This window comes from Nannospalax galili, unplaced genomic scaffold (genome assembly GCF_000622305.1).
Source record: "Nannospalax galili isolate Female #2095 unplaced genomic scaffold, S.galili_v1.0 scaffold996, whole genome shotgun sequence".
Lineage (NCBI taxonomy): Eukaryota > Metazoa > Chordata > Mammalia > Rodentia > Spalacidae > Nannospalax > Nannospalax galili.
Window position 1 is genome coordinate 89181 of NW_008339436.1, and position 66728 is coordinate 155908.

Below are 66728 nucleotides of genomic sequence, written 5' to 3' on the forward strand. Positions count from 1 at the left end.
CCCATGTCTATGAATAGTTTCTCCCAAGTGAACTAAGAGGAGGAAGTCACTGCACAGATGTAGTAATTTGCTCAAAGATGTAACTGTTGTACTTGCTCACACCAGTGGAGCATGGGTTGGGTCCCACCCAGGGTTCCAGGAACTAGGCAGTGCAGAGGCAGGAGTGTATCAGGAATAGCCACTGAAGTCTGAAAGCTAGGTGAGGAAATCCAGGGACAGTGGGTTTGGAGTAAGAGTCACAGAGGCCAGGGATGGGCAAGCACGATGAGGTCAAATGACAAGGGCATTCCACTGTCTGATACTGAGATCTATTATTCAAACCCCAAAGGGTGGCAGGAAAAGAGTCTGATCCCAGTACTTTGCCTCCACCAGGAGCCACAGGGATTGGAGACTGTGGGGAAGTGGAGGTCTGAGTCCTGTCCAGTCGGTGTGTCTCGCACCCTCCTCCTGTTCCATCGCTGCTCTCCCCAAGTTTTCATTTCTCTCCTGCCTCTTTCCTTTGGGTGCTCTGAGGCCTAAAATTAACCCCCATTTTCCTCAATAGGAAATAGGTGTGCAAAATAGTTCAGTAGGCATGCAATTTGATTATTTTAATTCTAGGCTTCCATTTTTAAACTATGCTTTGTTTTTAATTTAAGAAACACATACCTATAACTTGTTTTATTAGCTAAGGCAGATTTTCAAAGCTTATAACAAAACCAGCTTGTTGAGTGACGATGATAGTTGCTTGAAAGAGAACTTCCCAGCGTGTACAAAGCCTACGGTTCAGTCCCCATCACAACAAAACACAACAAAAACTGGCCTGATCTTCCCATCCTTCAGTCTGAGTCCACAGAGGCAACTTCTTTGCTGTTATTTCATGTATTTAAATAATAAGTTTATATGCTGTAAAGTAATAAATTGCTATCCATTCTCTAAAGTTTGCATTTATTTATTTGTTTAGTCAGGATCTCACTCCAAGCTGGGGTAAAATTCATGGCAATCCTCCTACCTCAGGCTCCTGAGTATTGGGATTACAAGCATCTACCACCATGCCTAGCTTTTACTGCTTTATCTTGATATGTCAGGTTTAGACTTGATTGACTTCAATAAAGGAAAATAATCAATAAATTATCTTTTTAAATCATTTTCCCAATGTATTTTGTGTCACCATTGTTTATCACATTTATTTAATTATTCATTCATTCATTTAATTAATTAATTAATTCATTTATGTGAATGTGTTTATGTAGGCATGCCACAATGCACACAATGCATGACAGAGGACAACTTCTGAGAGTTGGTCCTCTCCTTCTACCATGTAGGTCCTGGGGATTGAACTCAAGTCGTCAAGCTTGGCAGCAAGCACCTTCACCCACTGAACCATCTTGCAGTTCCATGTCTTACCATTTTTTTAAGAATTATTTTTATTTTTTTGTATTCAGGTATTGCCTGCATGTAGGTAAGTGCACCTGTGCTGTGCAATGCCCACGGGGGGGGGGGGCATCAAGTTCCCCTGGAACTGGAGTTAGAGATGGTTGTTAGCCACCTGAGTCTTCTTCAAGAGCAGCCAGTGCTCTTAAGCACTGAGCCGCCTCTCTAGCCCCTCAATAAACTATTGTTTAAAAAAGAAAAGGATGTGAAAAATAAAGCAGTTGCTAATCACATGAAAAACAAGTTATAAATGAATGAAAATTTAATTGCATACTACATATTTCAGCTGGGAATAATTACAGAAGGAACATGCAGAATTGGTTTCATAAAAATGGTAAGATGGGCTGGAGAGATTGCTCCCAGCACCCACATAGTGGCTAACAACTACCCTATAACTCCAGTTCCAGGGGATCCAATGCCCTTTTCTGACTTCTTCAGCCATTGCACAACACAGGTGCACTTACGCACATGCAGGCAATACACTCATACACAAAACTAAAAATAATATTAAAAAAGTAAAATAAAGAATAATTTATTGAGTACAACACAAGGAAGCAGTGGGCTAGGAAATGAGTAGACTACTGCCTCTCTCTTGTTCTCTATTTTTTTTTTTTGAGATAGGTGCAATATTTGTTTTGCTTTGTTTTTTGAGAGAGGGCCTGTTGTAGCTGAGGTTGGCCTTGAACTCCTGATCTTCTGCTTCAGAACAACAGGTGGTTTATATATGGTGGTGCTGAGGATCCAATCCAGGGCTTTGTGCATGCTAGGCAAGTGCTCTACCACTGAGCTACACCCCCAGGCAGAGCCAGCCTTTTTTTGAAACAGGGTCTCCTGTAGCCCCAGCTGTCCTGGAACTCACTAGGTAGACCAGGCTGGCCTTGAACCCACAGGGATTTGCCTGCCTGTACCTCCCAAGCACTGGGATTAAAGGAGAGTGCCACCACACCCGGCAAGAGCCACCCTTTAAAAAAAAAAAAAATTCCCTTCATTGTCAAAAATCCCAGTGCTAGGCCTGGACATCAACCCAGTGCTCATTTTGGTCCTGCTTAGGCAGGCTGCTGTGACAGCTGCTTATCACCAGAGGGAAGTCCTTCCTCCAGGAGTTAAACATCTTGCCCAAAGTCACACAAGTAACAAGTGGCTGAGGAGTGGAAGTGAGCCTAGGCAGGATGCAAATGCAGGGCTATGAAACCACAACTAGAGATCACCACATCAAAGGCCCTCCCAGAGAAGGGAAACTCACAAGCAGCCTCTTTTGACTCAAAGCACATGATACTTTCACAAGAAAATTGATACAGAGAAGTCTTAAGTTCCACCTTCATAGAACAAATGGAGGAACAGAAAATGGTCCATCAGGGGAGCACATTTAAAGTTGGATGGCTTGGTCAGGCCTTTAATCCTGGCACTTGGGAGGCAGAGGCAGGTGGATGGATCTCTATAAGATTAAGGCCAGCCTGATCTACATAATGAGTCGTGAGTTCTAGGCCAGCTGTGGCTACAAAGAGACCCTATCTATAAAGAAAAAAAAAGAAAAGCAAAAAGAGGACCTGAGTTTAGTTCCTAGCACCAACATAGACCAGCTTACAAATGCCTGTAACTCCAGCTCCAGGTGATCTGATGCCATCTTCTGGCTTCTGTAGGCGCCTACACGCCCATGGCATACTCTCACAGAGAAACACATACATATACATAAATAAAAATAAAATCTTAGGCCATGTAGTCCCAGCATTTAGGAGGCAGAGGCAGGTGGGGCTCTGTGAGTTCAAGGCCAGCCTGGTCTACATAGTGAGTTCCAGGCCAGCTGGGGCTACGGGGAGACCCTGTTTCAAAAGGACCAATAAATAAAAAAAAAAGAAAAAAGAATGGTAATTTTTGTTAGAATAAAGCATATTTATTCAATACACTATAAGTATTCTGGGCAGGGTAGTAGCAGAAAAACTGCTTCAATAGGTTTAATTTTTATGTGCCACTTTAAAAAAAGGGTGGTTTGTTTAGTTTTTATGAGACCAGGCCTCAGTATAGCCAAGGCTTACCTCAAACTCCCTCTATGGCCCAGACTGGCCTTGAATTACGGCAATCCTCTTACCTCAGTCTCTCAAGTGCTAGGATTACAGCTGTAAGCCATCGTGCCTGATTAAAAAACGTTTTATTTCTTTCATCTTTGCGTGTATATGTACATGTGTGCTCATATGTGCAAGTACAGTTGTGCACAACCTCTGGTGCCAGTTCTTATTTTCCACCTTGTTTGAGACAGGGTCTCTCGCTGCTCACCACTGTGTAGTCCAGGTTAGCCAGCCACAGGCTTCCAGGGATTCTCCTGTCTCCGCCTCCCATCTCTCCATAAGAGTGTGGAGATTACAGACTCCCACTGTTCCATGAGGCTTTCCCTGGGCTTCTGGGGACCTGAACCCAGGTCCTCACTCTGCCAGGGCAAGAGGTTTACTATGGGGGAACCATCTCCTTAGCCCTGAAAAAATGTGTGTGGTGGTGCACAGTTTTATCTTAGCACTCAGGAGGCAGAGGCAGGCAAATCTTTGTGACTTTGAGACTAGCCTGGTCTATATAGTGAGTTCCAGGCCAGCCAGTGCTATACGGTAAGATCTTGTCTCAAAAAAACTCAGGGCTAGGAATGTGACTCAATGGTAGACTAACTGCTTATCATTGACAAGGACCTGGGTTTGATCCCCAGAATCATGGGGTGGGGGTGAGGGGTGGTGCTAACCATCTTAAAGTGTGCAATTAGTGGCATTTAGTCTACAATGGTGGGTAACTAGTGCCTCTGGCTCCAAAAATGTCTCCATACTCCTGTTAGGAAAGGTTTTATAGGAGGTCGTGGGCTTGGACTAGCCCAGCTATTATAGATTTTAACCAGAGCAGCTGAATCTTACTGGTTGCAGGAAGCAGGGTAGACTATTAACTAATGAAGTTGTAAACAATTAAGTGGTTGAGTTGTAATCAATTGAACCGACAACTGATGGGCAGGAGCCAATTCACTGATATTCTTCTTTTCAGCTGTTTTTAGTTTTTGTTGCTGTTTGTTTGTTGTTTTGCAATGCTAAGGATGGAACCCCAGGCCTGGCCCATGCTAGGTGAGCACTCTACCACTGAGCCACACCCCAGCTCCTGTCACCTCCATTTTCTGTAAATGCTGTCTGATTGGGCTGTGAGCTAGAGCCTGAGCCTGCGCTAGTTCCAGGAACTATCCAACTCATTAATTTTGTTTTGTGCTTTGTTCAAATAAACTCTACTAACTTGAATTGCGTAAGGAAAGTTTCTGCCAACACTCCGATAGGAGACATCTTCCCTGCTAAAGGGCTCTTCTCCCTTCTCCCCCACCAAGCACCTGGCAACCACAACCCTGCTTTTGGTCTAACCTTTCCTTTTTATGGTCCATCAGTTCTTTACTGTCTGGTAAAAGCTGAACAAGCACAAAGGGCTCCAGGGCTCTGAGGAAGGAAAGGCAGTCAGACAAAAAGCAACCCGAAGTTCAAGAAAGCTCACCCAGGTGATCCTGCCTCAAAGAAAAACATTCCTAAGGCCAACTACATGAAACTGCCTCTTCACCCAGAGCTTGGGCTCCTCCTCACCCCAGTGTTGAAGGCTGCCCTGGTGCTACTGATGACCTCTGTGTTTATTTTCTTATCAACAAAGTACAATTTGGTGGCAGTTTGAAAGAGCAAAGCCCCACAGCTGGCATTTCTCTACGAAGCACATTGACATAAAGACTAAAGTAAATGTTAGCATCCTGGAAACAGAAGCAGGTGTTCCAAATACATGGAAGCCCACGGGGAGAGTGCAGACACCTGCCAAGTAGCATCCGCTCAGAATTCATTTAAACAATAGCTAAACATACTATCTTTTCTTTTAGTTTTTTGTTTGTATTTGGAGATAGGGTCTCATATAGCCCAAGCTGCCCAAGCTGGCCTCTAGCTTGCTAAGTAGCCACGGATGACCTTGCACTCATAATCCTCCTGCCGCCACATCCCAAGTGGCTGGGATTATAGGTGTGCATTGTCATGCCTGGTTTCAGTGGGTGCTGGGGATTGAACCCAAGGCCTCATGCAGGCCAGGCAAGTACTGTTCCAAGATATGGGCTGGGGAAATGACTTAGTTAATAAAGCATTTGCTTCATAAGCAGAATAACCTGAGTTCAACCCCCAGAATCTATGTAAAAATTCAAGGTGTTGTGGTGTGAATGGGAGAAGTAGCCAATGAATTCCCACAAACCACCACACAGAGCAGCTTATACACAGGCCCCATTCATACTCATAGTTACCCTCAAAAGTACCAGGATTCGAGCCTGGAGAGATGGTTCAGGTATTAAGAGCACTGGCTGCTCTTGCAGAGGATCCAGGTTCAGTTCCCAGCACCCACATAGCCGCTAATAACCATCCATAACTCCAGTTCCAGGGGATTTGATGCCCTCTTCTGGCCTCTGGGGGCCTTGCATGAAACAGGTAAAACAAAGCAACATACACATAACATACAAATAAATAAAAAAGATTTTTTTATTAAAAAAGTACCAGGATTAGTACTCAAGGCACTCTGCCAAAAGGATAAATTAGTGAATAACAATTACTGAATGTTGTTGAGTTGCTTGAGGGAGACAGAAGCATCTAAGGCCTACTGCCTACTTCTTTCTCTGAGCAAGGGGCCAACCATCCTGCTAGGACCATCCCAGTTTAAGTGCTGCAAAGTCCCACCCCAGGAACCCCCCCGAGTCTGAGCACAGCAGAATAGCTGGCATCCTAAGTGGGACGGTGGGAAGACGAAGCTACATACACAGTGATGATCCTATTCTGGAGTAGCTGGCAGTGTGGGCTGACACAGGGCTCCCAAAGGACTCAGGACACCTGTCATGCCAGCACAGCAGTGTCCACAGTGGAAGGAAAAACCAGGGCTGGGCTTAGTGGAAAGGTGTTTGTCAAGCCTTGGGCTCTATCCCCAGGACTAAAACAAACAAACAAAAAACCCTGGAAATACTAATTCTTGTTTATTTAAAAATCTTGAGGGCTGAGCATGGTGGCACATGCCTGTACTTCCAATACTCAGGAGGTTGAGGCAGGAGGATTGGCTAAGAGTTTGAAACAAGTCTGGGCTATGTGTAGTGAGTTCAAGTCTAGCCTGTGATACAGAATGAGACCTTGTCTCAGAAAAATGAAACAACATGGTATCATGTGGTTTTTGCATTTATTGGGAAATGCTACATCAAAATATTTTTTCTTGGGCTGGGGAGATGGTTCAGTGGGTAAAGTGCTTGCATGAGGACCTGGGTTCAAATCCAGAACTGACATGTAAAGCAGGATGCAGTAGCACAAGACTCTGACCTCAGTGTTCCTCTGGTGAGACAGGAGGTAGAAACAGGAGAGTCCCTAGACGCCCCAGGGTCAGTTAGCCTGGTGTATGCAGTGGTGAACAGAGACCTGCCTCAAATAAGGCAGAAAATAAGGATCAATACTCAAGGTTGTCTTCTCACACACAGGAACACATACCCACATACACTATACATGCATCACACACACACATACAAAAGATTTGTTTTATATTAACTTTTTTTTTGGTCTTTTTGAGACAGGGTCTCCCTGTAGCCCCAGCTGTCCTGGAACTCATTATGTAGACCAGGCTGGCCTTGAACTCACAGAGATCCGCCTGCCTCTGCCTCCTGAGTGCTGGGATTAAAGGCGTGCACCACCAAGCCCGGCTTATATTAACTTTTAAAAAAAAATTTATTTTTATTTTGTGTGTATGCATGTATTGCCTGCATGTAGGTAAATGCACCCATGTTGTGCAGCGCCCGTGGAGGTCAGAAGAGGCTGTTGGATCCCCTGGGACTGGAGTTACAGACAGTTGTTAGCTTCCAAGTAGATGCTGAGATTAAACCCAGGTCTTCTGCAAGAACAACCAGTGTTCTTAACTGCTGAGCCATCTCTCCAGCTCTTTCTCATCAAAATCCTTTTATACATGAGTTAACATTTTTTTTAACCTGAAACTCTAAGAATATAGGCCGGACGTGGTGGCGCACGCCTTTAATCCCAGCACTTGGGAGTTAGAGACAGGCGGATCTCTGTGAGTTCGAGGCCAGCATGGTCTACATAGCGAGTTCCAGGTCAGCTGGGGCTACAGGGAGACCCTGTCTCAAAAAGACAAAAAAAAAAAAAAAATTATAAAAATTTTAAAAAAGTTTTAATAAAAAAGAAAAAATGTTTATCTTGATTACTGAAGTTCTGGGGCTTGTGCTTTAAATTTGCCCTTGTGTCTCACCCCTGTCTTGGCTCTGTGGGGCTGTGGGTGATTAACGAGGGCCCCCCCCCCCCCATATAGTCTTTAAACTCAGGTAGAAATTGCTCAACTTCCTCCTTAACATCTGTATGTAGAGACAGAAGAATCAGTCTCAAGGGTCCCTTCCAGGTCTAAGTTCGTAATTTGTTTTGCCACTGGGTGTTAGGGAAGTGGATGAGGACTGGTGGGGAAAGGAAAGGCAACTAGCATGTGTACTAGCCTGCTACCAGAGCACCAGAGCCAGAGCCAGAGCCAGAGCCAGAGCTAGTGGAGGATGGCTTAGACCTACTGAGATTAACACCAGGGACTTGGCTTAGGCCATTTCCTGTAGGGCCGGGAGGCTAAATAGGGCAGGGCAGCCCAGCAGTCTGAAGCTAGATCCTGGGCACATGCCAGGACCACAGCCTACACAGCAGGGTTGTTTCTTTCTCCACCTCCCCCTTCCCCTTCCCCTCATCCCTCTCCTCCTCCCTCTCCCTCTCCTTTGCTTTCTCCTCCTCCTTCCCCTACTCTTCCTCTTCCCCATCTTCTTCCTCTTTTCTTCTCCTTCCCATTCCCCATCTTCTTCACCTCAGTTTCGCTCTGAACAAAGGCCTTTTAAGGCAGAGTCCTGCTTAGATCACATTCTTTAAGTCGACTAATGGTAGGTATGGGCCATTTCCACAAGACAATTCACAGTAGTACTTACAGAAGTGTTCAGTGGACCCTCCTACACACAGCCAGGATGACTCACAGAACCAGCACAAGAGGCAAAAAGCAGAGGAGTTATGTGAACTGCAGACTTTCCTGAACACGCACTCTGTACAACCCGAGTCAGCCTCCTACCATGTGCCTGGCCCTGCATGGCTTTCTGGAGCAGGCCCTGAAGTCTCAGAGCAAACTGCTGAACATCTCATGTGTAACTCTGTCACAGTCCTCTGAGTGTCTCCTCTTGGCCTGTGTATACTTCAGGACAAGTCCATGTGGAAGTACCTTCATCATCCTCACATGTAGCACACACAGAGCCTGCATTCCCATCCCATGCCAGGCTGTTAGTGAACACTTGAAGAGTTAAGAGAATGAGTCTCTAAAGTGGAGGGCAAAGCTATGGATTGAACCCAAGGGCTCATGCATACTAGACAGATGCTCTACCACCGAGCAACACGCCAGCCCCTGAAACTACTAATAGTTCTTAAGATGTACTGTGTGTTCTATAAGTACCACCCCTGAACAAAGGTTTAACTCTTTTTTGTTTTGAAACGAGTTCATGTGTAGTCCAGGCTGGTTTTAACTTACTACATCCTTCCTCTATCTCCCAAGTGATGGGATTACAGGTGTGTGCCACTACACCTGGCTTCTTTGTTTTTGTTTCTTCTTCAGTTTCCCTCTATAGCTCAGGCTGGCCTGGCCTGGAGCTTACTACATAGCCCAGGTTGGCTTTGACCTCACAGTGACCCTTCTGCCTCAGCTTCCCAAGTGCTGAGATGGCAGGCGTGAGCCACACACCTGGCTCTAAGCTTTAAATTTTTTTTTTTTTGGTCTTATTGAGATGAGCCCCAGCAAGCCTAGAACTCACTTTGTAGACCAGGCTGGCCTTGAAGTCACAGAGATCCACCTGCCTCTGCATCCTGAGTGCTGGGATTAAAGATGTGCGCCACCATGCCTGGCCCAGCTTTAACTTTTAACTTTTTTTTTCTTTTCCTTTTCTGTTAACTTGCTTTAATAACTCTATACTTTACCATTAAAAAAGGGTCTCAAATAAAAGACCAAAAGATCTCTGTGATAGTATATTCTAGAATTCTACGAGTGTTTTGAACACTAATTCCTTGCCAATCCCAAATGAGTCCTATTGTGAATCTCAGTCTCTGATAGGAAAACAGAGACTTTGAAAAGCTGAGCTTGTTGTCTCAGGTCACAGAGTTTGTAGGGCCTGAAGGTTCTTGAACCCCAGCAATTGGATTCTACCCCGTAAGTGCTTGATTACTGCTCCATGTCCAATCCTGGCTCCTGCAGTGGGAGCTCATACATATTAACCAGCTGGTTCCCTCCACGCTGAAGATGAGATGCACATAGAAGCAAGTTTGTCAATAAAAGCAGAACAAGGGGTGTAACTTAGTTGGTAGAGAGCTTGCCTAGCATGCATGAAACTTGGGTTCGGTCCACAACACTGCATAAAACAGGTGTGGTGGTATACATCTGTGATCCCAGTACTAGACAGGTGGAGGTGGGAGGAACAGAAGTTTAATGTCATCCTGGCTACATTGTGAGTTCAAGGACAGCCTAGGTTACAGGAGACCCTGTGTTAAAAATAAAAACAAAGAAACAAAAAAACCCCACCTGGACTGGAGCTCTGAAACCTGGGCACATTCTATTTGTCAGCTCTTAAAGCCAGGCCTTGCCTGGGCACTGGCTGGTCCTGCCATGGCCTCCATCTGCTATTTGCTCAGCTAGGTGCAGACTCTGCTTGGCTTCTGGACTTTTGTTTACACTGCAAATGTCACCTGGGCCCCACCAATCTACACCCCCAACCACAGAATGGGAACAAAGACTGAAAGGAACATTCTTTGGCTTGTTTCAGATACCCTGACTTGGATTTTCAGTTTCTATTCAACAGCAAGCAAATCAGGGGCTGGAAATGCAGCTGGGCACTGCCTGCCTGCTAAGCATCCGTAGGGACTCTAGGTTCCATCCCTAGCACCTGAAGTGGAAGTCACCTAAGAAGTGTCGTGTCCAAAAAGCAATGGAGCAAGCTTGGGTCCCTTCCATGCCCCTATAAACTTCAGGACTCTACACAAAGTCTACAGATGCCCCTATAAACTTCAGGACTCTACACAGTCTACAGTTGCGGGGATCTGGGTTTGAATCCCTGTTCCATCATGGGCTGCTGGGATGACCTTGTGTTTAACCTCTTCTTTGAAAGACATAGTCTGGGCTGGTGATTCAGCTAAGTGGTAGAATGTTTGCCTAGCATGTGCATGGCTCTAGGTCTGCAAGAACAAAAGGAAAGGCAGATGCCAAGTGTTCATACAGTGCTTGGCTCACATCTGTTTTTTCTTAGCTATTGTTCCTAATATTGACTTATTTCACACATCCTCCTGCATGTTTCTGTGTAAATAAAGACTCCTAAGAGTGAAGTGAGCAGAAACAGGGCTTCATATTCTTTGCTCCTGGTTTCCTAGGACCTTCCTTTTTCCTTGGAAAGGTTTCCAAGAACTTTCAGGCACAGAAAGTGAGCAAAGAGAGATTTTAATCTGTAAAAACAGATTCCCTTCAGGCCGGGCGTGGTGGCACACGCCTTTAATCCCAGCACTTGGGAGGCAGAGGCAGGTGGATCTCTGTGAGTTCAAGGCCAGTCTGGTCTACATAGTGAGTTCCAGGACAGCTGGGGCTACAGGGAGACCCTGTCTCAAAAAGACCAAAAAAACAAGATTCCCTCTTTCTCAACAAATCCATTCCATCTGTAACTCTACCTCCCTGATCAATTTCTAACCAGTGCTTCCTGTTCTTCACTGGTAAACAAGGGCCCTTTATTGGAAGCAGGTTTCCTGGTCTCTGGGATTTCATCAGCTGTTCTCTCTCCCAGGAGAATCAGTGACACCTGTTGAGCCTACAGCCAGGGCCAGAAGGCAAGCTCATTTCAAGGTCTACTGCACTGGATCACTTCTTTGGGAGTTTGTAATTCAAGTGGCACACAGTTAAAGAAAACCCTGAAGAGGAAACAGTGTTTATGAACCATAGCCAAGCCAGGTGGAGTTTGGACAAAAAGCACAAGACTGAAGATCAGCAGTCTCATTGTGCAAAGAGAGAGGCAAGACCCAAGACTAACCTCCCCCAGAAACTAGGGAGCCCAACCGGTTGCCTTGCCGAAGCCTGAAGGCCAGAGCCCCTTCCCACTGCTTTGGAGAGACAAAGCAGAGAAATGGGAGGCTAAAGGAAGGGGTGGAGAAGGCTCTTTCTCATTCTTACTCTCTTTAATTCACTCACATATTTATCTTTTTTTTTTTTTTGAGATAGGGTCTCATGTAGACCAGGCTGACTTCAAACTCTCTATGTAGCCGAGGCTGCCCTTGAACTCCAGATCTTATTGTCTCTGCCTCTCAAGTGCTGAGATCACAAGCAAGTGTCCTTACACCCGACTACCCATTTCATTTTTTTTAAAAAGTTGGCTGGTTAGAAGAGAAATATTAAAGTTGGGTCTAGTGGCTCACCTTGTAATCCCAGTACTCAGGAGACTGAGGCAGGAGGATTGTGAGCCCAAGGCTAGCCTGGGCTACTTAGTGAATTCAAGCCTATCTTGGGCTACAGATCAAGACCATCCCTGCCCATATCTATCATCTATCTATCTATGAATGAACACTTGAAGAGGTTGTGAGGGAGGTTAGGAAAGGGATCAGAGACAAGGGTTAAAATATGCAGAAGAAAAATCTTAACACCTTCTTGGAGACAGTGGCAGGTGTTAAAGTTTGAATCTATATATTTTTTTTTATCAGTTTCAGGTCATTTTTAGCACCGGATGAACCATTATTTCTTTGTTATCTTGGGTGCCAGGTGGCATCTAGCTTCGTGAGCAGAGCAGGAGGAAAAGTCAAGCTAAATCCTATGCAAACATCTGCCCATCCTTCCCATATGAACACACCCTTTTTTATGAAGCCTTTGGATTTGGCCTGACGATTTTGGATCTCACATTTCTACACCTCACTAGGAATGCTGCAAGGAAGCTGGGTATAGTGGCACACACTTGTGGTTCTAGTTACTTGAGAGGCTGAGGCAGGAAGACCAGAAGTTCAAGGCCTGCCTGGGCTACAGAATGAGTCCAAGGCCAGCCTGGACAAGTTGGCTGAGATACTTTTTTGATAAAGTATGTGTTGGGTGAATGTGTGTGGGGTGGGGTCGGGGAGTTGGGTAGATGTGGTAGAGCATTTGCCTAGCATTTCCTGAGATTAAAGGCATGCACCACCATGTCGAACTTAAGTTTAATTTTTTAAGGAGGGGGGGTCTCACTATGAGGGCTGTCCTTCAACTCTCAACTCTCCTGCCTCAGCTTGGATTACAGTGCTGGGATCCCAGGCCTCCACCACCTTGCCAACTTTGGGATCACTTTATTCATTTATTTATAAAAATATTTTACTATTTTATGTGTATGAGTGTTATGCCTACATGTATGTAAGTGCACCTGTGTCATGCAATGCCCTCAGAAGTCAGAAGAGGGTATCAGATTCTCCTGGAACTGGAGTTAGGGACAGTTGTTAGCTGCCATGTGGGTGCTGGGAATCAAACCCAGGTCCTCTGTAAGAACAGCCAGTGCTCTTAACTGCTAAGCTATCTCTCCAGCTCCTGGTGTCACATTTAAATCAGCAAACCCCATGTTCTTCATTCCCAAATGTGACTGCGTATGGTTTTTGGGTGCAGAGCAGCTGTCATAAGCCTTCCACCCCCAGCTATGGTGCAATCTCAGTCCTGTCCCAGGATCTTGCAAGCAGGGTCTGTGTGCTCAGCAAATGTTTGTAGTCCTCTGTTGGAAATTTTGTTTCAGGTCAGAAGAACAGACTAAGGCAAATAAAGGCTACCTGGAACCAGGGCTGGCCCCCACAGAGGTCAGGTAGGCTTTCAGTCCCAGAACGGGGAAGGAAGCAACTAGAGAAAAGCCACCTGCTGTGGAAGTAGGACGTGGTTCCTGCTTCATAGACCTCATCTGTGCTGCGACCCACAACCAAACCTTATACTTAGGTTTCTCTTTCTTTCTTCTTTTCTTTCTTTTTCTCTCTCTCCCCATCCCTCCCTTCTTTCCTTCCTTCCTTTTCTCCTTTTCCTTTTTTTTCTTCTTTTTAAAAATATTTTATTATTTTTATTTTATGTGTATGAGTGTATTGCCTGCAAGTATACCGGTGCTGTACAATGCCCTTGGAGTTAGAAGAGTGTGTCGGATCTCCTGGAACTGGAGTTACAGTTAGTCACCATGTGGGTGTTAGGAATCAAAGCTGGGCCCTCTGCAAGAGGAGTCAGTGCTCTTAACTGCTGAGCTATCTCTCCAGATCTAAGTTTCTCTTTCTAAAGGGACAGGGTCAGGGGCTGGGGGTATAGCTCAGTTGGTAGTGCTGGCCTAGCATGCATGCAAGCCAGGGTTCAATACTTAGTACTGCATAAACCTGGTGTGGTGGTGCAAGCCTGTACCTTTGATATATAGGAGGTGGAGGCAGAGGATTAGAAGCTCAAGGTTATCTTCAGTATATAATGAGTTCAAGGCCAGACTGGGCTACGTGAGACCATCTTAAAAGTGGGGGTATGGTGAGTTTGGGGAGATAGCTCAGTCAATAAAGTGTTTGCCACAAGCAGGAGGACCTGAGTTCAATCCGCAGCGCCCATGGAGAAAGCCAGGATGCATGCTACACAAACTAGGGCTAAAGATGCAGACAGGCAGATCGCTGGGGCTCCCTGGCTAGCCAACTTGGTCTAATTGTCAACCTCCAGGTCCTACTGAAAGACCCTGTCTCAAATAACATGATGGATGGTTCCCAAGGAATGACACTTGAAATTAATCTCTGGTTTACACACACACACACACACACACTCACACACCCCTACACTCACATACACACGAGAACAGGGTCAGCTTGGTGTGGTGCCACACTCCTCTAATCCCAGCATTTAGGAGGTGGAGGCAGGAGAATTGCCACAAGTTCAAGGCTAGCCTGGACCTGTACAGTGGAATGTGGGGATGGGAGGGTGTGGGGGGGTGAGTATGTTGCAGTACAGGACCAGCTGGACCAGATTGGTCTCGATCTCACAGAAATCTTCCTGTCTCTGCCTCCTGAGTGCTTGGCTTAAAGGTATGTGCCACCATACCTGGTTCTTAGACTGCTTTTAAGACTTGAATATCCTATTGTTCCACTTAGGCTCCTGGGAATTGTTGTATTTCTTGGCTATCAGCTATCTGGAGGATAGCTATCTGGAGGCATGGAGGCATAGCTGAAGAGTGGAATGTTCTCCTTTGCAAGTACCAGGCCCTCCCTGGATTCCATCTTTGGCCTCCACCGAGGACCAGGAAGAAAAAATGAAAGCACAGATCAAAAGAGGGAAGTTAGGATGGGATTCGTGGTAAACAAAGAGGAGGGTGGGAATGCCTGTTGGCACTGGGTGAACTGCTTTTGGTAATAACCATAATTAACATTATTACATACTTTCTCTGTCACACATTGAGCTAAATACATCATCTTTTGCAATCTCATTTTAGAGACAAATAAACTGAGGCTCAGAGAGATTAAGCAACTTGTCCAAGCTTACTCAACTAGCATATGTGGGAAGCTTGAGGACCCGCCCTGTGTCTCTCTGTTTCACAAGCTAGCTCCAGCTCATGGTGACTGTTCCCGGGATGGGAAGACAAATGGTCCCTCTTCCAGTGACCTCTGAAGTAAATATAACTATTCCTCCTTCAGGCCTGAAGTTTTCTCTCTTTTCCCACCCCCTTTATTCACCAAACCAGAGTTCAGTCTATATTTACCCAGCTGGCTTTGGGACCACAAAAATCCTAGGTGTTTTCATGAATACAAAAATGAGAGAATTCAAAAAGTATGGCTTGCTATCTTTCTCCTCAGGAATATAAGACATGCAGTGTCAGTTATAAATACAACAGAGGACTTTTAGCTGGGTGTGGTGGTGCATGCCTTTAATCCCAGCACTTGAGAGGCAGAGGCAAACAGATTTGAGGCTAGCCTGGTTTGCATAGCAAGTTCCAGGCTGGTCAGGGGGCTACGTAGTGAGACCCTGTCTCAAAACTTGCCCCCCCACCCCAAACAAAAACCAACAAAAACAAAAGCAAACAAAAATTCCCAAACAAAACAAAAACAAAGCCTGAAACAAAACAACCACAAAAACTGAGAACTTAAAAAAATTTATTTATTTTTATTTTATGTGTATGAGTGTATTGCCTACATGTATGTAAGTGCACCCATGTCATTCAATACCTGCAGAGGTCAGAAGAGGGTGTCAGATTCTCCTGGAACTGGAGTTATGGATGGTTGTTAGCTGCCATGTGGGTGCTGGGAATCAAGCCTGGGTCCTTTGCAAGAGCAGCTACTGCTCTTAACCTTGGAGCCAACTCACCAGCCCCCATAAAAACCCAGAAGAATTTTTAATTTTTAAAAACTTTTATGTGTATGAATGTTTTGCTTCATGTATGTACATTACATGCATGCAATATCCTCAGAGGGGCCAGAAGAAAGTACTGGATCCCCTAGAACTGGAGTTATGCATGGTTGTTAGCCACCATGTGGGTGCTGGGAACCAAACTTGGATCCTCTGTAAGAATAGCCAGTTCTCTTAACTACTGAGCTATCTCTCTAGCCCCCCTAGAGAACTTTTAAAAAACTGTTCAGAATCCCCAGAACATTCTCAGAAAATTCAGGCTCCAAGGAGCTCCCAGTATCACCGAAAGGCAGCAGATGAACTTGGCTCTCCATGTAAATATTGTTAACTGGGATGAATTTCAAGCATCTTACCAAAATACATATACCATTCAGAAGCTAAGCAATCAAAATGGATACTGAGACTGAAGACAGTTACTTCATCTGCAACACCAGTATTCTGGAGATGCTAAGTAGGAGGCTTGCCTGGATCGCAGGAGACCCTGCATCAACAAACAACAAAATGAACAAAACTCAAGAGACCAGTGTAGGACCCTGGTACAGAAAGAGGATATTAGGAGAAAAACTGCTGAAATCTGTCTCAAGTCTAGTTTAGCGAATAATTTAGTGTATCCTGATGGTTTCTTAGTTTTTGACAAATGGACCAAAATAATATAAACTGATAACATTAAGGGAAACTGAGCTGGGCGTGGTGGCGCACAATTTTAATCCCAGCACTTGGGAGGCAGAGGCAGGCAGATTTCTGTGAATTTGAGGCCTGTCTGGTCTACATAGTGAGTTCCAGGCTATCTGGGATACAGGGAGACTCTGTCTCAAATAAAAGACCAAAAGAAAGAAAGAAAAAACATTAAGGGAAACTGGAACTGAACAAAAGGTGTGTGGGAATTTTCTGTGTCAACTTTGCAGCTTAAAATTTTTTTTAAGCAAAATGTGATAATTATACCTGTTTATGGTATACAGTGTGACGTCTTAATGCATGAATACAATGTGTAAAGATCTGATCAAGATAACTGGCATATCCCTTAGCTCAAAAGTTTATCATTTCAAAGCTGGTGTGGTAGCTCAGGTCCGTAATCTCTGCACTTGGGAGGTAGAGGCAGGAAGATCAGGAGTTCAAGCTTATTCTCAGCTATATAGCTAGTTTGAGGGTAGACTGGGCTACATGAGACCCTGTCTCAACCACCCCTCCCCCCAGTATCATTTCTTTGTGTTGGAACACTTAACCCCTCTCTACTGGCTATTATGACATATTCAATCAATTAAACTAGCTATCCTGTATGCATTAGGACTTTAGGAATGATTCCTCCTGGGCTGGCGGTGCACCTGTCTCAGTGGTAGAGCACTTGCCTAGCATGCATGAGGCCCTGGGGTCTATACCCAGCACAGGCCTGGTGGCACGCATTTAGAGTCCTGCTGCTGGGGAGACGGAGTGAAGATAGTTGAGCAGAGGGTTTAAGATCAATGGGATCAACACAGTGAAACTTCATCTAAAAAACAGAACAAATTATTCCTCCCATTCAACTTTACCTTTGTGCAGACTTAAAAAATATTATTTATTTATGTATTTATTTATTTTGAGACAGAGTTTCCCTGTAGTCCCAGCTGACCTAGAACTTGCTATGTAGACCAGGCTGGCCTGGATCTCACCACCACGCCTGGCCCAAGCTTTTATTTATTTATTTATTAAAAAAATATTTTATTATTTTTATTTTATGTGTATGAGTGTATTGTCTGCACGTATGTGAGTGCACCCATGTTGTGCAATGCTGTGGGGGGTCAGAAGAGGGCTTCAGAGTCCCCTGGAACTGGAGTTATGGACGGTTATTAGCCGTAATGTGGGTGCTGGGAATTGAACCCAGGTCCTCTGCAAGAGCAGTCAGTACTCTTAACCACTGAGCCATCTCTCCAAGCCCAAGAAGCTTCTTTTTTCAGTAGATAGTGATTAACACCAAGACCCACAACTGGTCAATATGCAGTGAATAAGAGACTTCAAAGTGTCCAGTCTGAAATGTGACATACATATCACACCACCTCCCCCAAAAGCTCAGGAATTATTGCAGAAGAGGTGGCAGAAAGATTGTAAAAGCCAGAGGTGATGGAGGTCTACAGTGAAACAGTGTTTTCCAGACACAACAGGGCAGTTGCACATATGAACTCATGGCAGTGGTGACAGCATGTACAGGATCAAGCCAGATCAAATCCCAGCATGAGAGGGGAGGTGGTCACAAAGTCCCCCCACTAGCTGAGGAGCTATTGGCAAGTGATGGTTTCTGAGAGAGGGAGAGTTCACTTTTCTTAAGGATGTGGCCCCTTGAGAGGCTAACCAGGCTCCAGTAGATGGTCTACACCCATGCACATACAGGCACCACTAAATGGACTCAGTGGTTAAAAAAAAGCAAGCTCATGAAATTGGGAGGGAATAATACTGCTGAGGATATGGGAGGGATGGGAAGGGAAGGAATGAGGGATGGATGGACTTGACCAAAGCACATTATAAGTATGTACAAAATTCTCAAACAATAAAAAATTTTTAAAAAGCTGGTGTGGGGCCAGGCGTGGTGGCACATGCCTTTAATTCCAGCATTCAGGAGGCAGAGGCAGGCGGATCTCTGTGAGTTCAAGGCCAGCCTGGTCTATATAGTGAGTTCCAGGACAGCTGGGGCTACAGGGAGACCCTGTCTCAAAAAGACCAAAAATAAATAAATAAATAAATAAAGCTGATGTGGTGGCATACACCTTTAGTACCAGCACTTGGGAGGCAGAGGCAGAGGCTGGTGGATCTCTGTGAGACTGAGGCCAGCCTGGTCTGCATAGGGAGCTACAGGGAGACCCTATCAAAATAAATAAATAAATATTTTATTTAAGAAATTTCAATGCCAATGGACTGATCTCTGTCCTTGGAGGAATGAAGGGAAACCTGTAACCATTAAATATCTTTCATGATAAAACTTGTTCTTTTGCTGCTTTTCCACCTCAGAGTCCAGAATCTTTAGGGACAATGGTCAGCTTGTGTTTTCTTTAAAAAGACAAAATCAGGGGGCTGGAGAAATGACTCAGCAGTTAAGAGCTCTGGCTGTTCTTGCAGAAGACTGGGGTTTGAATCCCAGCACCCTCATGGTGGCTAACAACAATCCATAACTCGAGTTCTAGGGATCCAATGCCCTTTTCTGACCTTCGAGGGCACTGCATGACACAGATGCACTTACACACATGCAGGCAATACACTCATACACATAAAATAAAAATAAATAAATGAAAAAAGAAAAAGACAAAATCAAACATGGAACCCACTCACTGTTCTATGACTACCACTAGAAGGCATAAGACACCTTTGCACAGTAAAACGAACCTTTTCTTGTGGCTGTGTCTTCTCCATCCCTTTGGAATTGACTGGGCAAATGACTCGTGGCATAATGCAGAAGCTAAAGGGGGGCTGAACTTCTTAGAAACCCAGTGTACACAAATGAACTTCAGGAAGTATCGCAACCTTTTCCAGAAAGGCTGGCAGCCACAGAATCAAAGGAAACATTTGCCACTGTGACCCCGGGGACTTCCTGCCCACACACTCACCACCACTCAAACGGTTCATGAACTCATAAACATCCTTCTGTTAGAACATACCAGGGTTAGGGTTCATTCAGTGGTAGAATGCTTGTCTAGCCTGTGAGAGACCCTGGGTCCCATCCCCAGCCCTGCAAAGGAAAACATTAATTACATTAAATGAAAATGAGGCAGGATAGAAAGACATGGAAAATGAAGGGACTCAGGAAAAGAAGCCTTTTGTCCTGGATCTAGTCTGCATTTCCTGCTGACTGAGAGTCAAAAGCCTTCAACACAACCAATAAAGCCAAAAATTGCCTGCAGAGGCAATGTGTGTTTTCCTAAAGGCATTAAACAGGGATATTATAAACAACCAATGAGCTGAGCATACTCAGGGTCAAAATGTTCCTAACTTTGAGTTCTGCCATATTAGCACTCCCTTCTTATCCCTAAATCTAAATAGTGCACCTCATAAAACCTCCTTACAATTTCATTAAAAAAAATTATTGAGCCAGCAAGATGGTTCAGTGGGTAAAAGTGCTTGGAGCCAAGTCTGATAACCTGAATTTGATTCCCAGGACCTACATAGTGGAAGGAGAGAATAGACTCCTGCAAGTTGTCCTCTGGCCTCTATACGTGCTCACCGTGACACACGTGTGCACTCGAGCTCAGAAACACATATACACAAATAACTAAATGCTATATTTTTAACTTAATTCTTTTTAATGTGTTTGAATTTTATTTTTTGTAATTAATCAATTTATTTTATTTTATGTGATGAGTATATTGCCTGCATGTATGTAAGTGCACCCATGTTATGCAATGCCTGTGGAGGTCAGAAGAGGGAGTCAGAGTCTCTGGAACTGGAGTTAGGGACAGTTCTTAGCCACCATGTGGGTGCTGGGAACTGAACCTGTGACCTCTGAAAGAGCAGCCTGTGTTCTTAATTGCTGAGCCATCTCTCCAGCCCCTTAAATTTCTTTAGAGAGAAAAAAGAAAATTCTTTAAGAAAAAGAAACTAACTCATATATTTTATTTATTTTTTAAAAATCTTACTTACTTTTAAGGCCAGCCATGATGGCACATGCCTGTAATCCCAGCACTTGGGAGGCAGAGGCAGGCAGATCTTTGTGAGTTCGAGGCCAGCCTGGTCTACATAGTGAGTTCCAGGACAGCTGGGGCTACAGGGAGACCCTGTCTCAAAAAGACCAAAAAAAATAAAATAAAAATAAAAAAAGAAAAGAAAAAAAATTAATGGTTCTTTAAAAAAAATCTTACTTAATTTTAATCTTTCCTTAATCTTTAAACCTTGTTGTAAATTACATCCTTTGAGGACTACAGCTCAGAAAGCCACAGGATCATTGGTGTAGCCATTGTAAAGATATCTAAGTAGGCTCTCTGGAGCAGCCAGCACCCACGTCTTACAGTGTGCGCACTGTCCTTTCCTATAGGACTCTGTCTAGGTACTTAATACATGCACCAACTTTGCTTCACTCTGGCTCACCCTAATATTCTTTTCCACAGCATTGTCAAGGATCCAGCTTTTTCTGAGTGGAGATCCCTTTTGGGGAAGGAATGCCTCAGGCTGGTGGCTGTGTTGGGCTATGTCTGCCGGTTACTGCTGACAAAAACATACTAATAAATGAGACAAACACATGAGAATCTGTAGTCCTAGCAATTCAAAAGGACTCCACCCATTTCTGGAAGGTCATGAAGCCCTATGTAGCTAGTTGGTTTTTTAGTTGTAATAGATGGATCATAATTTTTTTTTAGACAGCACACTATGTAGCTCTGACTGGTCTGGAACTTGCTGTGTAGACCAGGCTGGCCTCAAACTCACAGAGATCTGCCTGCCTCTGACTCTGCCTCCAAAGTGCTGGGATTAAAGGTGTATGTGCCACAAAGTGAGGCTGAGAAATGAGTTTTATACAGAAACTTGTTCTTTCCTCTCTCCTGGATCATTTAAGAGAGTTTGGTGGTCCTCCCTCCTTTTCTAACTTCTTGAGAGGGTCTTGCTATATAACTCAGAGTAGCCTCAAATTTGTGGTAATCCTCCTGCCTCAGACTCCCAAGTGCTGGGATTACAAATATAAGTCATCACACTCAGCTTTCATTAAAGAGTTTCAGTTTGGGGGCCAGTGAGTTGCCTCAGCAAGTAAGGGCACTTGCCACCAAGCCTGACAACCAGAGTTCAATCCTTAGAACCCCAGAAAAGCGAAGGAAAGAACTGACTATCACAAGTTGTCCTCTGATCTCCACATGTATACCATGGCATGGGTTCACACATGCTTATGTACGCACGCGCGCGCACACACACGTAAATAAAAGTAAATTTAAATAAAGAGTTTCAGTTTTTCTTTGTGAGACTATAAAATGTCATCCTAACATCCCGGTTGCTTTTAGCCCCCTCCCTGTTTTTTAGTCTTACCATGAAACCTAAGCTGGCCTTGAACTTGAGATCTTTCTGCCTCAGCCTCCAGAGTGCTAGGATCACAGGTGTGGACTAGCATACCCCTCTTTTTCCCTTTTAATGGGTGTGTTTGGATCAGTGCCCAGGATGGTACTTCCTTGTTGGAATCTGCCTTTTGACCTCATGTAGGAGAAGCTAGAAAATGTGACAGCAAACACAAGCACGATGCACAGGCATTTTTAAAGGAAGTATCGAAATCATGGTACCAGGCAGTTAGAATTTCTGAACTCTATTTCCATTCTTCAGAACTATTTTTACATCTATTTAGGTGATAATCAGGGTCAGATGCAGCCCCTGTGCGCAGCTGTTCTGCTGGATGTATGAGAAGCAGTCTGGAGGGATGCTTGGCCCAAGTTCAGAGCAGTGAGTCTTAGCAATGGGGCATCATGGCCCACAGAGGCCATTTAGCAGTATCTGAAGACAACTTCGGTTGTTACAACTCAGGGAGGATGCCATGCTCCTGGGATTAGGTAAGTAGAGACCTCAGGGAGCTACTAAACACAGTATAAGGCATAGGACACAGGACAGCCCCCACCACAAAGAACTGTCCAGTCCCAAATGTCAATAATTACTCAACTAATTACTGCAAAAGCATGAGGTCGTGAGTTCAGATCCTCAGAGCCCAGGTAAAAAGCCAGGTACACCTGCATGGCCCAGCATGCACTGGGGAGATGGAAACAGGAGGATCCCTGGCCTTACTGACCAGCCCAGTCTAGCCAAATTAGTGACTTGCAGGTTTAGTGAGAGACTTTGTGACAAAAATTAAGATGGGGCCAGGCATGGTGGCGCATGCTTTAGTCCAACACTTGGGAGGCAGAAGCAGGCGGATCTCTATAAGATCAAGGCCAGCCTCGTTTACATAGCGAGTACCAGGCCAGCTGGGGCTGCAGGGACACCCTATCTCAATAAATAAATAATTAATCAACCTCTGGCTTCCGCATGTATGTTCCTGAACATACACCTGAGTACATACATATACTAACACACACACATGGTGGGGGGAGAGAGAGGGAGAGAGGGAATTTTCAGGGAAATGGCAGTTTTGGGCAGGGATAAACTAGAAAAAGCCATCAATAGTTTTAAGCTGATGATTTATCTGGTCCCCAAGAGCGATGCCCTAATGAAGTGACTCCTCTTTTCCTGGTATCAGAAAGCAGTACAGCTTGATAAAAATGCTGGCTCTGGGGCCCACCCACTTCCAGATGCCCTACTCAAGTATATTTGTCCCTCAGAGGTGCTAGTAACCTATTGAAAAGAACAAAGACACAATGTTTGGTAAGGACATCACAGGGCAGTGTGGCTGGGGAAAAAGTCAGGACTGTGTTTTATGGCATGTGCTGAGAACTCAGCTGCCCTGGTGTTAACAGTTCTTACACAGTTGTGGGAGTGGCTAGATGGCCACACCACGATACCACTGGGAGTTCAGGCTCCTATCTTTCTTCTCTCACATCCTTAGCATTTACTTTTCTTCCTCATACTTTCAAAATGGCTGCTGAAGCCTCTCAATTTTTGGAACAAGGTCAACATTCCAGATAAAGCCAATAGGCAAGAGGTGAAAGGCTTCTCAGAAAAGTCATGCTGCTAAACAAACTTCCTGGACTCCTCTTATGCCTCACAACTCCCCCTCACACATTGGCTCAAACTGTATTACATAGCTATCTTTAGCTTCAAGAGAATCTGGAAGCTGGGAGTTGTCAAGTGGACTCCTTAAACAAAACAGATTTGATTTAATAAGGCAGGAAAGAAGACACTCCAAAGACTGCCACAAATGCTATCAGAGCACCTCGAGTCAGTATATGCCACCGCTGTGGCCAGTCCAAGAAGGAACAACCTGAGCTTGATTTCTGCCTTGAGGAGAAGAGTATCATGCACCCAGCTTCCAGGGTGATTTAAAGAGTATTCTGTCATTTAAAGTATAATGCAAGCTGGCACAGTGGCACATGCCTGGAATCCCAGCCCTGGGAGGCAGAGGCAAAAGGATTGTGAATTTAAGGCCAATGAAACCATTTTTCTCAAAAAAAAAAAAAAAAAAAAGAATGAGAGAAAGAAAAAAGGAAGGAAGGAAGGAAAGAAATATTGAAGACGCTTTAACAGTTTAACAGTCATTCAAAGGGATGGGTGGGGTGAAGCTTGGAGATACTGCCAGTATGTACTTAGCATGTGCAAGACCTTGGGTTATCTACTCAGTACAACAACAACAACAAAATAATAATATAAAGCAAGCACTCAAAAATATTTATTCTCAGCTAGGTGTAGTGTTGCCAACTACTCAGGAGATCGAGGCAGAAGCCTGTTTTGAGATCATCCTAGACAATACGGCAAGATGTCGTCTAAAAAACCTCCCTTTCCCCCCAAACCCTAAAAACATTTATTAAGTGCCAAGTGGTATTCAGCACTATAATAGACACAGAACCCCTCTCTTTTAAGAAGACACTATAATCCATTCACTTTTTGTATTTTTCCAAATTCATTTTATTTTTATTGTGTGTATGGGGTGTGTCTGTGTTGGGGCAAGTATGTGGTGTACATGTGGAGGTCAGAGGATGACTATAGAGTCAGTTCTCTCCTTCCATGGGTTCCAACTCAGGTCATCTGGCTTGCATGGCAAACAAACGCTTTCATCCACTGAGTCAGTTCATTGACCCCCGTTTTTTTTTTTTTTTTTTTTTTTTTTTTGTCTTTTGTTCTGCTTTGACATAGGGTTCTTATGCAGTCAAGACTGGCTCTGAACTCATTACATAGCTGAAGACCTTGACCTCCCAATCTTCCTGCCTCCATTGTAGGCATGTACCACTATACTCTGATTATTCACACTAATTATTCACATTAGTTATTTAGATATGTGGATTTATGTCTACCAGCTCATTCCATGCTTTCTACTTATTCTGATGTTTTCTCTTCTTAGTTTTTTTATTTTTATTTTTGGTGGTGCTGGAGAAGGAGTCCAGGGCCTTGCACTTGATAAACAAGCACTCCACCATCGAGATGCATCCCTAGCCTGTTTCCCTATATTTTGTGTGCTAATTTTTTTTCCACATCTCATTTTCTTATTTCTGTCATCTCTTTCACAATGTTTTGGTTCTTCCCTTCTAGTACAGTGGCATCAAAAATTTTTATTTTTCATAGTTATTAAAGAATTTAGTAAAGTTATAAAACCCTGAGGAAGAAAGATCCTTTCCTTGACCACACTGCAGTCAGGACTTGATCCTTCCCCTAGGTCTGTGTGCATTTTCTTATGAAATCTAGCTTTATCAAGAACACTGCTCTGTCAGGTTTGCAGGAACCCCCCAACCTGGATATCTGCTCACCCTCAACATGCAATCGACTCCTCATCCGTCACCATCCCCTGGGTCATGGCTGACCTGTGTGCAGTTACACATCCTGTTAGGTCAGTTTAGCCAGAATCTCCTTCACCTCTGAAGTTTCCTCTTAGTAATTTTCCATCTTCTGGCTCCACCCTGCTCTTTAACTGTATGTAAAGCCTCACTTGGCCAGGCTGTTTGGAGTTGAACTCAATCACTTTCTCCAACTGAAGAATCTACTGCGTGGCCCCTCCATATGACTAAAGCCTATTTGACATCTTTAGCAAATATCATAGGTCACTTTCTTTAATACCCATATACGTTTTTAATTTGACATCTAAAATTTCTCATCATAAAAAAAACAAAAAAACAAACAAACAAACAAACAAACAAAAGAAACGGCAGTGCTAGGATTCAACCCAGAGCTAGAACATGCTAAGGAAATACTCTTACCACCGAGCTACATCATCAGCCCAGTGTATCATTTCTTTTTTGAAGAGAGAGTCTCATGTAGCCTAGGCTGGCCTCACTGTGTAGCTGAAGATGACCTTGAACTCCTGATCTTCCTGCCTCCACCTTCTAAGTGCTAGGATTTACAGGTGTGTACCACCATGGCCAGTTTGTGTGTGGCTGGGGACTGAACCCAGGGATTTGTGCATGCTAGACAAGTACTCTACTAACTGAGCTACATCCCAGAACCTCCTTACCTCCTCTCTTACTTCCTTTCCTTTTGCTTTCTGTTCTTCTCCTCTCCTATCAAACCCAAGGTCTGGAAACATGCTAGACAAATGCTCTACAATTAAGCTTCATCCCCAGGCTTACATAATTTCTAATGCAATCAGAAATACTGACTTTTTTAATATTTATTTTTATTTATGTGTATGTATATGTGTGTCTGTGTGTTAATATATGCATGTGCATGTAGGTACCAACAGAGGCCAGAAAAAAGGCATCAGATCCTCTGGAGCTGAAGTTACAGACAGTTGTGAGCCACTTGATGTCCTCTGCAAGAGCAGCAGACAGTTTTAAGCATTAAGCCATGTCCCCAACTTAATATAAAACGTTTGAGCTGGAGGTATAAGTTAATGGTAGAGCATGCGTTTAGTATTTACAATGTCTTGGGTTACATACCTATTTACCTATTACATAAACAAACAAATTAAATAAGGCTGGCAAGATGGCCCTTCAGGTGACAGCACTTACCACCAGGTCTGATGACCTAGTTTCAATCCCTGGGACCTACAAGGTGGACAGAAAGAACCAACAGCTGAAAGTTGTCCTCTGACCTCTGTGTGCATGTTGTGGTGTGCACTCCCTCTCCCATTTAAATAAAATGTAATACAAATTTAAAAATAAATAAAACTTTTATTACGCTTCTAAATCTATTCAGTGTAATATCATGAGTGGTAGCTGGTAAATCAGACCTCACTATTATACACTTTAAAATAACTGAAGATTTATGGGCTGAGCCTCAGTGAGTAAAGTGTTTGTTGAGTTTGGATTCCCAGTACTCACATAAAAAGCCAGTTACAATGTACCTGTATCCTAGCACTGGGGAGGCAGAGACAGACAGACCCTGGGAACTTGATGATCAGCTAGCCTAGTGGAAAAGGTAAGCTCCAGGCTCAGTGAGAGACCCCATCTCAAATAAGAAGGTAGCATGTAACAGAGAAAGACACCTGATGCCAGTTTCTGGCCTCTGTAGTGCATAAATGGGAATGTGCATTCCCCCACATACACATGCACAAATTGGTGCACAGGTAGACATCCACACATGTATATTACGCCCCCCCCCCCCACAGCTGAAGATTTAGGTTAGAATGTCTGGCTGGCGTAAGGGCTCACATAGTCTAGAGCTGGAGAAAAAAAGATGGACCTACATGGACAAACATGGGAATTTAGCAAGTAAGACATTAAGGTCAATGAGAACTGTGTTCCCTTCCTCTCCATTTCTCCTTCCCTTTTTCCCTCCCTACCTCCTTTCATTCTTTCCTTCAGACAGGGATCTCCTCAGTAGCCCAGGATGCCCTTGCACTCACATTTCTCTTGCTGTGGCCTCCTGAGTGCTGAGATTACAGTCTCACACCTCAACCAGTTTGGGGTTGTGCTTTTACTGCCAGAGAATGGAGCTAGGAATGTGAAGAAGGGAAGGTTAGATTACACTTTCTAGTGTTGGATTAGAATTGGAGTTTCTGGGGGCTGGAGAGATGGCTCAGCGGTTACAAGCACCCAAATTTAGCTCCCAGCACCCACATGAGGCAGTTCACAACTGCCTGTAACTCCCGATTCAGGGAATCTGATGCCCATCTACCTCTCTGGGCACCTACACTCATGTGCACATACCTCCACTCAGACATACATATGTACAGGTGACTAAAAAGAAAATAAAGCTTAAAAAAATGTAACAAAGAATTGGAGTGAACTCAGAGTTTTTAATATAAAGGGATGATCACCATAGGAGTAGACAGTGTTACCTATTTTGACCTCTTGTTTATATGTTGGCATGAATATAGATACATGAATAGATTTCTTGGTTCTGTTCACTAAGGAAACCTAGAAACAATAATACCCTTACCAGGACTGACAAATAAATGAATACATAAAATTAAAAAAATTAAGTAATAAACCCTATTAACAGCAAGTACCCTCAGTACCAGGATCTTTGTCACTAAACATCATTCTCCATTTTTTAGACAAGACAGAAAAATTTATTACATGCCTAAGGCATCGGAGCAAGAGAGATCACATCGTCTGTTAAGGTTTGGGGTTTAATCTCTAGCACTACTGAAAAGGAAAGAAAACACCAGAGACAGAAGAGGAGCTGGGTGTGGTGGTGCATGCCTTTGACCCCAGAACAGGGGATGCTGAGGGAGGAGAATCAGCACAATTTTGAGGCCAGCCTGTGCTACTTAGTGAGTTCCAGGCCAGTATGGGTTAGAAAGCAAAACCCTGTTTCATAAAAACAACAAAAAATAGAAATGGAAGGAAGGAATGAAAGAAGAAACAAAGGAAGAAAGGAAGGATGGAAGGAAGGAGAGAAAGGAAGGAGGGAAGGAAAGAAAGGAAGGAAGGAAACACAGGAAGAAGGAAGGAGGAAGAAGGAAGGAAGGAAGAAAGGTCCTTTGGGTGGAAGATGTATCTCAAAAGCTTGTCTGGGATGTACAGAGCCCTTTATTCCATCCCTAGAGCTTGGACAAATGGCTGATTTCACAATTGAACTTGGTTAACAACAGATATATGAAAATAAGGAAGTAATAAAAAAATAATGGAAACAGAAGGAGATGTGATGCAGTGGTGGAGCAATTGCTGTGCACGAATGGCCCTGGGTTCAACCCCAGCACAGGGGAGGGTTATAGGGACAGGTCAAAAAGAACACATGTTGGGGCTGGAGAGATGGCTCAGAGGTTAAGATCACTTCCTGTTCTCCCAAAGGATAGGAGTTTGTTTCCCATCATCCGTGTCAGGTGACTCACTACAGCCTGTAATTCCAGTTCCAGGGGATCTAATGCCCTATTTCTTTAAAAAAATATTTTATTATTTTATGTGTCTGAGCATATTGCCTGCATGTGTGTTAGTGCACCGTGTCGTGCAATGTTTGAGGAGGTCAGAAGGCGGTGTCAGATCCCCTGCAACTGGAGTTACAGAAGGTCGTTAGCTGCCATGTGACTGCTGGGACTTGAACCTGGGTCCTCTGCAGAGCAATCGGTGCTCTTAAATACTGAGCCGTCTGTCCAGTCCCCTGATGCCCTCTTCTGACCTTCAAGGGCATCTGCACACAAGTGATGCACATACATGTGCTCAGGTACACAAACATATAAAATAAAAACATATTTTTTTAATTAAAAAAAATTAGGGGGCTAGAGAGATGGCTCAGTGGTTAAGAGCACTGGCCGCTCTTGCAGTGGACCCAGGTTCAGTTCCCAGCACCCTCACGGAGGCTAACAACCATCATCTGTAACTCCAGTTCCAGGGAATCTGATGCCCTCTTCTGACCTCCTCGAGCACTGCATCACATAGGTGCACTTACCTACCTACAGGCAATTCACTCAGGAGTTGGGGGCTCATGCCTATAATCCCAGCATTTGGGAGCTCAAAGCTTTGTCAGCCTTTGAAGGCTTTTGACATAACAATGTCCCTTAAATACCTTTTGAGTAAAAGCTGAGTCATATAGTGATCTAGCAGCAAAAATGATTTTCACTGAAATCTCAGCTGACAACTCATTCTGTCCTCCATTAACCTTACTGAGATGAAGAGTGGACCTGTTGGTGAGGGAAAGGGATTGGATTCTCACATTCCCACTGTACAGCCATGTGGTACAGTGTCCGTCAGAGAAGGTGGCATTTCAAGTGCTTAGCAGCTCATTCAGGGATGTCCTATAAGACAGAGCAGTTCCCAAACTGTAACCTTAGATCCTTGCTCTTTTGCTTTCTTGTTCATTACTGTTTCTACATGTCTCAAAGACTGAGGACTTTGCAGTTTATATAGTTGACTGCTCTTATCTGGCATCTGATGCAAGAATTATCTAATTAATATTGCAGAGGATATGAAACCGTTCAAGGGTTTGCACTGAACTGTTCAAGACTTCATAGACAGCGATCTGTAATGGGATCAAGTTATTGTTTCTAGTATGATTTTAAATGTTTTCCAGAAAGATAAAAGGCCTGGAAAATAAATCTGAGGGCGTGAAAATCAACATTCCATTTCTACTCCATTAACCAAGACCAGAATGCAAGACACTGAACTCTTCTCCTCTGCCTCCTATCTTGTACTTTGTCTACCCACAGAATTACTCATTTTTGCCCTGCAGGAACCATTTACATTCCTTTTCTTTCTCTCATTTCTCATTTCCTTCCTTCTGCCTGCCAACCCTCCCTCCCTTCCTTTTCTTTCTTTCTTCCAATTTAGAGATTGAACATAGGGCCCATGCTTGCTAAGCAAATGCTCTTCAACCCTGTATTTTCTTTTTATGAGTATGCATTATTAAATTATTGTTGTTGTTGTGTGTGTATGTGTATGATATGATTGGGCATGCATCCCACAGGAACTGAGGTTGTCAGGCTTGTGGGAAGCAAGCGCCTTTACCTGATAAGCCATCTTGCTAGTCCCTAGATGTTTTAAACTCCATTATTTCTCTGGGATTTTTCATACTGTGTAGACATTCTCTTGGCATTAATAAATCTTTAAAAAAACATTTATTGCTGGGTGTGGTGGCACACGCCTTTAATCCCAGCACTCGGGAGGCAGAGGCAGATGTCTGTGAGTTCAAGGCCAGCCTGGTCTACATAGTGAGTTCCAGGACAGCTGGGGCTACAGGGAGACCCTGTCTCAAAAAGACCAAAAAAATTTTTTTTGTTTAATTTTATGGGTATGAGTGTATTGCCTGCATGTATGTGAGTGTACTGTGTCATGCAATGCCATGGGGGTCAGAAGGACGGTTTGTAGCCACCATGTGGGTGCTGGGAATCGAACCTGGGTCCTCTGTAAGAGCAGTGAGTACTCTTAACCACTGAGCCATCTCTCCAGCACCATTAATAAATCTTAATAAATAACATGATATAATTGCATGTCTTTCCTCAGAGCCTCTTGAAGTTTTGCAAGGTCGTTTCACATGGGTCTCTACCACCAGACACCTCCAAAGACTTCTCCCCAAAGATCCCACAGGCAGGAGTGAGTCTCCTGGCACTGGAGGCTAGGATCTAGCACCTCATGACTGAAGAGAGGCAGATTTCTTGTCCTATAGAAACTTTGATCACCTTCTTCTTTACCAACCCACAGAAACAGTGTGTGCTCCAGACAGCCTGAGCTGGGCCAGCTAGTTTAAAGGAGCAGTGGCTGATTTCTGTCATCAGCATGGATGAAGAAACTACATGCTAGGAGGCTCACAGCTCAGCTCTGGGAATAATAAAAACAGTTCCTTTAAAGGGTGGATATCAAGATATGGACTTGCTTTTAGTTCCTACTAAAAGGAAACTTGAGGCTTAGCACTCAGATTTGGTAGCTATCAGTTTTACTAATCTTTGCACCTCTAGAACCTGGGATCCTGTCAGGTAGAAAGCAGTAACCACTTGTGAAGCTTCTGCTTTGTAATTCTAGGGACCTTAACATTTGTAATTTGTTTTGAGAAAATGAACATGCATTTGTGAGGGTTGTTAGCTTTCTCCCTGGGACTACTCCTCTACAAGCTCCAGGCCCTCCTTAAACTACAACCACCTGACTGACTTCCCAGAAGGCCAAGGGACATACGGTTTATTCCAGTCTGTTTTTACATGTAACATTTTATTTCTTCATTAGAAAATACTAATGTAGCAGCTAGGGGAGAAGGACAGTTTATAGCCACCATATGGGTGCTGGGAATCGAACCTGGGTCCTCTGCAAGAGCAGTAAGTGCTCTTAACTGCTCAGCCATCTCTCCAGCCCTGGCACTAATAAATCTTAATAAATAACATGACATAATTGCATGTCTTTCCTCAGAGCCTCTGGAAGTTTTGCAAGGTCCTTTCACATGGGTCTCTACTACCAGACAGTGGGCAAATGTACTTACCGCACAAACACAAAGACTGGAGTATGAATCCCAGTACCCATGTTAAAAGCCCAGCGCGGCTGTGCCTGCTTGTGACCCCAGTATTTGGGGCAGAGACAGGCAGGTCACAGAGGCTCACTAACCAGACAGCCTAGCCAAACGGTCAAGCTTCAGGTTCAGTTGCAAGGGAGTAAGGCCAAGAGCAACAAAGGACACCTAATGTCCCCTGACCTCCCAGACACACAGACAGGCACGCGCAGGGTGGGCACACATACAAACGAAGAGAGGAAGAGAGGAAGGAAGGAAGGAAGGAAGCTAGGAAGGAAGGAAACTTAGGGCTGGAGACACAGCTCAGTGGTAGATCATTTGCCTAGCTTGAGCAGGGCCCTAGATTCAAAGCCCAGTCCTACTAAAAAAAAAAAAAAAAAAAAAAAAAAAAAAAAAAAAAAAAAAAAAAAAAAAGAAAGAAAAGAAAAAAAGATGGTGAGGTAAGCTCATACCAGAGTTTGGAAATGTAAAAGAAAAAAAAAAGAAGCTACATGAACTCCGACTATCTGAACATATTATTTATTAACCCCATACTAATGTGCTAAACTTAGGGTTTTGGTGTATTTACTGGTGTTTTTGAGACAGGGTATCCCTGTAGCCCCAGCTGGCCTGAAACTAGCTATAGGCTGGCCTTCATCTCACAGAGATTAGCCTGCCTCTGACTCCTGAGTGCTGGGACCAAAGGTGTGCGCCACTGCGCCCGGCTTATTTTTAATTTTTGAAATAGGGTTTCGCCGAACGTGATAGCACACGCCTCTAGTCCCAGCACTTGGGAGGCAGAGAGAGGCAGGCGGATCTCTGTGAGTTCCAGGACAGCTGGGGCTACAGGGAGACCCTGTCTCAAAAATACAAAAAACAAAAAAGAAAAAGAAAGAAAGAAATAGGGTTTCACCCTGTGGCACCGCTGGCCTCGAACTTGCGACCATTCTCTAGCTTCAGCCAACTTAGTGCTGAAATTACAGGCGCATACCCACCACACCTAACTAAATTCAGTATTGAAATGATCTCATTTCCTAAAGACTCATATTTTGTGGATTTTTTTTCCAGGTGTTTACCACCCCACACACCCCCTCAAAGCCAGAGCCCCCCCACCCCCTCAAAGCCAGAGCCAGATACGCGCTTTCTTGATTTTCCGCTGCACTTGGGAGACTCGGCTGAAATTCCTTGGTCTGGAAATCTCTGGGTTTGCAATTAAAGCCTGGCATACCGAGAAAAACTGCGTCAGTGAGGTGGTGACGTGGTGCGCGGTGGACCCGGGCCTCCTGCCGCAGGTCTCCTCCACCCACCCACAACCAGGCCTGACTCTCCTGGCGGGGCCCACGGCCGCCACGCTGGAAACCCACCCTTTCCGCGCTGGGCCCGCCCCTGAGCCAGTCTGACCAATGGGCGCAGAGCTTAGCCGACGTCACGCTGCGCGGGCCAATCACGAACGGCCACGACTGTAGAAAGGCTGGGCGCGGAGGGCGGCCGCGGGGAGGTGGCTGCGCTGGCGTAGACAGTCTCTAGCCATGGTGGTGGTGACTACGGCGGCCAGCGCGGCCGCGGCGGCCCCCAAAGTGCTGCTCTTGTCCGGCCAGTCGGCCGCCGCCGCCGCCGCGGGAGTTCCGGGCGGCCGGACGCTGCCACTCATGGTGCCGGGCCTGCGAGGAGCCGGGCCGGAGGCGAGCGGGGCGCCGCAGGCCCGCAAGCGGCAGCGCCTCACGCACCTGAGCCCAGAGGAGAAGGCGCTGCGGAGGTGGGCCGGGTGGCTGGCCTGAGGCCGGGGCCCTGGCTGGGGCTCCGCGGTCTGGGCCTGGAGGCGCGGGTGCCAGCGTGGCACGGGGCGGGGCGGGAAGGCCGGGGTGGAGCCTGGGGCTGAGCCCGGGACTGCGGGGGCCCAGCTACCCGAGCCGGAGGTGGGGGCGTCTGGGTTTCAGACCCTCTTGCTGGGCGACCCCAGGTCGGTCGCTCGGCCTCTCTGAACTCCGTCTGTAAAGTGTTGTAGCTCAGCCTCTTGCTTTACCTATTCCTCCGGAGAGGCACAGGGCTGCGGTGACAGCTCTGCGGAGAGGTCTGGGAACTCTAAAACTGCCTGGTCACTCTCAGTCTGTGCCCCTGGGGAGACTGACATGGGCACAGAAGGTGGTAGTGCTCAGTTCTCTGCAAATGTTCTTTATGATCACCGGAAGAAGTGTCTTCCCCGGCTGTCATTGCAGCGGCCTGGGAACTCAACACTGGGACCACAGTGGGCAGGGGAGGGCTTGAGTCCTAGCTGCATCGCTCCCTTCCTGGGAAACCCCGGGTCCAGGATAGATCCTGTTGGGTGGAACTGGAATCAGGAAGCCACGGGAGAAGAGGAAAGATCCTTATGATGTATCATCAATGTTCTCAGCTCCATGGTCAGAATGAGAGACCACGTGGATGGCCACACAAGCCAGATTAGTAAAGATTAAGGCAAGGGTTCAAGGCACACTGGCAGAAGGCTGGGTCTTTTTTGAGCCTGAAGTGTATTTTACCACTGCTTTGCCTTTTGTCAATTCAAAGAAAGCACCAGCTGACCAAGCTTTCAAATAAAGTTGAAAAAAAAGTTGGAGATGGTGCAATTCCAATTTGTTCTTCTCTCTCAGGAAACTGAAAAACAGAGTCGCAGCACAGACTGCCCGAGATCGAAAGAAAGCTCGGATGAGTGAGCTGGAACAGCAGGTGGTAGATTTGGAAGAAGAGGTAAAACGACTTCAGGCCACACTTTGTTCCCTTCCATAGCCATCCCTGGTGTTCACTGTCTATCCCAAGCTCCTTCAGTCCTTTAGAATACAATTCAAGTGTAATTTAAAGATTAACTAGTTTAAGCCACAGTAGGTAATGTTGAAGGAGTGAAGCTTACTGGAAGTAGAGCTGACTCACCCTGTGGCTTAGGATGCTATCAATAGATAGCTTAGAATTCATGAGGACAGATAGGAAATCATTGTTTAAACTTCGGGTGGCTGGCCTGAGGCCGGGGCCCTGGCTGGGGCTCCGCGGTCTGGGCCTGGAGGCGCGGGTGCCAGCGTGGCACGGGGCGGGGCGGGAAGGCCGGGGTGGAGCCTGGGGCTGAGCCCGGGACTGCGGGGGCCCAGCTACCCGAGCCGGAGGTGGGGGCGTCTGGGTTTCAGACCCTCTTGCTGGGCGACCCCAGGTCGGTCGCTCGGCCTCTCTGAACTCCGTCTGTAAAGTGTTGTAGCTCAGCCTCTTGCTTTACCTATTCCTCCGGAGAGGCACAGGGCTGCGGTGACAGCTCTGCGGAGAGGTCTGGGAACTCTAAAACTGCCTGGTCACTCTCAGTCTGTGCCCCTGGGGAGACTGACATGGGCACAGAAGGTGGTAGTGCTCAGTTCTCTGCAAATGTTCTTTATGATCACCGGAAGAAGTGTCTTCCCCGGCTGTCATTGCAGCGGCCTGGGAACTCAACACTGGGACCACAGTGGGCAGGGGAGGGCTTGAGTCCTAGCTGCATCGCTCCCTTCCTGGGAAACCCCGGGTCCAGGATAGATCCTGTTGGGTGGAACTGGAATCAGGAAGCCACGGGAGAAGAGGAAAGATCCTTATGATGTATCATCAATGTTCTCAGCTCCATGGTCAGAATGAGAGACCACGTGGATGGCCACACAAGCCAGATTAGTAAAGATTAAGGCAAGGGTTCAAGGCACACTGGCAGAAGGCTGGGTCTTTTTTGAGCCTGAAGTGTATTTTACCACTGCTTTGCCTTTTGTCAATTCAAAGAAAGCACCAGCTGACCAAGCTTTCAAATAAAGTTGAAAAAAAAGTTGGAGATGGTGCAATTCCAATTTGTTCTTCTCTCTCAGGAAACTGAAAAACAGAGTCGCAGCACAGACTGCCCGAGATCGAAAGAAAGCTCGGATGAGTGAGCTGGAACAGCAGGTGGTAGATTTGGAAGAAGAGGTAAAACGACTTCAGGCCACACTTTGTTCCCTTCCATAGCCATCCCTGGTGTTCACTGTCTATCCCAAGCTCCTTCAGTCCTTTAGAATACAATTCAAGTGTAATTTAAAGATTAACTAGTTTAAGCCACAGTAGGTAATGTTGAAGGAGTGAAGCTTACTGGAAGTAGAGCTGACTCACCCTGTGGCTTAGGATGCTATCAATAGATAGCTTAGAATTCATGAGGACAGATAGGAAATCATTGTTTAAACTTTAGAGCCCTCCTGGCTTGGTCAAAAGTTCACTAAAGTTGCCCTTTCACTTCTGGAGTTTACTTGTTATCTAGGTGACTGCTGTCCCCTCCCCCTTTGGTCTTGTTGAGGCAGGGTCTACCTCTAGCCCCAGCTGGCCTAGAACTTGCTATGGAGACTATGCTGGCCTTCATCTCACAGAGATCCGATTGCCTCTGCCTCTCGAGTGCTGGGACTAAAGGTGTGCACCACCGTGCCCGACTACTGTTGTTATGAATCATTAGCTGGTTCTTAAATGTGGGTCATATCAATAGCAGTTTCTTTAAAAAACAAAACAAAACCTTATTTTGTATTCTAGTCTACCACTACCACTTTATTTTATAACTAGCATGCAAAAATATTAGGTATCATGGAATTTTCAACAATTTGTTTTGGTTGATTCTCTTCCTACTCGTCTCCCCAACTCACTGCCCTCCTGGTTCCCTCTCACTGCCCACCTGGTACCCTGTCCGCCCCCAGTCTCCTTTCTGCTTTCATGTTAATTGGTACTTTTGTGCCCCCCACCCCAGCATCTCTCTTTACTCTCTCTTGGTCTTTCTAGGTTTTTAGGCTTTACCCACATTTACTCCCATTTATGTGCATGCATGTATACATGGCAAGGTAGGATCCACCTAGGAGAGAAGACGAGAGGTTTTTGGCTTTCTGAGTTTGGATCACCTCAGTCAATATAATACTTTCCAGGTCTATCCATTTTATTGCCAATTTCTTTACAGCTGAGTAATATTCCACTGTGTATATGTACCTCATTTTCATCATTCATCTGTTGATGGGCATCCAGGCTGGTTCCATTTGCTTGTTATTGAACCACTTCCTCTTTGGTTTTTTTGGATTTTTTTTTTGTTGTTGTTGTTTTTGCTTTTTGGTGTTGTTTTGAAATAGGGTCTCCCTATAGTCCCAGCTGCCTGGAACTCAGTATATCGACCATGCTGTCCTTGATCTCACACAGATTCACCTGCCTCTGCCTCCCAAGTTTCTGGGACTAAAGGTGTGCACCACCACCACTCCTAGCCCTTTAGTTTTTAATGGGTATGTGGCCCAGGCTGGCCTTGAATTTGAGATCCTTCTGCCTCAGCCTTTGGAGTGTTGAGATTACAGATATGTGTGTCACCATGCCCAGCTCATCCATAGATTTGGTATGTTTTTTTGTTTTGTTTTGTTTTGTTTTGTTTTGTTTTGTTTTAAGACTAGGTCTCAGGTTAGCCTGTAACTCTCTAGGTAACACAGACTGGCCTCAAACTCATGGCAATCCTCTTGTCTCAGCATTTTGAGTGCTCGGATTATAGGCATTAGCCACTTCACCAGGCTTTATTTTTTTAAGATAGTATATTTTAATGCATCAAATCTAAATTAAAGCTATAACTCACCCTTTGCTGAAGCTGTGTTAGTAGTTGGAGTCATTTTGTTGTTTCTGATATCATCAGTGGCTCTTCTGCTGTTTTCTTTAGACAGAGATTGACCTTGAACTCAACTCCTCTTGCTCCTGAGTGCTGGGATCCAGGTCTGCACCACCATATGAGGCTCCATGACACTTTTTTTTTTTGAGACAGTTTCATGTATACCAGGCTAGTCTCTAATTTGTATAGCCAAGGATGACCCTGAATTTCTGCTCCTGCCTATACCTCCCAAGAGCTGGGATCACAGGCATGTACCACCAAGCTTAGTTTATGCAGTGCTGGGGGTCAAACCCAGGACTTTATGCATGCTAGATGAATGCTCTGCTAGCTGAGCTACATCACTAGCTGTCTGTGGCACTTTGTATATCACTTTTTTCCATAATTAGGGACTGGTCTTCTAATGTGGACTATGAGCAGCCACTTAAGCATAGAGTTTAAAGAAGGAAACCAATTGTGAAACTCAAGTAGATTCTTAAATTTAAAAAAAAATATTTCATTTGTTATTTTATGTATATGAGTGTTATGCCTGCATATAAGTAAGTGCACCCCTGACATGCAGTGCCCGCAGAGGACAAGAGGCTGTCAGATCCCCTGGAGCTGGAGTTACAGACAGTTGTTAGCTGCCATGTGGGTGCTGGGATTCAAACTCAGGTCCTCTGCAAGAACAGTCAGTGTTCTTAACTGCTGAGCCATCTCTCCAGCCCCCAATTCTTAAATGTTTTAATAGCCTGTTATGAATTGTCTTCCAGAACCAAAAACTTCTGTTAGAAAATCAGCTTTTACGAGAGAAAACGCATGGCCTTGTGATTGAGAACCAGGAGTTAAGAATGCGCTTGGGAATGGATGCTCTGGTTACTGAAGAGGAGCCAGAGGCAGAGACCAAGGTAAATCTTGTGAGAACTGGTTACAAGTGACATGACCAGATTATATTTGTGTTCGGATGAAAATCTCTGTCCTCTCCTTTTCCTCCCCTCCCCTCCCTTCCCTTCTTCCCATTCCCCTTTCCTTTTTTGTTTTTTTTGAGACAGGGCCTCAATATCTAATTTGGGGTGGCAGCAATCCTCCTGCCTCTTCCTCTCAAGTGGAGGACTGCAGGCATGTGGCACCATGTCTATCTGATCAATCAAAAGCATTCTTGAAATCTCCCTTAGTTTCTCCATATTCCAAATAGGCAGGATATTCTTGTTCTCAGTGACAGTCAGTTTTCAAGTGTGTAATGAACTGCTACTAAGTCCTAATAATTAAAATAAGTTACATGACTCTCTTAGAACAATTACTAACAAATACTAATAGCCAACAAGTGTCAAGTAGAACCAGACCATAAAGAGCAAAGTACAACTTCTTGGCTTCTTTGGCTTCATTTTTTGGGACAAGGTCTGTGTAATCCAAATTCGCCTTGAACTCATAATCCTCTTGCTTCAGTCTCCCAAGTATTAGGATTTTAGGATTATAGGCATGAACTACTATCAGTGGGTTCTTTTCTTGGGTTTTTTTTTTTTTGAGACAAGTTCTCATGTAACCCAGGTTGGCCTCAAATTTTCTCTGTAGCTGAAGTGATCCTCCTGCCTCCACCTCCTAAGTGCTGGAATTACAGGTATATCCTACTTTTTATTGGTGTGTGTAGGGAGTGTGTGTATATTTGTGTGTGTGTGTGTGTGTGTGTGTGTGTATGTATGTATGTGGTGTGTGCACATGCACAGATTCCAAAGGAAGATGGTGGCTGTCCTGATCTATCTCTGCCTTATTCCTTTGAACCTTGAGTTAGGCTGGTGGCCAGCAAGCTCTCATCATCCTCTTGACTTTGCTCCCCACAGCTGGGGTTACAGCCACACACATGGCCATGTTGAAATTTTTCATTCCTGTCTAGCTTTCTGAAATGCTGAGAATACAGCTGCCTAGTGTGCATTTCCTTGGGGACTTATGCCTGTTTACTTAATCATTTTGGTTTTCCTTCCAGGGGAATGGAGTGAGGCCGGTGGCCGGGTCTGCTGAGTCCGCAGCACTCAGACTACGTGCACCTCTGCAGCAGGTGCAGGCCCAGTTGTCACCTCCCCAGGACTTCTCCCCATGGATTCTGATGCTGTTGACTCTTCAGACTGTGAGGTAGAGATCATTCTGCCTTACTAAAAAGCTACATGACTGGGTCATTCTATAATACTGATTTGATGTTTGACATTCCTAACCAGGCAGATGGAGACAATGTTAGTTTTGGTGAGATTAGCAGTGATGTCATTTTCCTAATCCCCAGTGATTTAGGTCATGGCATGGGGATAAGCTGGTCTAGTGGGTCCTGTGGTCTCTTAGAGCGTAATGACTAATTGTATTTTAGAACCCAGAAGTGCGAGTGTTCTCAGTGCTCATTGTTATGTGCATTCTAACAGTTCTCTGTTTTGCTTGCAGTCTGATATCCTTTTGGGCATTCTGGACAAGTTGGACCCTGTCATGTTTCTCAAATGCCCTTCCCCAGAGTCTGCCAATCTGGAGGAACTCCCAGAGGTCAACCCAGAAGAACCTAGTTCCTTACCAGCCTCCCTTTCTCTGTCAATGGGGACCTCATCAGCCAAGCTGGAAGCCATTAATGAACTCATTCGTTTTGACCATGTATACACCAAGCCTCTAGTCTTAGAGATCCCCTCTGAGACAGAGAGCCAAACTAATGTGGTCGTGAAAATTGAGGAAGCACCTCTCAGCCCCTCAGAGACAGATCACCCTGAATTCATTGTCTCAGTGAAGAAAGAACCTTTGGAAGGTGACTTAATTCCTGAACTGGGCATCTCAAATCTGCTTTCATCTAGCCACTGTCTGAAGCCACCTTCTTGCCTGCTGGATGCTTACAGTGACTGTAGCTATGAGGGCTCCCCTTCCCCCTTCAGTGACATGTCCTCTCCACTTGGTACAGACCATTCTTGGGAGGACACTTTTGCCAATGAACTCTTTCCCCAGCTGATTAGTGTCTAAGGAGCCTCCCAACATTGGGCCCTTTTCCTTGACTATTACACTGCCTAGAGGATAGCAGAGAGGCCTGTCTATGCTTCACTGAAAAAGTCCAAAGTAGAGGTGTATGGCCCTAGAGAATGCCTCTAAAGTATTTGTTCAGAACTTATAGAGGATTTTAAGTATTGTGTTTTGATATTCAGCAGTCCAAGGTATTCAAAGATACTATATAATTCTGAACTCCAGCTTTTGAGATAGTATTTTTATCTTAAAGGTAGTAGTGTGCCCTATAATACTTATAGCAAGGGTCATTTGACATGTGTCTTTATAATTATTTTTGTCTCAAGTAGCCCAGGCTGGCCTCAAACTCACCTATGTAGCTGAGGCTGACTGGAACCCCTGAGCCTCCTGCCTCCACCTCCCAGATGCTGGGCATACAGGTGTGTACCACCATGCCTGCCTTCTGACATGTCTTAAAGTGGACATGGAATTTATGAACAGACTTTATCATTTCTCCCCTTCTCTGCATCCCAGGTCTGCCTCTGGTTTTAGGTACTTTAGTTTGCTTTTACAAGCAGACCTGAGGGGGCTCCTTTTCCCTCACGTACAGTTCAAGTGAAGATCAAGAATCTTTGTAAAATTATAGAAATTTACTATGTAAATGCTTGATGGAATCTTTTCCTGCTAGTGTAGCTTTTGGAAGGTGCTTTCTCCATTTATTTAAAATGACCCATGCAATTAAAAAAGCATCACAGCATTCTTGTTCCGTGACTACTTCTAGGGCTGTTTGAATATTCACTGTCTGTTGGGGGGGTCATTTATCCAACTAAAGTGAGCGTGCCACCTTTTAAAGTCACTGAAAGCTTCTCTACATTCCTTGCTGCCTGTGTCAACTCCTGGCTGTCTTAGATCCACAATCTATATTCTGAGCAGTTATCTTTTTTGAGTCCATTCTTCAGCCTAACATCACAGCTGTTAAGTGGCAGAGCTAAACCCTAACCATTTTTTCTTTTTTTCCTCCAGTACTGGGGATTGAACCTAATACCTCACGTGTGCTGTGAAACCCTCATAACCACAGTTTTGCTATACAGTCTTAAACATGTAGATGGCAACCTGTCAGATACCAAGATGAGAATCAGCAAGCACTAGATGTAAACTCTGATTTTAACGCTGCCACTTTTGAGCTGGGTGATGGGGGGGGGATAATCGATCATCACTTAATTGCTATATATAAGGCAGGATGGTAGTAGCTCTAAAGACTGGAAAAGACTCAAAGTGTGTTAGACCCTCACATATCCAGGCACCATTCTGTGCGCTCTGAAGTTAGGTTTTATCTCCTAATCCATTTTGGAAAGGTTTTAATCCCTTAGAGAGTTTTATTGGTCTAGGAGCATATTTCACAAAACAATCTGGGCTGGGGGTTGTAGCACATTGACAGTGTTTTTCCAGCAGGCATGAGGCCCCAAGTTCCATCTCTGGCACCCAAATCTATTCAAGAAAAGAATTCCTAGGGACAGTACCCAGGTGACAGATGTAATGTCCTTCATGGTGCATTCTTCCCCATGAAAATCTTAAAAGATAGTAAAGAATTTCCCTATTTAGAAATAATTTCACCTAAATCAGCAAAGGAGATCATTCTAGGCCCATTTATCATTTAAATGGGACCTTCTCTATTAAGACTCCTTTAGGTAGATCAAAGTGATACAGGTGCATACCTGAGGGCAAGTCAGGCTAGGACCTGGCTGCTAAAATCCAGAGCCCAATCCTTGAGCTCAGCAGTGTAAACTGGCTTAAGCCCAGCTGTGTTGTGAATGTAAGACCACCTGCAGTTGTCCTGTGGCTGAAAACTCACCTTAGTCACTCTGAAAGCTTTAGGACCAAGAGCATTTGGGGATTCTGTAGGCAGACATTATAAGAGAACAAGTATTTGAGTTATCAAATACTGAGTAAATCAAGTCATTTATATTCACCAGCATCACATGAAAGGGCGGTTAACAGCACAGGACATAGGTTTGTGTAGATTTTTATTTACTGCACAGATGGCTGAAAATTACTACACACTGCTCTTTGAGAAAAACACCTGGTTTTGAAGGACATTTTCATATTGAAACACCAAACTGATTGGAGCTAAATAATGTTTTGTTTTGTTTTTTCCCCCTACAAAACCAAACAAGCTCTAGTAAATACAGTGTTGTCCCATAATACTGACTAAAGGTGCAAGCAATGCCCTCCTGCCATTTGCCTGGGCCCCCTAACAGAGATCTGCATCTGCCTCCTCCCTTTTCTATTAGATGTGCTACTAAACAGACAGGGCTGGGGCAACTGATGGCAGACACTAACATTGCCTATTTTGGGAGTATTTTTAAGTATCAGTTAATGCTAGTCTCCTAAAAAAAAAAATCTTACCCTTGTGACTTTTGGGGAGTCTCTTATGTGAGTGTTGTGTGCCTGTGCATGTACACGTGTGCAGGCATGCATTCCCATGGATGCACGTGTGAGGCCAGAGATTAATCTGGGGTGATCAAGTGTCTTTGCAAGGAAACTTCCACCTTTTTTAAACATTATTTTTATTTTTGTGTACGTGTACTTTTACTGGCATATATTAAGTGCACCCATGTTGTGCAAAGCCCACAGAGGCCAGAAGAGGGTGTCAGATCCCCTGGAGCTGGAGTTATGGATGGTTGTAAGCTGCCATGTGGGTGCTGGAAATTGAACCCAGGTCTTCTGCAAGAACAATCAGTGCTCCAACCCTTTCTCCAGCCCTGCCTGCCCGTACTTTAAATTAAAAATTGACAATTTTATACATGAGCACTGTATTTACATCACCCCTGTACTACCCTTTCCCCACTCCAGTTCCTCCCACCCAACTTCATGATCTCGTCCTTGATTATTGTTGCAATATATATAACAGTACTGAGTTCATTTAGTTGTGCCTCCTACGTACATGTGCTTATGACTAACCACTGGTATTGGATAACCCATCAAGGAGCTCTTCCCTGGAGTAAATGGATTCTCTGTTCCTCAGCTTCCATTGACTGTAGCCCTACATTAGAGTTGGGACCTTGTCATGTCAGCTGTTGTCATGCAGGTCTTGTTGAGATTCCATAGGTGCAGCTTTCCTGTCATGTCTAGAGACACTAGCAGCAGGCAGCCTGGTCCTCTGGCTCTTATAGTCTTCTGCCCTTCTCTTCTATGCTCCCCGAGCCTTAGGTGTAGGGGTTGCTTTGTAGATGTTTCAGTTGTGGCAAGGCACCCACTGGCCGCTTATTCTCTGCATTTTGAACAGTTGTGGAACTTCGTGAGTCTCCATCTGCTATAAAAAGAAGCTTCTTTGATGAGCATTGAGAGCTACATTTATCTGTGTACAAAAGGGTAAATAGACTTTAAGAAGCTACACTAGTTTCCAAGTGCTGGGCTTACAGTTGTGCCCAGTTTTTTATGTGGGTGCTGGGGATCTGAACTCCCATCTTTATGCTTGCAAGGCAAGCACTTTAGTTAGTGACTGACTCATTTCCCCAGTCCATTTGTTTTTTGAGATGGTCTCATGTAGCCCAGGCGGGCCTTAAACTGGGTTTGTAGCTCATAATGACTCTGAAGTCTGGATCCTCCTGCCTCCATGTAAGTGCTGGGATTATAGAACTGCACCACCTCACAAGTTTACCCTTGTGATTTTAAAAAATATCACTGCCCCCTATTACCCTCTTATCCCCTTCCCATTGAACCCTCTCTTCCCAATAAATCTCCCAGTTTTTACATGCTGAAAGTCAACATCACTGTTTTGCTGGAGTTTGAGCTTAAACACTGTTTGAAACGAATTTGCTTCATCTCTGAAATGCCACTGGTAGTCTGAGGAGCTAGAGGAATAACAGAGCTAGAATATTTGAACCAAACTGATTTACAAAAGCCTCTATTTCCTTGAGTTTATTTTTATTTATCTTGTACTTTGAGACAGGGTCTCACTAGCCCTGGCTGGCCTGGAACTTACTGTGCAGGACAGGCTGGTCTTGTACCTCCTGAGCATGGGGATTATAGATAAGCACCATCACACCTGACATTCCTGAACCACACTTTTTTTTTTTTTCTAATATTTTATGGCTGGGTGTGGTGGCGCATGCCTTTAATCCCAGCACTCAGGAGGCAGAGGCAGGCAGATCTCTGTGAGTTCGAGGCCAGCCTGGTCTCCATAGTGAATCCAGGACAGCTGGGGCTACAGGGAGACCCTGTCTCAAAAAGGTCAAAAAATAAAATTATGTGTATGCGTGTATTGCCTGCATATAGATAAGTGCACCATGTTGTGCATATTCCTGAGGAGGAAAGAAGAGACCGTCAGATCCCCTGGAACTGGAGTCATGGACAGTCGTTAGCTGCCATGTGGGTGCTAGGGATTCGAACCCGGGTCTTCTGCAAGAACAGCCAGTGTTTTTAACAACACTGAGCCATCTCTCCATTCACCCCCCCCCAGCCACTGCACTTTATTTCAATGAAACTCAACGACAGCACCATAGGTTGTGATAGCTAATCTTGGTTGTCAACTTGACACACGTGGAAAGAGGGAATTGAGGAATTTCCTCCATCAGATTGGCCTGTGGCCTGTCTGTAGGGCGTTTTCTTGATTGCTAATTGGTGCAGGAGGGCCCAGCCCACTCTGGGTGGTCTATCCCTAGGCAGGAGGGCCTGTACTGTATGAAATTGCTAGCTGAGCTTGAGCCTGACGGTAAGCAGTGTTGCTCCATGGCTTCTGCTTCAAGTTCTTGCTCTGAACTCCTTCAACAGTGGACTACAAGATGAAATACCCTTTCCTCCTCAAGTTGTTTTTGGTAAGACTATTTTATCATAGTGACAGAAAATCAAACTATGATATAGGTATTTTGAGACAGGGTCTCCCTGTAGCCCCAGCATCCCAGAACTCACTATATAGACCAAGCTGGCTTCGATCTTGCAGAGATCCACCTGCCCCGCCTCCCTAAGTGCTGGATTAAAGGCATACACTACTATGCCTGGCAGGACATATTGTTACAGATTTCTGTTAAACCAACTGGTCAAATGGAAGAACACACCTGGAAGCTGGGTTAGATGCTAAATGGTCACCACCTACTTCAGCTTTAGTTTCCAACCCCCTGTTGAGTAAGGTCATCTTAAAAAATTTTTTTTTATTTTATGTGTATGAGTATATTGACTGCACGTATGTTAAGTGTACTCGTGTTGTGTGATGCCCTCAGAGGTCAGAGGAGGGCGTAGGATCCCCTGGAACTGGAGTTACAGAGGTTTGTAGCTGACATGTGGGTGCTGGGAATCGAACTTGGATCCTCTGCAAGAGCAGTCACTGCTTTCAACCGCTGGGCCATCTCTCCAGCCTGAGTAAGGTCACTTTTATCTATGGTAAATTTTCAATTTTTTTTGGTTAAAAGTAAGACAATATCTTTTGCTTTTTGTATTTACAATTGAGATAACTCTGCGGAGTCAGGGATCCATTTATCAAATGACAGTAAATGTGCAGGCAATACTGCCACCCAGTGACCAGCTTTTAACCACCATGCGCATCAACATCATAGAATTTGCCCATTTCCTATTTTTAAAAGTCCCAAGCACCTCTGTCAACTTTATAAACTGTTTCCAACTCTCCATTTGCACTTGTGAAGGCTCAGTCACGTGGGCATCTGAACGCTGACAGCAACCTGCTCTCAGGAAAAGCAGGCCATAGCACGTTTACAATGGCAGAAGAGGCTGCTTATGCTAGAACAGCTCATTTCAGGTATAAAACTGACTTTCAGCCAACATAATCACCCTTTTCAGGATAAATGTGAGTCCTCCACTGATAGGAATGCTGCTTTAATTACAACTTAAAATCTATTTCCCTCTTGGCTCTCAAGAGCAGTTGAAAGAACAAACACCTGATGGAGGCAGCAAGAAGGGAGCTAGGGCAAAGTGGAGGATCCATTTTCTAAGGATTGGTATGTGATGGGAAAGCTCTGGCTATGTTTACAAGTAGAAATATTGGAAAAACACTAGTCACAAAGATCAAGGAACCAAAATTGCTTCTGATGGCCTCAAGGGTGTGTTTGAAAGTGAATCTTGCTAGTCTATAGAATGACCAAGCTGCATTTAGAAAATTCAAGCTCATTACTGAGGATAAGAGCAAAAACCATCCCTAACTCCAGATCCAGGGGATGCGATACCCTTCTCTGACCTCTATAGGCATTGCATGAAATGGGTGCACCTACCTACATGCAGGCAATATACATACACACAAAAAATAATTTAAAAAGTGTTCCATGGCCAAAAATTGGCAATGATTGAAGCTCATGTTGATGTCAAGACAACTGATGGTTACTTCTGTGTTGGTTTTACTAAAAAATGAAACAAGCAGATACACAAGACCTCCTTGGCACAGCACCAGCATGTCTGCCAGATCTGGAGGATGCTGGAAATCCAAGAAGTACAGACAAATGACTTGAAAGAATTGGTTAGTAAACTGATTCTAGACAACACCGGGAAAGACATGGAAAAGGCTTGCCAGTCTATTTATCCTCTTCATGATGTCTTTGTCAGAAAAGTGAAAGTGCAGAAGAGGCCCAAGTCTGAATTGGGAAAACTCGGGAGCTTTGTGGTGAGGGTGGTAGTTCTGGAAAAGCTACTGGAGATCAGACAAGCACTGAAGTTGAAGGAGCTGATGATGGCTATGAACCACCAGTCTACCAAATATCTGTTTAAAATTCAGATTTTTAATAGTGACAAAACAAATCCTATTTGTGAAAAATGTCTTATTTAATTTACTTAAGTATAGGAATACAAGTATCTTAAAAGTCCAAAACACTTGAGAAGTTTTATTGAAAATGATAAAATACAGAAACACCAGATTCTCATTTTAAAGTAAAATTGACAGCATCTTCCAGAACTTTCCTAATACTGCACCATTTTTGTTATTAAACAAAACCAGGCTCCAGATCCAAAGCAGCCAATGAATGTATTGGTTGACATTTTTCCCATGGTTCCAAGCCCTATTCTATTTCTAAATTTTGTATTTTTACCTTTTCATGAATGAGTAGTTTTTTAACTGATTAATATCTGCGAGAACTGGATTTACTTTCTTCCTATTAAAAATAAAAACCAAAACCAAAAAACCCACACACCCTACTCAAACTCAGAACATACACATTTGTTCATAAAGCTCACCTGCTTCATCTTCACACATCAGCATACTGAGCCAATGTTTGATCCATGCTGCAACAACTGTACAAGAGGAAAAGATCTGTTCATCTCCTAGGAAAACCTTAAGGCAAAAGCAAAAGCCTTATGCTACAAAAGGAAAAACGCAGAGGCATTGGGCTGTGGAGACGGCTCAGATGAGCAAGCACCACAAGGATGAAGACAAGCTGTGTACAAAATCTGCAAGAAGATGAAGTCCAAAAAGGAGCATAAACATCCACTTTCCTGCAGAAATAATGATCATGTCAGATAAGGACTCCTGAGACCCGATGTCTCGATCTTGGCTGACAGACCCTGATTCTCTCCTATGGTTACCAAGCACATCAAAGTCTTGTTTCAGACCTCTTGTCAGAGGCCTACCCAGATCCCACAGAAGACACCTACCTGGTGTCTCAGGCCCTTTGGAAAGTGGCCATTTCCTTTCCACTCTAACACCAGCCAAGTCTGGGCAGCCACTTCATGTTTCTGAATTGTCCTAAAACTTTTTAGCATGGAGATTTAAGGCTATAAACTTTATACATTGGTCCCATTAAACAAGCCAGGAGTTTTTAAAATGACATGAACCAAACATTTGCACATTTCAACAGAATACAGTTTACATTCACCCCTGAGTTTGAGATGAAGAAACTATTAGCTGGTTTCCAACTGGTTTCAATACTGGTTTGAAGTTTGAATAATTTTATTGTGTAGACATAAATATTTTGTTTAAATATTAAACATTAAATCTTTCCTGACTATTCAGACAGAAATAGAGCAGGAACAACAGGCAAGAGAAGAAATGGTCCAATCGAGCAGAGCTGTGACTTCTATACCATCTGTAACAAGGGGGGGTTTCAGCATGGGGTTCAAAAATGCCCGGAAGCTAGGCTCTAAAAATTCACCTCTACTTGGCATAAACCTTTTCATTTTTTCTACAAAGGGGGAAGGCACCCAGAACACGACAATGAACTGGGTGTTGTGTGTGTGGAAGAGGCAGTTCTACACTGTCACATATATCTGCTATTCCACAGTGGATGCTCTATAGAAATAAAGGAATTGCCATCTGGCTGTGTACTATGCACCCTGCCACACTAAAGAGCTCTTCCTGAGAAAGTAAAAACTTTAACCCTGGTTATTTCCAAAGAATACCTTGAGCCTGGTTTAGGTATTCAAGTGGATAAAGTTTTCCTGATGGCAGGAGGCTATTTTCCACCAACCAACATTAAAAACAAAACAAACAAAAAAACTCAACTTGCTAATACAACCATTCCCCCTTTTTTAAACTCTAGACATTATCAATGCTGAATTTAGCTGATATAGCACTTCCTCAGGATTAATTAAAAGATGCTTCCCCCACAGGCAATTTACAGAGGGTTTACCTCATCTTTTAAATTATCAATTAAAGTTAATTGAGTTGTAAACATCACTGAATAACTGAGCTTATCACTTATGAAAGGGAGACCAAGGAGCTACTGGCTGCTGAACAATGCAGCTGTGTTGAACTGACCACCAATACACCTTTCATTGCCTCTGGTAAATTTCTTCCCTCCTGTTCCCCAAGAATACAGTCACCACTATGAACAGTTCAATCCCTCAGATTCAACAGTCAGGGTACAGTGGCAGTTAGAAGCATCCTTCTTTATAATCATCTCAAGAATGAATGGCTTAGACAATGTGACAGATGACTTATGTCACCTTACACATACAGCTTCTACAATTGTCTTTAAAGAGACTGTTACACTTCTTGAGTAAGCCTGCTAGAAAACTGCTTTTCCCTTGAGATAAGCTTCCTTGGCAAAAAGTTGAATAAATGGATACCCAAAATGACAGTCCCACCCCAAATCACAGGTGGAGATATTACACCCGTTTCATAAAACTTTCACATCCCTATACTATGCAGATAGGCTCATTACTAAACACAGGAGCCCTCTAAAACTTGACAAGTTTAGTCAAGTAGAAACTGGTTTCTAGAGTTCCATCTCTTCTTCTGTACTAGCAGCTGTCTCCAGACTATTGTAAAGAGGCATCTCGGTTTGCGAAGGTTCCAAGAACAGTTCAGTTCTCTGTGAGAAGGCAGTACAGGCAGCTGCAGGCTTCCTTTGGCTCTCTCCCATGTAGTTCTTAGCAGTAGACGATGGCTTTGGCTTATCAGAAAGGAGTTCAGGGAGAGGTTTCCAGAGCACAAGCTCCATGGAAGGACGGCTCCTAAGATATAAAATACAGGTTTCTATCGGAAACTTTAGGACATGAAAATAAAAGCTGCATGCTGAAAAGCTCATGTTTGATATTTAATAAATTACAGTTAAGAATTAATGGTACCAGGCAGGGCGTGGTGGCATGCACCTTTAATCCCAGGTGGCTGTGAGTTTAAGGCCAGCCTAGTCTACATAGTGAATTCCAGGACAGCTGGGGCTACAGGGAGACCCTGTCTCAAAAACAACCCCCCTCCCGCCGCCAAATGATATCTAGATGAGTGTACTTTTAATTTCTGTGAGACTGAGGTTTGCCTATGATGGTCTACATTATGAGTTCCTGGCCAGCTTGGGCTATAGGGAGATCCCATCTCAAGAAAACAAAACAAAACAAAACAAACTAATGGCACCTGAAAGATTTCTGGGATTCTGTTTTTTGCATATTTCTACACATTAATTATTGCCACTGAGTTTCGTTTTTATTTTGATCTTGATGCCTTTCATCTTTTTATTAGTTCTCATTATGCAAATTGAATCTCTTAATTAAAAAAGATTTAGGAGAACTCAAATTGGTCTTTTTAAATTTTTATTACCATTTTTAACTATGCATATGTGTGTCTGTGTGTGGATATGTGCACCTATGTGTGGGTGCCTGCAGAGGCCAGAGGTGTTGAGTCCCCTAGAGCTGGAGTTACAGAGAACAGTAAGTCACCTGACATGGGTGCTAGAAACTGAACTCCAGTCCTCTCCAAGAGTAGTATGTGCTCTTAACTGATGAGCCTCTCTCTAGCCCTTCAAATTGGTCTTTAAGGCCACTCAAGGCTGGGTATGGTGGCACACACCTTTAATCTCAGCACTTGGGGAGGCAGAGGCAGGCAGATCTCTGAGTTTGAGGCTAGACTGGTCTACATAGTGAGTTCCAGGCCAGCTAGGGCTACAGGGAGACCCTGTCTCAAAATAAGACAAGGCCACTCAAAATACATAAAATTTCAGTTACACATGCAATGTTTTTCTTTGAAGTGTTGGAGATTAAAACCAGGGCCTCACACAGTTAAGTGTTTTGTCACTGAGCTATATTGCCAGGCCTGTATGTACTTAAAAAACAAAGGATTTATTTTTGTTATGTATTTGAGTGTTTTGCCTGCATGTACGTAAGCCCAATTACAAGTGTGCAATGCCCAAGTAGATCAGAGGAAGGTGTCAGATCCCCTGGAACTGGAGTTATAGTTGGTTGTCAGCTAGCACCATGGTGGTGCTAGGAACTAAACACACAGGTCCTCTAGAAGAGTAGCAAATACTTTTAACTGCTGAGCCATCTCTCCAGCCCCCGCCACCCCATATGTACTTTTAACCAAATAAACTAGTTGTACAGATGGAGTGGGGTACTGGGGATGGAATTTAGGGCCTTGAACATTGGTAGGGAAGTACTTATCACTGAGCTATATCCACAGCTGTAAACACACACACACACACACACACACTTTGAATGAGCAGATATGTATAACTAAAGATTTTTGGTCTGTGGTGTTAAATATCAAACCCAGGGTCTCATGGATGCTGGGTAATCATTCTGCTACTACACTATTTCCCAAGCCCTGTGGATCACGGTCATATTAAATCATTATAAATGGGGGCTGGAGAGATGGCTCTGTGGCTAAGAGCACTGACTATTCTTGCAGAAGACCCGGGTTTGAATCCCAGCACCCACATGGCAGCTAACAACTCTCCGTAACTCCAGTTCAAGGGGATCTGATGCCCTCTTCTGCACCCCCCACCCGCCCCACTACACGACACGGGTGCACTCGACACATTCAAGTATAACACTCAGACATAAAATAAAAATAAGAATAATTTAAAAAAATCATTATAAATGAAAATGGGTCATATTAAATCATCTCAGATGTCTTTTTTTAAATATAGTTATGAAGTATAATGCTTTGTGGTCAAACCAAAATGATTACACACACATAGTCATGTATTTTCCCCACCCATAACTAGGAGTAGTGTGGCTCATGCCTATAATTCCAGCATCTGGGAGGTGTATGTAGATGGGTCAGAGTTCTGGGCCAGCCTGGGCTTCATAAAAACTGTCTCAAGGGGGCTGGAGAGATGGCTCTGCAGTTAAAAGCACTGACTGCTCTTACAGAGGACCCGGGTTCAATTCCCAGCATCCACGACAGCTACAAACTGTCCTTAACTCCAGTTCTCGGGGAATTGGAAGCCCTCTTCTGACCTCCAAGGAATTGCACAACACGGGTACACTCACATACATGCAGGCAATACACTCATACACATAAAATAAAAATAATAAAATATTAAAAAAAAAACTGTCTCAAAAGTGGGGGAGGAGGGAGAGAGAGAAGAAAAATTCTTAGCCTTGCCATAGGGAAAAATTCTGGAACCCAAAGGCAAATAAGAAAAAAAATACAATGATGAATACTCTCAAGAGTAGTACGTACCGTTTTAAGCAGGAGGGCAATTTGACCTGCTTATTTCTGGGTACAGTATTTACCCACCCTCAGGGCTGAAGTAGTTAATTATAAACCCAAGTTAGGGCTTGACTGCAAACCTTTGTGCTTTAACACCAAGTAGTAAGCTGAACCTCTGAGTTAAAATCACTTCCACTATGTGTGAAGGTAGCAACACCCTCATCTTCTTGGCACCATTGGGTCTCATGTCCCAAGAGACTTCAGATACTTAGAACTTACCCTCACTGAGTCTAAGGCTTTTCTAGGAAGTACTTCAGTAGCACTGTAAAGCTTACACATGTTACTTTGCACAACAGATAATGAGGACCTGAGATCCTCTATGCACACAGCCTGAGCTGTCTCTGGTCTGCCTCTTTACCTTGTAGGTTATGTTTGCTGCTGTGCTTCTCCCTTATCCTCTTCCCTTAGTCACTACTGTTCTCTCACCTGCTGCTTATTTCTACTCTGGTAATACAACAAACCAGTTAACCCAGCTCATTAAACTGCACTACCACCTATTTTTAATTTATATGTATGAGTGTTTTGCTTGCATGTATGTAAGTGCACTTGTGCATGCATTGCCTGTGAAAGCCAGAGGAGGGAGTTGGAGTCTCCTGGAACTGGAGTTGCAAATGGTTGTTAGCTGCCATGTAGGTTCTGGGAATTGAACCTGGGTCCTTAGCAAGAGTATCCACTGCTCTTAACCCCTGGGCCATCTCTCCAGGTCCTATAGACTTATTTATTTATTTTTGGTCTTTTTGAGACAGGGTCTCCCTGTAGCCCCAGCTGTCCTGGAACTCACTATGTAGACCAGGCTGACCTTGAACTCAGAGATCTGCCTGCTTCTGCCTCCCAAGTGTTGGGATTAAAGGTGTGCGCCACCATGCCCAGCTAGACTGTTTTTTTAAAAATTAACATTAAGGCAAGTGATCTATCACTGAGTCATATGTCCAGTCCTTCTTTATTCTTTTTTTGATATAGAGTTAATATGTAGCCCAGGCTGGCCTGGAACTCATCTGGTCTCAGAATCCAGAGCCCAGGGATTAGAGGCTTGTAGGCCATCACGCCCAGCTTAAACAATGTTTGGTTTCATTGTTCTTTCATAGTCTCCATGGGGTGTCTAGATAAAGAAAAATAGAAAAACCAGGTTTCAAAAATGTGGTTCCAATATCCTCCTCCAAGAATGTTAGAGAACAGGCTCTCCTTTGCCAGTTGACCCCTTCCCAGATAGACTGTGGTGCATTTCAGGACCACAGAAGAACCCAGGGGTAAACAGGTAAGAAACACTTTATACTCCTGCATGTGTAATGAATGCTCATACCAATGAAGTAGGAAAGAGCCTGTCTCTAAACTGGGCAAAACATAGAAGCTACTGGTCTTTCTCTGTCTCGAGATTAGGAGCTACAGAGAGAGCTGACTGAAAGAGTGAGCTTCCCTCCAAGACCCCAGTTAAGTTGAAATGTTCTGCACCAACACTTACATAGACTCAATCATCTTCTTTGTGAAGACTTCATCAAATTCTCTCTTCAAACCTGTTTTCATGGTATCAGAAAGGACAAGACTGGGGAGGTGATTAACATTTCTGTCAGTTTCAACTTCTTCGTCTTCGTCAATTATCCTAAGTAAAGAAGTAGAAGCAGAGAAAAACCAAAAATTTAGTCAAGCTATTTTGTGTTGTAGTAAAATCACAGATACTGTCGTGAAAGATCAGGTAAGGCTATACCTTGGAGAAAAATGACAAAATGGGCTACATTTTTCTCCTGGGTGAGAAGGGCTGCTTAGTATTTTATTTAACAGAGACGTTTTAGAATAGACTCAAATTTGAAGAAATTTGTGTCCTGGAGAACTTTCATAAACCAAAATGAACATTCACAGACTGTGAGTGAAAATGTTTGGTGGCGTTTGCTAGAGCTCATTTTAACACTGAAATGTATACTTTTCATTCTCTGATTTCTAGAGTCCTTTCTGAGAGGCTGAGGATCAAGTATCACCAAATGACAACCCTGACTTGCTTACGAGAGATGTAACTGAGGACCTACAGCAAGCAGCGACAAGTCAGTTACCTGTCCTCAATCTCCTGAAGCCTCCTTCGGGCAACTTCACATTGCAGTTCTCCAGTTGTTTGATCCATTTCTTCACAAATAGCATCTAACATGCTGGGTACAGACAGGCCACTAGGACACGTGTTTACCCTGTGACTCTCTAGATCTTGGTGTGTGCCGAGAATCCACTCATCAGGAACAGCGCAGAGTTCTGCTTCAGTCAGTCGCTTCTTTCTTACTGGGCACCTGGAAGGAGAAATTTGATAAAAAACACTAATATGGATGAAATATCATCTTTATTCAGTTAAAAACTTTCTTTTTTAATATTTTATGTGTACGTGTATATTGTCTGCATGTAGGTAAGTGCACTCCTGTTGAGCATTGCCCACAGGAGAGGCTATCAGATCCCCTGGAACTGGAGTTACTGTTGGTTGTTAGCTGCCTTGTGGGTGCTGGGATTTGAACCCGGGTCTTCTGCAAGAACAGCCAGTGTTCTTAACCACTGAGCCATCTCTCCAGCCAATTAAAAACTTTTAAAACCAAATTCTTCAACGTAAAATCTCTGCTTTTTTTGACAGTGGCTAATCATTTTTTTCCTGTCATTTTAAGAGCCTGAGATTTCCTTCAATCTTTTCAAAAAAATCAATTTATATAGAACCTCTAAGAATTTATTGAGATTAAGTGTTCAATGTCAGAACTTAAAGATCAAGTGGGAAACAAAGCAATAAAAAATGACAAAGTGGCAGTTCTGCACCAGCCATATTTCGCCTTATTGTTGCAGTTCCCACAGATCATTGGAAGGCGCCTAGCTGCTGTCCTGTATTTCCTACCAACAAAAATCCATGTCCCATCCAGTGTGTTTCCAAACACTTTAAGAACAGGTGATCAGCACTAGTTTCTTGGTTCCCATCAAATGTCACAGGACATCATGTAGCTCTCTGTCAATGACAGGATCTACTGCTTCATAGACAAATGAGTGCTTCAGAGGGACTCTAGAATTCAACAGCTCCGACTTGCTTCTTTTGGAGATTTCAAAATGAGGCCATAGAAATATTAAACTGGCCATTTCAAAGTATCACAGTAAGCTGACTGGTGATTAGGTCTCAGCGCTCCCAACTCCTACCTCTATGCCATTTTCACTAAATCCCTGCTTTTTTAGGGAAGTTAACTTTTTTTTTCAATATTTATTATTAACTCTCAAAGCACTTACCATGAACTAGTATTTATAAGCACTAGAATATGCCCAATGTTAGCTAAAAACAGTATGAAGCAAGAAAGCAGTCAACTGCCCCCCGCCCCTTAAAAAAAAAAGTATTTAGACCAAAAGCTCTTTTGGGAAGCTCAGGCATCAGCATGTATAGTCTCAGGACTAGACCACAACTTTGGAGTCACTAAACTCGGAGGGGGGTCAAAGGAAGCAGAAATGAACATTGTTTTTAAAACTATTTTTATTTTATGTGTATGCATGTATTGCCTGCATGTAAGTGCACCTGTGTCGTGCAATGCCCGTGGAGGTCAGAAGAGGCTGTCGGATCCCCTGGGAATGGAGTTACAGACAGTTGTTAGCTGCCATGTGGGTGCTGGGATTCGAACCCGGGTCTTCTGCAAGAACAACCAATGTTTTTAACCGCTGAGCCATCTCTCCAGTCCCAGAAATGAACATGTTTTACAAGGTGAAATTTCTATTTCATGTTAATACTGTGAAAATCAACATTAAAGTCTCTGGCAATATAAAATCTAACAATAATATCCTCTTAAACCTAAAAACAAATAAAAAACCAACCAACCAACAAAAAACCCAAACCCTGAGAACTCATAGTACATGCTTGGTTTAGAGTTTTAATTCATCAGAAAGTACTAAGAATGTTTAGGAGACAAGATGCAGGAAGATCAGGAATTTAAAACCAATCTCAGCTACATAGCAAGCTCAAAGCCAGCCTGAGAGATCCTGTCTCAGAAAACCAAAAAGAACATCTAGCCATACTTGGGTAAGGTGGCAAAATGCTTGTGATCTCAGCACTGCGGAAGCTAAGGCAGGAGGATTCCAAATCTAAGGCCAGTCTGAACTACAAAGTGAGTCTTTGTCTCAAGGAAAAAGTTGAACTGTAAATATTCCTCTAATATTTGTATTGATTTAAAGTATATGAAGTTTTAGAAAGCACAGGGAAAAAGTTACATATATGAAACACCAGCTAAGAAAAAAAAGAGAATAAATCTAGACAGAATACTTTCCTATCACATCTAAAAACTCACCTATCAAACTGCTCTTTGATCATACACAATTCTTGCTATTGCAAGGTTATTTCATGCCCCACAGGCTTACTTTACAAATAACTGAAGATCAATATTAAGCCCTAAAGAAAATGTGAATTAAAAGGCTTCTAGGGACTAGAGCGAAGGCTCAGTATTTAAAGAATATATACTGCTATTGCAGAAGACCCCAAGTTTTGGGTCCCTGCACCCACAAAGGATGGCTCATAATCACTTATACCTCTAGCTCCAGGGGATCCAACACCTCTTTTGGCCTCCATGAACACCCACATGCATGTGTAAAAACACAGAGGCCGGGCATGGTGGCACATGTCTTTAGTCTCAGCACTCAGGAAGCAGAGGCAGGAGGATCTCTGTGAGTTTGAGGCCATAGTGAGTTCCAGGACAGCTGGGATTATAGGGAGACCCTGCCTCAAAAAGACAAAAAACAAATAAAACAAACAAACAAAAAAATCCCACACAGACAGATAAATTTTTAAAACAAGCTGGTGGTGCATGTCTTTAGTCCCAGCATATTTTCAATCCCAGTATTCAGGAAGCAGAGGCAGGCAAATCTCTGTGAGATTGAGGCCAGCCTAGTCTACATAGCCAGTTCCAGGCCAGCTGTGGCTACAGGGAGACCCAGTCTCAAACAGGCAGACAAACAAAACAAAACAAAAAACAAACAAAAACCAACCAAACAACAAAATGACTTCTAGATACCAAGAAGAGCAATGAAGGCAGCAAGTTGAACAGCCCGTATCTGGGCATATAGATCCGATGTTTTGGTCACCTCTTCTTAAGGCCTCAATCTTTCCATTCATAAATGAAAGGTAGTTAACTTTTTAAACCAATGGCTTCTAACTTTAAGCTATTTATTTACTATTTTAAGCAAGCATTGGGATCTTTTATTCAGTAACATACCCAAAACAAAAGTTAAAACGTTCCCATTTTATCTATAGCAATCCCCAGGAATGAAGATTGTAGTGTCTGATCCAGGGGTTTTTTAACTAAGGCAGCTCTCTGGGCTGGGGTCAGTAGGTAAAGTGACTGCCACATAAGCATAAGGACTTGGGTTCAATCTCCAGAATCCACATAAAAAAGCTCAGCATGGCTGGGAGTGGTGGTGGTGCACACCTTTGATTCCAGCATTTCGGAGGAAGGGGAGGGTGGATCTCTGTGAGATCAAGGCCAGCTTGCTCTGTATGATTGTAATCCTAGCACCAAGGAGGCAGAGAGGATGTCCCTGGGGTTCACAGGACAACTAACCCAGCTTACTTGGTAAGATCCAGGTAAGTGAGATATCCTATTTCAAAAACAAGGCAGGAGGTAGGGAAATGGCTCACTGGATTTAAAAGCACTTGCTATGCAAGCATGAAGACCAAAGTTGAGATCACCAGTACACACATAAATGCTAGGTTGGCATGGTGGTCCACCTATAATCATAGGGCTCAGGGCTGGAGAGATGGCTCAGTGGTTAAGAACACTGGTTGTTCTTGCAGAAGACCCTGGTTTGAATCCCAGCACCCACATGGTAGCTAACAACTGTCTATAACTCCAATTCCAGGAGATCTGACAGCCTCTTCTGTCTTTGGGCATTGCATGACATGGGTGCACTTACCTACATGCAGGCAATACACACATACACATAAAATAAAATTAAAAAAATTTTTAAACGAAGTGAAGACAGGATTCTCAGAGCAAGCAGAATATAAGCTCTGGGTTCAAGTGAGAGACCCTGTGGAGAGCAACTGAGAAAAGACACATGAGGTCAATCTTTGGCCTTCATATAAAGGTGCACAAGCACCTACATGTATGCCCAACACACACACACACACAAAGAGTATTTAAAAAAAAAAAAAAGGTGGATAGTACCTAAGAAAGGACGCCCAAGATTCACCTCTGGCCTCCACACTCTGGTATCGCCACATGCACTCATACATTAAAAATACGGCAACTTTTGGGGCTGGAGACATGGCTCAGCAGTTAAGAACACTGGTTGTTCTTGCAGAAGACCCAGGTTCGAATCCCAGTACCCACATGGCAGCTAACAACTGTCCGTAACTCCAGTCCCAGGGGATCCGACAGCCTCTTCTGATCTCCTCGGGCACTGCACGACACAGGTGCACTTAACCTAAATGCAGACAATACATGCATAAACATAAAATAAATAAAATTAAAAAAAAAAAGTCAACTTTCAAGCACACAGTTTAATGAGTCTATGTATCAACAAGTCTAGACAATTCAGTTTCTTTTCTTAAGATAGGTTCTCAGGTATCTCAGGCTGGCGCCAAACTCACTATGTGACTGAGAATGGCCTTGATCCTCCTGCTTCTACCTTCCAGGTGCTTTTCCACTTTGGGCTTTTCTTTGTTTTTTGAGAGAGGGTCTCACTCTGTAGCCCAGGGCAAACTTTCATTGATTCTCCTACCTCAGGCAACCAAATGCTAGGATTATAGAAGTGAACCTCTGTGCTCAGCAGAAAATTCAGTTTCTACAAGGTGTGTGTGGGTTCGGGGGTGGAACTCAAACACAGAAGTTGAACTACTCAGGATAGGATTAAGGATGGATGAAGCTCAGGGGAGAGTCCCTGCATACCTTTAATCCCAGCATTCGGGGAGGCAGGAGGATCTCTTTGAGATCAAGACTAGCCTGGTCTACACCATGAGTTCTAGGCCTGCTGGAGTTACAGGGAGACCCTGTCTCAAAAAAAAAAAAAAAAAAAAAAGCTAGGCTCTAGGTTTGAATATCAGAACAGGCACAACAAAACAGGCAAGGTGATTCAACTGGTAAGGTGCCCAAGTATGGCAACCTGAGCTAGATCTTTAGAACCAACATGGTAGAAGGTGAGAACCAATTCCCAAAGACTGTCCTCTGGGCAGGGAGTGCTGGTGCACAACTTTACTTCCAAAACTGTGGAGACAGAGACAGGTGAATCTTTTGAGTTCCAGGCCAGCCAGGGTTACATAGTGAGACCCTGTCTCAGGAAGCAAAAAAAAAAAAAAAAAAAGTTGGACTACATACATACACACACACACACACACACACACACGAATTTTAAAAAAATTAACAGGCAGATCTCTATATACTCATTTGGAATAAACTATGACAGTTAAGGAAAAACCAAAAACAAAGCATTGTAGTGTGAACAGCAATCTAGCTAAAAAAGACCAGACCATTATCAAACACAACTTAGATTTCTGAGGGTTTTTAGAGCATCTTTCCAAAGGAGAAATAAGCAGGTGAAAAGATTGCCTCTGTGGAGAATACAAAAATTTCAATATGTAGCTCTTGATTTTTACTTTTTGTCTGTAATGATAGTTTAAAACCGAAACATTACAACTAGTTGCAGAATGTGTTTTCCTCTACTTTCCAAACACCAGTAACTATCCCTAAAAGGCAAACAATGTTACTAGCTTTTGTTTCAAATAGGATACGTGTGCTAAATTAAGCGACTACAAAAGCGTACAAACGGCCCCTGAAACTTACTCATCATCCTCCGCCTCTCGCTTGTGTTTTTTTCTGCAGTGAATGGGAACACTGTTGAAAAACAAAAATAAGTCAGTCAGTAGAGACAACGATTTGAACTTAAGTTTTCAGCACCCGGTCTTTCTTACTGCAAAAAACTAGGCTCTCCCGCCACAAATTAAATATCCCTTTTGGGGCCACCAGGGATAGACAGCGGGTCATAAGGACAACCGGGTAACGTTGCAATCCCAAATTGTCACTTCTGTCAGGGCGGCGGCAGCTCCATCACGGAGGACCGCCACTCTACACAAGAACCCACTTCTGTCCCCACTTGGCCGAGAGGGAAACCGAGTGTCCCAGAGGCTCTCCAAGTTGCCACCGCCGCGGCCCCGCGTGGGTAGGGGAGGACGGCCAGGCCGAGGGGACCCCAGGCTCGGGCGGCCACGCGACTAGGGGGCTCAAGGTTAACATCCCCGTCGAGGCTAACGTGCCCGCCCGCTGCTCACCGTGCGCGTGCCGCTCTCCCGCCCGGGCTACTCGGGGTGGCGCGGGGGCCCGGTCGCGGGGCCAGCTCCGGGCCAGAGGCACCGGGCGGCGGGAAGGCCTTGCCCGCGAAGGCCGACGGCGGCGGCAGGAAGTCCGAGCTGCCGCGCAGAGGGAGGCCGCTGAAGGGCCGGCCGAGCGCCGCCATGGCTGACGAGCTAACGCCGCGGCCGCCCGAGTCCCCAGGCCCCTCAGCAGCGACCGCAGCGCCAGGTCTGAGGAACCCGCCTCGGAGCCCGCTTCGACCCCACGTCACGCTTTCTAGAACCCTCTGCTTCGGGCCGCCCAAGGGCACGTCGGGATTTGTTGTGTGCGGTGGGCCGCTGCCGCGAGGCATGCCGGGAGTTGTGGTTTTTACCGATTACCAGCAAGATGGCGGTTCCTCTACAGCCTGAATAGCTCAGCGCTCCACTCCTGGTTCAGAACCCTATACTGGGCATGATGGCCGCACTACTGTAATCCTGGCGGCTCGGAAGGTGGAGGCAAGGGTGATCAGACTTTCAAGGCCAGCCTTGACTATGTAGTATGTTCTAGGCCAACCTTTCTCAAAAGAAAAATAAAAAAAGGTATAGCATTCTGTGCTTCAGTTTCTTCAGTAATAAAACAGGAAAATACAGTGACTTTTCAGTTGACGAGAGGAGCAAATAAATTAATTAAAAATCTACGGGTGGAGCCACAAGATGGCTCAGCCTTTAAAAGCCCTTGCTGCACAAACCTGACACTCAGAACTATCCCAGAACCCATAGTGGAAGAAAAATCAAGTGAAGAAAGTTGTCCTCTGACTTCCACATGTGTGCCGTGCACCTCCTCCCCCACATAATAAATAGAAATTAAAGAAATAAAAATCAAAATTGGGGCTGGGGTATCAGTGGTAGAGCACACACAGCACCACAAATACATAAATAAAATAGCTGATGTGGTGGCACATGACTGTAATTCCAGCACTGGGGAGGCTAAGGCAGGAGAATCATGAGTTTGAGGCCAGACTGGCTTACATAGCAAGTTCCAAGCCAACCTTACAACAAAGTGAGACTCTAAAACTCTTAGAAAACTGCCGAACACTTACATACACTCACTAAATACTATTAATTCTTTCTGTTGAAGAGCCAGAATGCTCTGACTCCATTTTGGCTAGCTTCTTTAGACAAGCCCAGACAAGCTCAGGCATATTGCACATGTAAAAGCTTTATAAGGTATGGACAAAAACTTCTGACTCTAAAAGATATTAGCACATTCCAAAGCCCTGAAGGCAGCCCCTACCAATCAAGACTTTCCCCGTACACAGGGTATGGGGAAATCCAATTATTTTAAAAAGATGCTTGGTGCTGTGGGTTTCTGTGGAGTGCCCCAATAAAAGCTCCTGCCTGCTGTTGTTTGGGGCTATTTGGTTGTTGCCTTTTTTTTTTAAATTCTTGAATAAATTTTTGTATAATCTTTTTTGGGTATCTGTGGGAATTATTCTCGATTCTCAAACCCTAACATTGTGGGGGCTTGTCCGGGATTCCAGAATAGAGACCCCCACCCCCAGACCCACAGAAGCACCACCAGAGCTGGTCTTGGTAATTGGTAAGTTCTGCCGGCATCTCTCTCTCTCTTTCTCTCTCTCTCTCTCTCTCTCTCTCTCTCTCTCTCTCTCTCTCTCACTTTTTGGTAGTCCTGACATCCTGGGGCTCAATGGAGATTAGGCGGATGCACTATTGATCCCAGAGCTGGAGGAGAATGGGGTCACCCCAACTCCTCTTCTGTTGAGGGGTCACGCTCCAGTCTGACGTGGAATCCAGGCGGGACCGACCCAGAGTCTTGGCCCAGTCCCATATGGAATCTGGACAGGCCAGACTCAAGATTCTGGTTGAGTCTGACCTGGAATCCAGGCTGGCCAAATCTTTTTGGGACAGGAACAGGGGCAGCCTTCTCGGCTGACTCCGCGCACTGCGAGATTTTCATTTCTCCCTCTAGGGAACTGCCATCTCATACTGTCCTCACCCTCTGCTCAGAGCTCTGCTTTGTCTATCGACTTTCCATCCTACTTCTTCTCATTCTCATTCCTCTCCTTATATTGTTTTTTTTTCTTGATGTTTATCCCACTATGGGTCAAAAAGCTTCATCATCTTCAGCTCCCCTGGATCTAGTTCTTAGTCATTTTCAGGACTACAAATGAGCGGCTTTGGACATGTCTGGACTCCGTGTCAAGACGACCCACCTCCAGACCCTCTGCACCATCGAATGGCCCTCCTTTGAAGTTGTATGGCCACCTGAAGGGTCCTTTAACCTGTCCCTCATCTACAGGGTTCAAGGAGTTATCTTCATGGAACCAGGTCACCATGACCAGGTCCCATACATCCTAGGTTGGCGATATCTGGTTGCTGCCCCTCCCCCCGACTGGCTGCATCCCTTACTGCCACCCCCACCATCGGGGCAAAGGGGGCCAGCCACTTTGCTTCCCCTGAAGAAAGTCCAGACCAAAAACCCATCGGGTCCCAAGGTTCTTTCCTTGGCGCCAGAGGAAGATTGACTCCCGCCACCTTACAGGGCCCCAATGAGTGCTCAGGATATACCTAGCGAGTGCAGGTCACAAGCATCTTCCTTATCTTCCAGTCCTTTCTGGTATCTATCCCCAGGTCCCATGGCTGAGCCGGCACCTCCCGTGGCCAAGCCCAGCCCAATGCACGCTCACTCGTGGGGGGAATTGTGCGAGCTCTTCCCCTGAGGGAGATTGGGTCCCTGAGGGAGGATGGAATTGCCCCAGTAGTCTACTTTCCCTTTTCTACTAGTGACTTATATAATTGGAAGTTACAGACTCCCTCATTCACGGAGAAGCCTCAGGCCCTGATTTCCCTCCTGGATACCGTTCTTTTTACCCACCAACCCACTTGGGATGATTGCCAACAGTTATTGAATATCCTGTTCACCACTGAGGAATGGAAGCACATCCTTTGGGAATGCAGACACATGGTTCCTGGAAATGATGGGCGACCAACAGAGAGTGAGGATTTGATTGTGGCTGCTTTCCCTCTCACGCGCCCAACAGAGGGGTGGGACTATAACATCCCTGAAGGTAGGGAACGCCTAAAAGTCTATTGCCAGATTCTTATGGGGGGGTCTCCGGGCAGCTGCTAAGCACCCCATCAGTTTGTCTAAGGTCAGTTTGGTGATGCAGAGAAGGGATGAGTCTCCTGAAGTGTACCTGGAACACCTGTTAGAGGCTTTCAGAACTTATACTCCCATAAATCCAGAGGCCCCAGAGAATCAGATGGCCATCAATATGGCTTTTGTAAATCAGGCAGATTCAGACATAAAACGAAAACTTCAAAAAACTGGAAGGTTTCAAGGGCAAAAACCTTTCTGAGCTGATGGCGGTGGTGAACAGGTATTTAACAACAGAGAAACCCCTGAAGAAAGACAAACAAAAGGGCTGGCTAGGATATTGTTGGCTGAAAGAGCAATGAATCCCAAATGGGAGGACCGACCCTCTATAAAAAAGGGAACCCGAGCCCTGCAACTCCCACAGGAAGGTCAGCCCCACCTAAAAAGAGACCAGTGCACATATTGTAAGCAGCTGGGCCACTGGGCTAGGGAATGTCCTCAAAGGATGGGATCCCAGTCTCCCTCCAAGCCCAAGAACCTCGAGTTCATGAACCTAGAAAACTGAAGGGGCCTGGGCTTGGCAAACCTCCACCACGAGCCCTGGGTGACCCTACAAGTGGAGGGATGAGCTGTCGACTTCCTAGTTGACACCAGAGCACAATATTCAGTTTTAAAAGAGTCTATGGGAAAATTGACCAGTAAAAGCACCTGGGTGCAAGGGGCCATTGGAATTGCTCAGCACCCTTGGACTACCAAATGGGAAGTAAACTTAGGTAAGAAGACAGTTTTACACTCCTTTATGGTGGTCCCAGAGTGCCTATATCCCTTATTGGGTAGGGATCTGCTAAATAAAATGAAGGCTCAAATCCACTTCTCTGGGAGAGGACCTCCTGATTTGACTGTACTGGATGCAGCCTATGTCCTATGTTTACAATTAGAATAAGAATGGATAGTGCATGCCCCAACCCCTCAAAAGAGACCAACCACTATCGTCAAGGACCTCCAGGCAGCAATCCCTGGAGTTTGGGCAGAAACTAATTCCCCAGGGAGGGCCATCCAACAGCCACCAATAATGGTGACTTTAAAAACTAATGCTCAGCCTGTAAGAATAAAACAGTGCCCAATGACTCTCAAAGCCAGGGCAGGAATTACTAAACATGTAAATCGCCTTAGGGAGTTCAGTATTCTGGTTCCATGCCAATCTCCATGGAACACCCTTCTGTTACTCATCAATAGAGCAGGGACTAATGATTTCTGCCCAGTGCAGGATTTGAGAGAAATTAACAAGAGGGTAGAGGATATCCACCCTACAGTCCCCAACCCATATACCCTGCTGAGCTCTCTCTCTCACCAGAGAGAAGGGTCTATACTGTTTTAGATCTCAAGGACACTTTCATTAGCCTGACCTTGGCAAAGGAAAGTCAACCCATCTTTGCCTTTGAGTAGTGAGATCCGAACCAGGGGTTTAATGGACAACTCACTTGGACGCGACTGCCACAGGGGTTCAACAACTCTCCCATGATCTTTGATGAGGCTCTACACCAGGACTTGCAGGAATATTGGGCCTTGCACCCAGAAGTAAGCCTCCTACAGTACGTAGATGACCTGTTGATTGCCACTGAGGATGAGGGCACTTGTCTTCAGGCCACGAGAGATTTGCTCCTGACCTTGGACCAATTGGGGTTTGAGGTCTCTGCCAAGAAGGCTCAGCTCTGTGTCACAGAAGTAATGTACTTGGGGTACATATTAAGGGATGGGCAGAGGTGGCTGTCACCATCCAGAAAGCAAGCCATTAAGGTGGCTGTCACCAGCCAGAAAGCAAGCCTGAGATCCTGCAGGCAGTTGTGAAAGTTCTTGGGATCAGCAGGCTTCTGCCAGTTCTGGATACCCAGATTCACTGAGCTGGCAAAACCCCTGTATGAAGCCACTTGAGGGAACAAGTCATCTTTCCCATGGACTGAGACTCAGGAGAGGACCTTTCAAGAAATTAAGAAGGCTTTATTGCAGGCTCCGGCTTTGGCTCTGCCAGATATCCATAAGCCCTATCAGCTCTTTGTTGATGAATGAGCGGGGAATAGGGAAGGGAGTCCTGACTCAAATACTTGGGCCTTGGAAGAGACTTGTGGCTTACTTGTTGACAAAGCTTGATCCCGTGGCCTTGGGATGGCCAGGCTGCCTCAGAATTATCGCAGCCACGGCTCTTATTGGTTAAGGATGCAGGTAAGCTCACACTGGAACAGCCCCTTATGGTCACCACCCCTCACTCGATTGAGGGGGGTCCTTAAAAATCTCCCCGACCAATGGATGACAAATGCTCAGTTGATGCATTATCAGGCCTTGCTCCTTAATCCCCCTCACATCCAGTTCCTCTCCAGCACCGCTCTCAATCCTCCCACTTAGCTGCCAGAACCAGAGCTTGAGGTCCTGCACGACTGCCTAGAGGTACTCTGCAGGTTACATGGGACTCGGGAAGACCTGACAGATGTTCCATGGCCCCACCTGGACTTAATTCTGTTCACGGATGGAAGTAGCTTCATTAAGGAAGGAACTATGTATGCAGGGGCATCAGTTGTCAGTCCATTGTGGACACTATGGGCCTCTTCCCTACCAGTTGGGACCTCTGCCCAGAGGGCTGAAATAATTGCCCTGATTCAGGCCCTAAAGCTAAGTAAAGACCAGACTGTTAACATTTTCACTGATAGCCGTTAAGCTTTCGCTATGGCTCATGTCCACGGGGCTATATACAAGGAGAGGGGGCTCCTGACAGCAGAAGGAAAGACTATCAAAAATAAACAAGAGATCTTGGAACTCCTGGAGGCCATATGGTTACCAAACAGACTGACCATCATCCATTGTCCGGGGCACCAAAAAGGGGATTCACTGGAGGCACAGGGAAACAGGAGAGCAGACCTAGCAGCCAGAGAAGCAGCCCTAACAGCCTCGAACCTACTGGTTATTCTGCCTGAACCCCTCTTACCAGAAGAGGCCTCCTACTCAGCTCAGGATGATCAGGATTTAACTTCCCTGGAAAATACCAAGATCAAGAATGGATGGAGATACACCTCTGATGGGAGGCTCATTCTACTGCACAAGCTGGCAGAGGACTTAATATATAAACTTCACAAAGGGACTCACCTAGGGAAGAGAAAGTTATGGGAACTTCTGACTCCATACCACATCTTCGATCTAACAAAAATAATTGAGAGCTGTCTTTCCAGATGTCACTTCTGCCAGGTTACTAATCCAAGAGGAAAAGTCATGCCCCCAG

General features: G+C 44.6%; 2 protein-coding genes and 1 pseudogene across 2 annotated transcripts; 2 read left to right on the forward strand and 1 right to left on the reverse strand.

The window, feature by feature from the left end:
- The first annotated feature begins 33156 nt into the window (after window positions 1-33156).
- Window positions 33157-40985, forward strand: Xbp1 (X-box binding protein 1). Its single transcript, XM_008834040.3, is given in 6 exon segments — window positions 33157-33427; window positions 34299-34395; window positions 38044-38178; window positions 39252-39287; window positions 39290-39397; window positions 39695-40985. Coding segments are annotated over 6 exon segments (1161 nt in total). The 5' UTR covers window positions 33157-33200; the 3' UTR covers window positions 40253-40985.
- A 3211-nt stretch (window positions 40986-44196) lies between these two features.
- On the forward strand, window positions 44197-46939 carry LOC103735034 (annotated as a pseudogene).
- An 86-nt stretch (window positions 46940-47025) lies between these two features.
- Ccdc117 (coiled-coil domain containing 117) lies at window positions 47026-60685 on the reverse strand. The gene is made up of 5 exons (XM_008834041.3): window positions 60340-60685; window positions 59855-59905; window positions 54137-54361; window positions 53554-53691; window positions 47026-49618 (listed from the first exon to the last, which is right to left on the reverse strand). Exons 1-5 carry the CDS (start codon window positions 60522-60524, stop codon window positions 49381-49383), a joined length of 837 nt encoding a protein of 278 aa, XP_008832263.1. The 5' UTR covers window positions 60525-60685; the 3' UTR covers window positions 47026-49380.
- Between the last annotated feature and the right edge of the window lie 6043 nt (window positions 60686-66728).

Bases quoted from the DNA above. Each gene is read 5' to 3' on its own strand.
- Ccdc117 (XM_008834041.3), bottom strand. From the start codon at position 60,524: ATGGCGGCGCTCGGCCGGCCCTTCAGCGGCCTCCCTCTGCGCGGCAGC. The intron at 54,362-59,854 runs GTAAGTTTCAGG...TTCTCCTTCCAG, and splicing joins CGAGAGGCGGAGGATGATGA to GTGCCCAGTAAGAAAGAAGC. The intron at 53,692-54,136 runs GTAACTGACTTG...TTCTTTACTTAG, and splicing joins CTTCAGGAGATTGAGGACAG to GATAATTGACGAAGACGAAG.